Source organism: Ambystoma mexicanum, chromosome 4q (genome assembly GCF_040938575.1).
Source record: "Ambystoma mexicanum isolate Mex_15411 chromosome 4q, UKY_AmexF1_1, whole genome shotgun sequence".
Taxonomy (NCBI): domain Eukaryota; kingdom Metazoa; phylum Chordata; class Amphibia; order Caudata; family Ambystomatidae; genus Ambystoma; species Ambystoma mexicanum.
The window spans coordinates 769562795-769634883 of record NC_090928.1 but is presented as its reverse complement, the minus strand read 5'-3'; positions in this window follow the sequence as shown (position 1 = coordinate 769634883).

The following is a 72089-nucleotide window of genomic DNA, read 5'->3' as shown; positions in this document are numbered from 1 at the left end:
TATGAAATGTATAACATATTACAGTGATATCGGAACCATATTTTTCTTAGTGTACTGAGGAACAATGCTATGTGAGGCCACGCTCTGTTTTGTCAAGGGGTAAAAGGTCGTGTGCCATCACTTCCTAAATAAGTCTACTGTATACATTTAACATTAAAATGCATCAAACAGTAATACTTAAAATACATCATGCTTCTTATTTAGCTGCTTTCATCAACAGTCAAAAACGCACAATGTGTGTGCAGATACTGTGGGATGGAGGGAGTGAGGGGGGGAGGGAGGTCCGGTTTGGGGGCGGTTTAGACCAGCTTTTATGCTGTTGGCCGTATCGGTTTTGGAGCCTGACAATCTGGTCACCCTGTGAACACTGCAGCGTAATCTAAAGTTGAAAGCTTTCTGTGAGTGACTGGAGCCCCTATGCCCCCAGACAGAGCATGTGTAGGCCACAGGCATTCGGCGCGCTTGCAAATTGGAGATCTGACAACATGTCTCCTGTGGAAAAAACAAACTGAAGTCCCGGGACACATGATCGCTAACAAAATACTTTAAAGCGTTTAAAAGAATGTCCCAGGTTTTTAACCAAAGATTACAGCAAAACAGCCCAAATTACTTCTGGCAAGAGCAGGGGAACGCGAAGAGAAGCAGAACGCGGGGAAGGGACGGCTTTTTGCAGTTCAATGCCAAGTGCTTTCTGCAGCATGACAGTGCAGCGGAAACTTCAGAACAGTTTCTTGCTCATGGTGTGAAAAATGTATTCATTGGTGTGTTGGTGACAATTACAAATGTAAAAAAAACGTGCACATAAAGGTTTAAAGCCAAATGCTGAGTTGTAACGGCTTGAACGGCAAATTATATGCTTGTGTTTACAAGCAAACGTTTAAAGGCCAGTGCGCTTTCAACGTGATGGTTTTTTTCTATGCATTTTATATTTGTATTGTATATATGTAATGTTTTCTAAAGCGCTGGCCCTAACCGGGGAGTTTCTCAGAACGCTTTACGAAGTTCAAAAGCAGGAGTTGAAAAAGAAGTTACAAAGTTTTCCAAAACAGGTCATGTTTAACTTTATTTTAAGACAGGAACATCGACACATGCCAAGTACAGCCATCGTATGTGCGGCGTCAGTATTATACTAGGTACAGTACACATGACCCGGTGCAACCAAAATATTTACTACTGTCAGCATCCAGCCGGTGAAATAGCTCAGTTGGTTGAGCGTTCACTGATGCAATCTGCGTATGATTTGCAGGTCGCAGGTTCGAATCCTGGCAAGGCCAACTCAGCCTTTCATCCCTTCGAAGTCGATAAATGAGCACCAACTTTGGTAGGGTGATGTCATTGTACTACAAAAGACACATATACTTGAATGTTCCTAAAACTCCAGAGGTTGAAGTGAGCAGGAGCAGAGTACCACTAATTTTATTTTTATTGTTAACAGTTCCACTATTTTTTACAATCACTTTCACCATCTTCCTGAAGTTAAAACATACCTCTTCATTTTACAACTCTATGGCAGCTACAACCCCATAAAATATGTAATGCCACGTGTTCACCCTGGCATACGCCGTCCCCTACCGGAGTCAAAGTTACACTACTTTCTTTGGCACACTTCTACTCCTGTAAATACTCCGATAGTGCAATTTACAGCGAGGAAGATAACACGAAACCATTATACCACAGACGGTCATCTTCTGGTGTATTATACTCCCTTACTGGACAAAAAAACGTGCTGCTGATTAGTGGCACAGAACAATCCGTGAAGACGGTTGCAGGTGGAAAGATGGATGCCTTGCGAGATTTCAAATCGAATATCGAGTGATACACGATGCGATGTGGCTGCAAGACGAGGCGTTTGTTACGGAGGACTGCAGCTACAGCAGTCAAAAAAGACGGTTACACTTTGTTTCCCCAACGAAAGAGAAAATGAGGTACCTGTACTATTAAGAGTCTTCAGAGAAGTGACTTATGAGAAGAAAGAAGTGTGCATGCACTCTGTTGTGATCGAAAGTAGAAAGCTCAATGGTCCACACAAAGACCAGCTGCCAAGACTCTGCTGTGGTTCATGGAACATAGTCACAGATTAAATGGTTCCAGTTGCTCTCCGCTATATTACGGGTAAGTAGACATGCAGTACACCCACCGGCCATCCTCACATCACCAGCCCCCAACTGACACACATGGAACACTCAGATACAACACTCACCCAACACTCTCCTGAGCTGCCAGTCATCACACTCGCCAACATTCTACCAGCATGTATCCATGGCCAGCAGGACAGGACAAGACAAGAATTGCAACATCCCCCTTCGTACACAAAGTCATACACCACAAGAAGCAACATGCACACCCAGTCACTCCACAACACGCTCTCAGTTGCACAGTCAGTCATTGCTCAGAACCAAACAGCTTCCATCCGGCACTGCCACTTCCAGATACAGGGCCTGGCACAGAACATCCACGAAGGGAAACACTCAGGAAACCAACTAAACACCAAAAGGTGGAGAAGACATGACAGGGGAGGGAATCACAGATTGCCCAACCAACGGACCAGGATCTAGCTCTACTCATGTATGTAACACCTGGGCAGACCAAGCAAGCCTCCAACATACACACACAAACACACAAGGAGGGTGGTGATACCCATATCCAAGAACAGCAACACAAGAAGGGGTGTGTAAACCGTCAAATTCCGCCCTCACACGCAAAGGCTCCAACCACGCAATCGTCTCCACTCATCACCTAAGTCAGCAAATCCCATCCAGAATGTAAACCACAGAGAAACACTCATCACACACTCGATTCCTCACAGCACTGCACTAAAGCCTCACTGCACCACAAACATCCCAAGTGAAAAACAACATACAACCCACTGCACCACAGCATATATACCACTAAACCTTCACCGCGCACACAACAAGAAACAACAAAACGTGACAAATTCAACATCCAGGGTGCTCCTGGAAACTCCATATAAGTAATTGTAATTTGAAACATTCTAACGTATATGATATTTAACAGCAGATCTGCAAGCACAAAAAACTAAAGTACAATTGGTCGACATAAGTACATATCCAAGATGCATCAAAATCAAGATCTTTTATTTATGCCCATTCGAAAAGGGCAGTCCAGAACATTTCCTCTACAATCAAAATCCTTTTTTTTATAATGCCCAATGTGCTTCCTCGATAAAGGGCAGTCCAAAAAATGTCCTCAGGTCCACAGTTACTGCTCATTTTTCCTTTACAACGAGGCAGCCAGACAACAGGATACATCCTACATCCTCAACTCATCACATTTCCAAAATATGTGTGACTGAGGCACCGGATATCCTAACACACAGGGGATCCCTGGAAGTCACTCCCTGCGGAAAACTGTATGTGTTATATTTACTAAACGAAATTCTTTTCTTCTGCACCCCCTAAGGCAGACCTAGCCCACCACATAACAATGAGGGAACTAGATGAAAGTTGAACATAAATGGTAGGCCAAACTTAAGTGAAAAGTTGACAAGACAACGGCCCAGGCCAGGCTTCATGGCAGAGCTGGGGTTGCAAGATGAAATTATGACATGTAGCCTAATAAAACATTTTAAAATGGTCGGTATGAGCATCTCCCTAATGCATCATACTACACAGGACCTAAACCAGGTTGACATTATGGGGGTAATTCATAGAATTCAGCGCACAAGTGGCGCACGAAGCTGGCGCACAGTGTGCGCGTGCGAATCCCTGCGCCAGCCGCGTGCGCTAAAATCCATTTCCGCGCACAGCGTATTCATGGATTCCAGCCACCAAAACCAGCCGTGGCGCACAGTGGCGCAGCGACCCTGCAGCAGCACCAGTTACGCCCCCAAGAATGCCTCTCGCGCAGGGAAAAGCCATCAATATACCCAATCCAGCGCAAAGGGCTGCGCTAACCCTGTACCAGCACGGCAAGCGGGCTAAGTGTATCACTGGGGTGCGCGGGAAGTACCTCACGCGATTGGCCCCGTGCGAGCAGGGTATGCGTATTTCTGGGGTGCGCGGGAAGTTCCACACGCGATTTCCGCAGGGTATGTGTATTTTGGGGTGCGGGGGAAGTTTCACACGCGACATCAGCAGGGCACGTGTATTTCAGGGGTGCGCGGGAAGTTCCACATGCGATCTCATCAGGGTACGTGTATTTCGTGGTGCGGGGGAAGTTACACACGCGACATCAGCAGGGTACGTGTATTCCAGGGGTGCGCGGGAAGTTCCACACGCGATTCCATCAGGGTACGTGTATTCCAGGGGTGCGCGGGAAGTTCCACACGCGATTGGGCCTGTGCGAGCAGGGTACGCGCATTTCAGGGGTGCGCGGGAAGTTCCACACGCGATTCCATCAGGGTACGTGTATTACAGGGGTGCGCGGGGAGCAGCAAACGTGAATTGCACGTGTGGGTCCTCCCTGGTGTTCCCTCTACACCCTCCACTGCCCCTGCAGGTGGCTCACACCACAGGGGACTACCCTGCACATGTCCTGCAGGCACACCATCCACCATGGCCATGACCCCCAGCCAACCCACATGTCAACTTGCACTACTGCCCACCCACGCATGTCCCCCTGCACCCCCAGCCACCAGGAGCACCCTCCACCAGGCCCCGACCCATGTCTCCCACCACCCCCAACCCCCAGGCACCAGGGGCAGCCTCCACCAGGCCCCCACCCATGTCTCCCACCACCCCCACCCCGCCAGCAGTGCAGGGGCAGCCTCCACCAGGCCCCCACCCATGTCTCCCAGCACCCCCACCCCCCAGCCACCAGGGGCAGCCTCCACCAGGCCCCGACCTATGTCTCCCACCACCCCCACCCCCCAGCAGTGCAGGGGCAGCCTCCACCAGGCTCCCACCCATGTCTCCCACCACCCCCACCCCCCAGCAGTGCAGGGGCAGCCTCCACCAGGCCCCCACCCATGTCTCCCAGCACCCCCACCCCCCAGCCACCAGGGGCAGCCTCCACCAGGCCCCGACCCATGTCTCCCACCACCCCCCAGCAGTGCAGGGGCAGCCTCCACCAGGCCCCCACCCATGTCTCACACCACCCCCACCCCCCAGCCACCAGGGTCAGCCTCCACCAGGCCCCCACCCATGTCTCCCAGCACCCCCACCCCCCAGCCACCAGGGGCAGCCTCCACCAGGCCCCGACCCATGTCTCCCACCACCCCCACCCCCCAGCAGTGCAGGGGCAGCCTCCACCAGGCCCCCACCCATGTCTCACACCACCCCCAGCCACCAGGGGCACCCACCACCAGGCCCCCACCCATGTCTCCCAGCACCCCCATCCCCCAGCCACCAGGGACAGCCTCCACCAGGCCCCCACCCATGTCTCACACCACCCCCACCCTCCAGCAGTGCAGGGGCAGCCTCCACCAGGCCCCCACCCATGTCTCCCACCACCCCTACCCCCAGTCACCAGGGGCAGCCTCCACCAGGCAGCCACCCATGTCTCCCACCACCCCCACCCCCCCAGCAGTGCAGGGGCAGACTCCACCAGGCCCCCACCCATGTCTCCCAGCACCCCCACCCCCCAGCCACCAGGGGCAGCCTCCACCAGGCCCCCACCCATGTCTCCCACCACCCCCATCCCCCAGCAGTGCAGGGGCAGCCTCCACCAGGCCCCCACCCATGTCTCCCAGCACCCCCACCCCCCAGCAGTGCAGGGGCAGCCTCCACCAGGCCCCCACCCATGTCTCCCAGCAACCCCACCCCCCAGCCACCAGGGGCAGCCTCCACCAGGCCCCGACCCATGTCTCCCACCACCCCCACCCCCCAGCAGTGCAGGGGCAGCCTCCACCAGGCCCCCACCCATGTCTCACACCACCCCCACCCCCCAGCCACCAGTGGCAGCCTCCACCAGGCCCCCACCCACGTCTCCCAGCACCCCCACCCCCCAGCTACCAGGGGCAGCCTCCACCAGGCCCCGACCCATGTCTCACACCACCCCCACCCCCCAGCAGTGCAGGGGCAGCCTCCACCAGGCCCCCACCCATGTCTCACACCACCCCCACCCCCCAGCCACCAGGGGCACCCACCACCAGGCCCCCACCCATGTCTCCCAGCACCCCCACGCCCCTGCCACCAGGGGCAGGCTCCACCAGGCCCCCACCCATGTCTCCCAGCACCCCCACCCCCCAGCCACCAGGAGCAGCCTCCACCAGGCCCCGACCCATGTCTCCCACCACCCCCACCCCCCAGCAGTGCAGGGGCAGCCTCCACCAGGCCCCCACCCATGTCTCACACCACCCCCACCCCCCAGCCACAAGGGGCACCCACCACCAGGCCCCCACCCATGTCTCCCAGCACCCCCACCCCCCAGCCACCAGGGGCAGCCTCCACCAGGCCCCCACCCATGTCTCCCACCACCACCAGCCCCCAGCACTGTGGGCCACCTGCCAGCAGGCCCCCACCCATGTCCAACTCATGTTCCCCACCACCCCCACCCCCCAGCACTGTGGGGCACCTGCCAGCAGGCCCCCACCCATGTGCAACTCATGTTCCCCGGCCAACATGTCATCACAATCTAGATCCCTGGTCCCTATGGTCAGCCTCCAAATGCAAAACACCCACCCGAGTATCGCATCCACCCACTCAGAATTTGCAATTACATCACAGAACACCAATTGCAAGTTCCGAAACAAACACATTTCCCTCACATACACCCAATGGGTGTCAGTGAATCTCAAAACACATATCATGAAATGCATGAAACCAATGAGATACCACACATTGAAGTTCACCAAAAAAAATATGTATTAAAGGAAACATAAATAGAATCAAAAATGAAGAAACAGAAATGTGAATGTACAAAAATTAAAAGAAGCATGTTCAGGAAAAAAAGCAAACCCAAAAATAAAATTCCAAAGTAATGTCGTCCAAAGTCAATGTCCACAAAACAAAATCCAATGGGAAATAAAAAAGAAAGCCATTGCTCCATGGTTAAAATGTGAAAAAATAAATACAATCCAACACTGAACTATGTACATGGGAAGAAGCCAGGGTCCATTATCCCAACAAAAGAAAGGAAACCTATCTAACTACACTAACTAATAAAATAAACTATATACAAAAATGTGGCCAATGTCCGAAAGGTCCAAATAAAAACAAAACAAAAATGAAACCTAACACTACCTACATAACTATGTACAAGGGCAGCGGGCTAGTTTCACGGCTCACTTGTGGATGTCCCGGGCCAGGGCATCATCGAACTCCTCCTCAATGTCCCGGAGGCGGTCCTCCTCCATGGCCCGAGGGTCCGCAGGGCCGTCGACGTGTCCACCTCCAAACCCCTACGGATTGCCTCGAGGCACTCGGCCTGCCTCAGGGCCCTCCGCATGGAGTTCTCCGCCCTGACCATTGTGAGCCGTGCCTCTTCCGCCCGCTGCCGCTCCGCATCTATGGCGTGGCCCAACCGCTGCCACACGGAAGACACTCTCTGTCCTGGGTCCTCCTGCCCTCCGGCCGATGCCTGCCCCTCCGATGGTGAAGGCCCCGAGCCTTCATGGTTCCCACCACGTTGCTGCTGCTGCTGTGCCTCTGTCCGTGCACTGCCTTCTGCTGCCTGCACATCCTCCGCCGGCTGGGGTGCAGTCGTAGATGTGGCCACCCCTGCTGGATGTCCGACTCCCGACTGTGGCAGGGATGCCTCCTCCACCAGCCTGGCCGCACCGTCAGAGGCAGCTCCACAGGGCACCCAGGTGACTGATGGGTGGGAAGATGGCACGGAGGACGACTGGCGCGTAGGGGGTCCAGTTGAGGAGGGGGTCGTAGCAAGCCCCATCAGACGGAGGAATCCGGCCTGGGTGACCTGTCCCAGCAGGCTGACGTGGTCAACGAGCCATTCGAGATGACGTGCAGTCTCCTCATGAAAAGACTGCAGGTCACCTCGCATGGCCCGTTGACGCAATGCCACACCAGCCAGGACAGGCTCAACCTGGACCCGGATAGCCACGTCCGCAGGCAGAGGAAGGCCAGTTGACGTGAGCTCATCCCCTGCCTGAAAACGGGTCTGGACGTAGGCATCCCTGCTGGTGCAAGATGATGCAGGGACAGGATCAGGGACAGGATTGCACACAGGCACCTCCGCGGCGGCCTGTGCTGCCTCCTGTCCCTGGTCCTGCACTGCACCACTAGCACCAGTGGGATCCCCACCTCCAGACCCCGTCTCTGGTGCTTGCACGGCCTCCTCCTCCACCAAACCCCCCACCAACCTGGATGCCAACTTCCCCTGTTGGGCCCTGTGGGGTCCAAGATGCCCCTTCTGCTGCCGAGGAGTCCAACTCCAACCTCCGCCTCTTGGACCTCCCCCCAGCAGCTGCGGCCTGGGACGCGGCACCGGACTCCTCACTCCCCGACGAGATGACAACATGGGAGGGGAGCCGGGCCTTGCGTCTCCGGCTGGCGGTGAGATCCCCGCCGCTGTGCTCCACAGCACCTTCTCTGCCCTCTTCATCAGTTGACGCTGCAGACAGGGAGAAACAGAACACAGGCATCAGGGCACTGTACAATGGACACATACACACATGACAGTTGTACATGAGTGGCATTGGCAAACCTCAGACATGTCATCACAATCCCCAACACACATGTCATTTCAACTCGCACACATGAGCCATACCACAGCCATATCGCAACTGCCAGCACCATCCATACACATACAACAGCATGAGCAGCCAAAGGTGAGCCAGACATCACATGCAACACAGGAAGTGCACCACACATGTACACACACCACCACACTTGCATGCATGTGTACACCTCTGCCAAGTGTCGCAGTGTTCAGACGGGCATCCATGTCACATCTGCCAATCAGGCTTCCACATACCGCTGTCACATGCATCCATGTTGCATCACTGTTGCACCCTTGTCAAATACACACACATGCACATGTACACAGTGCTGATACATGCAGCCGAAAACAACATACATGCGTGACATCACGGACATGTCTACTTACATACACATTCATCCAAACATGTGCCCACACAACTGCATTTGCCATGCAAGCCTACACACACAAGCACCATCCATGTCTCACACATACCAGCCCTCGCATGTGTTAGCCCCACGGCCCTGTACACCCCTACCCATACTCGACCCCATACAAACAGATGTGCAACCTGCACACTACTGAATAATCACCACACGCACTGCTCACAATCAGGATGCATGTACACTTACCGCTCGACTCCAGATGGGTCTGCCTCTCAAGGACCTGGATGTGGAGCGCTGGGGATATGCGTTCCAGGACCCTCATCTGTTCTTCCGACAAGTGGCCCCGGCGCCCCTTGGCATCCGCTGCCTTCAAGAGGCGCCGGGCCTTGTTCAGGGTCCTGGACCTGAAGTCCTCCCAGCGCTTCTTGACATGTTGTAAGTCGCGGACTGCCACCCCCTCCGCCTTGATGGCAGTCACGATGTCAGTCCAGATCCAAGTCCGTCCTTCCTTGTCGGCGCGGGAACTTCCGAAGAGGGCATCATACTGCCCCAGGACTTGCTCCACCAGGACACCAACTTCGGTGGCACTGAAGCTGGTGCCCCTCTGCCTCTCTGGCCGGGGGTTGTCAGTGGTCTCAGATGGTGTTTGCCCCGACATGACAACCCCAGAGGCAGGAGTGGGTGGGCAACTGGATCCTGGGGCTGGGCTGTGGAGCGATGGAATCCCAGTCGGGTGTCTTCGGTTCCAGCAGGGGTGGTCACAGCAACAGCACCCCTGGCTGATGTGCAGGCAGCAAATGGCAGGGCACGTGGGCAGCAGGCAGTCAGGCAGCAGCAGATGGCAGGTGGGAGCGTGCTCGGGGCTCTGAGGGGCAGTAGTTCGGCCTTCTGGGCAGGAGCGTGGTCTTCCGTGTGCTTACGCGTGGCCAGCTTGATACGGAGTGATTTGGCACGTGAAAAATCTGCACGTCAGCGTGTAATTCGAGGAAAGTCCCTTAGCGCGTAAGCGCGTCTGCACGCATACGCATTTTCATTGGAGAGAAGGCCCCTCAAGCGCAAGCGCCCCTGTGACGTGACGCGTACAGACGTGCATGGGCATTTCAGCGCGCGTGAAAAACTGCACGTCCGCGTGTAATACGAGGAAAGGGCCCATGCGCGTAAGCGCGCATGGAAAACTGCACGTCCGCGTGTAATACGAGGAAAGGGCCCATGCGCGTAAGTGACGTGACGCGCGCGTGCATTTCCCTCAGCACGGGTTAAAGGTGAGCGGGCCCAGCAGTTCGCTGTACGTGCCTTTCGTGGAGACCGACGTGTGTTGCTGCTTCCTGTTGTTTCGCGCGCCATCACAACTTCACAGCTATCAAGAACGTATCTCTTCTTTTGGCGGGGGTATTGGCTACGCGTGTTTTTCTGCATCGCGCTAGTCAGATGGTGAGTCGCACACGCTCTTTTTCCCACTGCGGGGGCCCCTGTGTATCGCACCCATTTTCAATGTCATAGTAGCCTGCGTGTCCCACGCGTACGCGTTATTCGTGTTATGGGTGCCACCGCGTACTGCGGGAGGTTGAATCCACGAACGTAGGCTGCAGGGTTGCGTGCACGGTTTTACTGCAGTTTTGGGGTGCCTGAGCGTTGCGTGACCCGTCACCACATCACCGGGGTCACATACAGCCTTGCAGGTGCAGGGGGGCTGTTAACATCTTGCTTCCCACCCCCTTCACCCCAATTGCCCAGGTCAATTGTGGTGTACACCTCCCATTGGCAGCACTACTACATCTGTGCCATGGTTGGGAGGCCACCAAAGGTGAGGGGCGCCTCAGCTGGGCGTACTCCTCATGGCGGGCGTGGTCGGGGACGTGGCCGTGGTGACCTGGGATTAGGGGGACTCCAGGGTATCCAGGGCAGCCACAGAGGGGGAAGAGGCAGGGGTGCGCCACTTGAGCACAATGTTGTGCCATGTGTCGGTGCAGCCATGCCACCACCCCCTGTGGTTCCGGGGGATGCAGCTCCTGCATCTGGCACTGGCACCCGTATGACCCGGCAGTCCGTTCCATCGACTGCCACGGGCCCAAGGGTAGTGGTAGCTGCAGGTGCAGCTGTGGACACCGCCACCCAGGCTCAGGGTCTGCCAGCGCAGACTGCGTTGGCACTTGAAGAGCCCTTGGTAGATCTCCAACAGGCCAGGGGGGAAACCATAGGGGCACGCCGGGCTGCTCAGACCAAGACACGTGTCCCTGGGGCAGTCATGTCATCTGCTGCCCCGAACAGCCGGGTGTTGGCAAGTGCAGGGGCAGATGCACCCAACAGCACCCCGGTTGTGAGTCTGCCAACCAGGACTGTTGCGGTCAATGACCCTGCCACAGCTGATGTTGCTGCGCAGGGTCCATTAGTGGGCACCCAGCTGCCACTGACACAAGTCAGGCCTTTGGTCATCCCTCCACCTGCCACTCCCTCGGCTCAATCCACCGAACCCACTGGCCATACTGGTCAGGGCGGCATTAGCCAGCCAGGGTCTGCGCCACAGTCCAAGAGGAGGAAGGTTGCACCTGCAGCACAGGCTGGGACCCCACACACAGCCACGACCTCCTGCACGTCGAGGAAGAAGCCTTTCTGTAAGCAGGAACTGGACTTCCTCGTGGACTACGTGGGGGGCCACAGCCGTGACATGCTAGTGGGTGCCAATAGTCAGACTACGGCTGCCCAACGTGACACCCACTGGAAGCATGTTGCGGAACATGTCAGTTCATTCGGCCATGAGGTGCGCACGGCGCAGGAGTGCAAAAAGTGCTGGAATGACATCAAGCGCAGCACTAAGGCTAAGCGTGCCTCAAATTACAACTTGACTCTGGTGACTGGCGGTGGGCCTGCACCAGAGGAGGAAGAACTCACTCCGCATGAGGCTCTCGTTGCCGAGTTCATACCACCTGAATTGGTCGAAGGAGTGGGGGAGATGCTGGACTTTGATGCCCAGTCCAGTGAGTGTTGATGCATGTTTGTTGAGGACGTGTGTGTTTCACTTGTGGGATGTGTTGTGCATGATTGCTGCTACATGTGATGTGTACATGGTTCTGATGTGTAAGTAATGCAATGCTACAGTCATGCATGTCTCCTCTGCCTGCATGCGGGACTCCATGTGGGCATGCTCCCTTGCCCCTCCTCCGCCACTCTGCACCCCAGTTCCACCTTTGCACTGGTCTGCTTCAATCTTGCCAATGTGTAGTTTCTTGTTCATGTGTCCTGTGTAGATGCTAACTTCCAGCGTAGAAACTGCCAGACATATGCCGTGTGGTACAGCCTTAGTACTCGATGCAGGGTATCCCACTTGTACTGTGCATGGGTCAGATGTCCCGCAGGGACATGAGCGCCCATTCATGCTCCATTTGCATTGCACGCATGCCCCTATGTGTCCTTGACTGGATGATCACTGTAATATGAGTCCTTGGTTACATACATTGCCTGCCATCTCATCGGCCTCCCCATGTCAACTGTGGCTCAGTCCTGCGTTGCACACATGTTTAGGCTCTGACAATCTGTGTGGCTCACAGGCCTCAGCCTGTTCAATGGCCAATGACTCTGTCCAACTCTTGTTGTGTCTTCTTCACACGTGGGCGGCCTCCGGATTTTTCATCATGTGTCCTGCCCACTGTCCCAGCATCATTTGCAGTGTTGTAATTTGAATCACATTAAGCTGTTGATGCCAGTCAACACTGCCTGTCAATACACAGGTATATGGTCAGCCTTTTGATACCATGCTAGGCATCCCTGCTTTGGTACTGGGGTGGAGGGGTGCTTGGCTTCTAGACATGGTACACATTGAATGCACAATGCACGTGATGTCTGAATTTGACATTGCACTGCCTTCACATTTCCTGGCACACACCATGGAGTGCTTGTACATGTAGGTAGTGAGTGGCGTACACATTTTCTGCACTGCATAGACCCACTTCCATGGAAACTGCCACCTTTCAACCGGTCTGATCACAGAAGCTATTCAAAGTAGACCCAGCATGCATGCCAGGTCATATGTTGTGTGTCACATGTCTGCCGGATGCCTTTGCTGTCGGGGTGTGTGTGTGTCGTGTGCTTCTGACATGTGTAGTGACCTTTTTCTCTCTATTTTTCAGGTGATGACGCAATGGAGGCGGAGGATGGTGTTGTCATCCCAGACACCCCAGACTGCCTATGAGTCCAGCCTTGATGACGACTCTGACGTCCATGTTGAGTTGGATGAGCATCAAGTCCATGTGTCAGGGGTGAGTGATTCTGATGTGGACACTCCTCTGTCTGCGACACCTGCACTGAGGGATCAGACAGTCTTGGTTCCTCCGCCCGTGGTGGATCGGGACGCAGGGTCACCCTCCACACCAGTCACTGATGTGCCTGGGACATCACGTCGACGGGGGCATGTTGTCGTGCAGCCGCAGGCGGTGCCAACACAGCGAGGACCCCCGATCCTTGGGTCCAGCAGGGGTCAAGCCCGGCAACGCGGTGGCCGCGCGCAACCGCTGTATACTGAGTGGGAGCAAGACATGACTGCCAATTCCGAACGGCAGAGGGCAGCAATGGAGAACATCGCTGAGAGCATGGAGCGTGTGGCCCGATCTGTGCTCCCCCCTGGTAGGCAGGTGCTTCTCCAGCAGCAGGCGGCACGGTCCACGGCCCGCTCGCTCAGGCTGGGCATGGCGGCCTCAGACAGGGCACGCCAGGCTGAAATGTCGTCTCTGCGTCAAGCAATTGCTGCTCACGCAGAGGCGCACATGGATGCCCTGAGGGAGGAGTATGCTTCCCTCAGATCCACTCTGTGTGTCCTTATGATGTCCCAGAGGCAGCAGGCAGAGGAGAGGTTTGCACAGCTTGAGCGTACCATCTCGGCTGAGCTACAGGCTTGCCGGGAGGTGCAGCGGTTGTCCAGCCAGGCCTTGCAGGAGGAACTCCGTGTTACACGTGCTACCTTGCAAGAGGAAGCACGTGTATCACGTGAGGTTCTGCATGCAGACCTATGTCACATCGCCACACAGAACCAGGCATACCCGTCGGGCAGACTTGCTGCCGACGAGGGGCAAGCTGCGGCTAGGCGTGGCCAGGCTACTGTGCCACGTCCTCCTTTACAGGATGAGCCAGACTCAGACGATCATCTATCTCCCACATAGGTCGTGCTGTGCAGGCGTTGAGCCCATGGAGGATTTTTTTTTTGGCTCAGCATCATCGCATGTGGATGTTGAGCAGCACCCTGTACCTCCCCCCTCCTGGGTGCCTCCCCTCCCCCCCGGGTCGTATGTGGCCATTTTTGATTTTTCTTTTAGTTTAGTTAGTTAAGTTTCTGTTTGATAGTTAGTTTAAATAGGTAATGTAGGTTTTCCATAGTTAGTGTAATTAGGAAATAGTTGAGTTAGTTTAAAATTGCTAGACTATTGTGCTTTCATGTGACGGTGCGGTGCTTTGTGGCTTTTGAAGGCATCCACTGTCTGTTCCAGCTGGGCCCTTCATGGTTGTCTTGTGTATGTGTTTGCTGCTTGGGGTCCTTGACTCACATATGCCACTCCTGCCTCCCTTATCCATGGGCTCGCAAGGATGGTTCGGTGTTACAGAATATTACACAAGGGCTTTGGACTGTCATATCTGTGGCATGTCTGGTGCTGTGTGACTTGTGTTGACACCCCTAGTGGGGATGATTTAGGTGTCATTGTCCACTGTTCAGCTTTTGCTAGATGGGGTGTGTCATGATCAATGTGTACATTGATTGCTATGCATTGTGTAGTATGTTTCATATCTTTCCTGTACACGTGCTTGTTGCAATTCATGCTGTAGATAGTGTTACACACTTTGGATGTGAAAGACGGACTGATGGTGTGATTTATGCTGTGACTCTCTGACATGGTCAAGTAATGAGATGCCTGAAGAGACACACACAGATGACTATGAAGCATTAATCATGTGTTTAATGCCCTTTCTGCAGGGGGATGAGCCTCCAGAGCACGTTAGCCAGCAGACATGGCCCATTGGACGACGGAATTCTGGACCCGTTTGTTGGTGCCCACATGCACATGTGTGCACAAGCAGAGGCACAGTGATTGCAGACCCACATCCTAGAACTGCTGACATGTCCCAAGGAATTCCAGGCAAGGTGAGCATCACAGGGGGGCCACGACACAGCAAAGCTTGCACCAGGCGAGTTGCACATGCAGGCTTAGTCACAGCACTGAGGGTGAGCTTAGACGAATATTGGTGTTGAAGCACACAATGCAGCTCAGATGTGTTTGTGGACTGATGGCTGTTGATAGTAGGGTTGTCTGGGACACATGCAGGGGCAGTGGCACATACCCTCCGGTACACCAAGGTCCATTGAGGCACTTGTATCAACCATGTAGCCTTCCGAGACATGGAAAGGGGCAGCTCACAGGGACATACAGCAAGGGACATACTAGGGTGCAGTGCATGTCTTTTCCACATACTTCATGAGAAAAGCACTGCCAACTTTGTTTCGGTCATGGTGGTACGCAACTTGCTCTGTAGTCATGGCTTGCTATATGGGTCTGTCTGCTTACCCAGGGAACATTGCATGTTGTGTGAATTGTGACACATTGGTGTTCCATTTGCCACGCACCCACCAGCGGCTGACTTACTGCATTGACTGTGTATGACCCGTCACAGGGGTGATGGTATATATGGGTACAAAGCATCGAGCACAGATTGTCTGTTTGTAGAGTAGTTTGTTGCTATGGGGCATGTTTGGTGTTGTGTTTTGGTATAATTGGCATGTACAGGGTGTTGACTGTGGCTCTCTTTGCAGCATTGCAGTGCTCCTGTAACCGGACCTGAGAGTGCGCAGGCTGGAGGCCAGCACTCAAAACCAGAGCTAAGTGTCTTGTTGTTTTTCTCTCGAACTGCTCTGCATAGGCTTGCTGGGGAGTGTACTGATGCATGGATGTATGTGTGGTTCAATTTGGTATGTTTTCTCTCCCTAATCACCCGTGATCCTATGCAATTTTGAAACCTGTACCCTCTACCCGGTGTTCCTGCTTCCCGTACCTATCCAAGCAACGTTCCCTGACCCTCTTTCCCCACTGGGGTTGCGGATGCCTGTGTAAGCCCCGAACTTGCAGGCGCCAAAACCCTAGAGGGGGTGGTTGGTTCGTACCAATCCTGAGCCTGGACTACAGAAGGCCATGAAAATGATGTCCAAGTTTGTTTGGATTGTGTATGTGTTCATGCAGGTTGTACATTTCCGTGCATTCCCTAGTTTCATGTGTCATTCCTCCTCCCCTCTCCTGCCACTCATTCCAGTCATCCAGTGTGTCAACACCTGTCCCGACTGCATATCCCTGAACCTCATTCCCCACCAGGGTCTCAGGGGCCTGTGTGAGTTTGACCTTGCAGGCACCCGGGACATGGTGGGGGTGGTTGTTTCATGACACTCCCGCGCCTGTACAGGGGACCTGTGACAGTACACATCCATTCATGGTGCATCATCCTATGTCATGTACCACACATGTCTCGCATCCTGTCGTGACATTGTTTTGCTGTGCTACCTTTGTTGTTGCATCATTGTGGTAGTACTTGGCCTTTGTGAGGTACTGCTACGTCAAGTCATCTACTGGAGGGTGTTCGGGTTCGTTTTCATGCCTTGGATTTTGTGATTTTGGAAATGAGGGTGGATTCTGGGGGTTCAGGCATCTTTTTACACACAAGGTGGGAGATGGTGACGAAGGGTAAAGGTGATCCTGTGGCCAGGTGGAATTGAGGTTTGGAGGCTCCATTACCCAGGTGCAGTTGTTCAGTGGGTCATGGTCATTTGTGAGGGAGGGGGTTGTTGTTGTTGATAGTTGCCTTGCCCTGCAGTGTGATTGGAACTCTGACATAGTAATGGTGGTATCCTATGTACATGTTGTGTTCTGCTGATCAATGCCTGTTCATGTGTTGTGTTTTCCTTTCAGGTGCGAAGGGATAGTTGTGGTTTGACATGCTGGGGTGTACACATGGTGGATGTTCACATGTGATGTGTAGGGAACACTGATGGTCACTTGAGTGCACATGCATATGTGGAGTGCATGTCCTTGCAGAACCACACACTTGCACTCTGATGCACTACATGTACTCCCACCCTTGCATATCCACGTGTACACTGTTTGCCTTCTGGTGCCCACTGTGTCCCGGCAGCACATGTTCTGTGACCGATTATGGATCCAGTACATGCCTAATTTGATGTTTGATGTGGTCTGTCACTTAGATGTGATGCTCAGGGTGTGCATCACACACAATGGCTGTTCACTGTGCTGTGCGCTGAGCAGTGTGATGCAGGAGTAGGACACTGCACACATGAGATGCAGTGTTGATTTTGCAATGCATAATGTGCATGTAGACAGGCATTCATTGTTATGTTACGTCTACGACTGTTGTAATGCATTTGGAAATGACTTATTTTGGGTGGGAGATTTTGTTGGTCTGTCATTTCATCAGATTCCGGGTCAGGCATCATTGTCCGATGCCACTGTACATTTAGGACATGGCAATGTGTACCTTATCATTACTGCGTTGGTGTATGAGTATTGCTTGCCATGTCATGTTGATGTTTGGGAGGGTTTGAGTGACATAACAGTGTTGGGCATGGCCTGTTTTGCAGGTGTGTGTGATGCACACCTTGCATGTCCGGGTCATCCGCTTCTCAGAGCAACTAGCTGGGGGTAGATTTCTCTCCGGAGCAGGGCCCTCCCCCTGGAACAGACTTCCTGCCTGACTTGAACTTGAGGGGAACCATCTCCAGTTCTGGTAGCACCTCAAGACCTTCCTCTTTGCTTCTGCTTACTCTCTGCCTCTCCCTTGCAGAATTCTTCACTGGAACTGCACAGGAGCTGCAACTGGGCCACTCTCACCGACCTCGGTCCCTGGCACAGCTACTCTCCACTTGCACTGCCTCCCTGGCAACCCCTGCACTGCAGTACTGTCTCTCTATCCCTACAGCCCTCCCTTCCCAGCACTTGTCTGCACTTACCTTTGCAGTTGCCACCAGGCGACCTATGTATTATTTTTTTGGGCTACTTCCCCTGTACTGGACTCCCCCCCACCCTTCCCCTTGCACTTTTCCCTTCCCCCTGCCCCTGCACTTGCACGATCTCAATGACACCTGGCCTAGTAGTACCGTTCTCTGTGTTCCCTTGTTCCCCCCTCCCTGCCTCATTGCGCCTTGGAATACTTGTGTATGGCCCATATCATGTCATATGTCATATGTGTGCCTTTTGGTCACACAGGATAGCTTGTGTTTAAGTAGCTAGGGATGCAGACGATGTGGCACTTCCATGGCAACTATCTCAGGGTGGTAGGGTTGTGACAGTTGACTGTCTCTTTGTCATCATCGATTGTCACCTGGTATGTGCCAGGCCTGTGTGCACTCCGCAGGGGTGGGAGTTTAGGTGAAAAATGTGGCCACAAGCTGGGTCCGGGCTTCCTCGCCACGTGCCCTGTCCCCTCCCATGGGCAGCGCCTGTGCCTGTGGTTGGGGATGTGGGGGCACCACCATGTCCACCGGGACGCCCTGCCGTGTTGCAACATTGTGCAGGACACATGCTGCCACAATGATCCTGCACACTACTGGTGGTGCATAGAGTAGTTGCCCACCAGAGCGGTCAAGGGAGCGGAAACGTGACTTGAGCACTCCGAATGTGCGCTCCACTATGCCCCTGGTTGCAATATGCGCGGCGTTGTATCTTACCTGGGGTGGTGTGGTGGGGTTCCGAATTGGCGTCATCATGTGGTTGCTCAGAGGGTAGGCACTGTCCCCTGGGGAGGTGATAATAGTTGAGATTATTAGGGTTTGGATATTTGTCTGTGTGTGACTTGCATGCATGTGCAAGGGCATTTGTACTGACCTAGGAGCCATGTGTCGCCATGCTGCCCAGCTTCCAGGGCCCGGCTCAGGGTGGACATTCTGTATATGAAACTGTCATGGGTGGAGCCAGGGTAGTTTGCATAGACAGAGGTTATGATTCCCTTTGCATCACATACCACCTGTACATTGATGGAATGCCAGTGCTTGCGGTTTCGATGGATGTGCTCAATGGCCCTAGGTGGACGTAGGGCCACATGGGTGCAATCTATGGCACCGAGCACTTTGGGGAAGTGTGCCACCCTGAAAAAATCCAGGACAACGGCCTGCCTTTCTGCGGGTGTTCTGGGCATGTATATGTGCCTGCGGACTGAGGGGCGCGCTGTCATGATTGCCAGTACCTGGTGTAGGCAGTGTGACTGCATGGCCTGTGAGACCCCCCCACTATGGCAGTGGTCCGCTGAAATGACCCAGTGGCCAAAAAATGCAGGACATTGAGCAGCTTCTCCAAGGGGCTCAATGCTTGGGAGCAAAGGGTGGGGGATGTGAGGTCATCTTCCCACTCCCTGACCAGGTCTAGGATGATATGGGGTGGAAACCTATACCTGCCGTAGACCTGGTCATCAGGCATCCCAAAAACGCTTGTCCGTGGTGCGAAAATGCGTGCCCTGGCTATTCTCCTCCTCCTGCGGTGTCCCACGATCAGTGCAGCGACAAATGGGGCATTCATCGTAGCTGTATATACGCGTTTGTTGTTTGCGCGCACTTTTATGCTGTGCGCGGGGACGCCTCCGCCTGCCTTCGTGTGGGCGGACGCGTTGACGCCTGTGCACGTCTTTTGCCGTGCGCGGGTTTCCCGTATTCGGATACGTGGTAAGACTGTAGGGCTGAGTGTCATCGCGTGTGATCGGAGGGGAGTGAGCGTACACGCGATTGGCCTGGGTACGTGTGTTTCGGGGTGCACGGGAAGTTCCACACGCGATTAGCCTGGGTACGTGTGTTCCGGGGTGCCGGGAACTTTCACACGCGATTGGTGGAAATCCATGTGTGTTCTGTCATCACGTGCAATGAGGGAAACACCCGCACGCGTCACGTCACAGACGCGCTCACGCGCTAAGGGCCTTTGGTCCAATGAAATCGCATATGCGTGCTGCCATGCATACGCGCTAAGGGCCTTTCCTCGTATTACACGCGGACGTGCAGTTTTCCACGCGCGCTTACGCGCATGGGCCCTTTCCTCGTATCACACGCGGACGTGCATTTTTTCGCGCGCTGATATGCCCATGCACGTCTGTACGCGTCACGTCACAGGGGCGCTTGCGCTTGAGGGGCCTTCTGTCCAATGAAAATGCGTATGCGTGCAGACGCGCTTACGCGCTAAGGGCCTTTCCTCGAATCACACGCTGACGTGCAGATTTTTCACGTGCCAAATCACTCCGTATCAAGGTGGCCACGCGTAAGCACACGGAAGACCACGCTCCTGCCCAGAAGGCCGAACTACTGCCCCCCAGAGCCCCGAGCACGCTCCCACCTGCCACCTGCTGCTGCCTGACTGCCTGCTGCCCACGTGCCCTGCCATTTGCTGCCTGCACATCAGCCAGGGGTGCTGTTGCTGTGACCACCCCTGCTGGAACCGAAGACTCCCGACTGGGATTCCATCGCTCCACAGCCCAGCCCCAGGACCCAGTTGCCCACCCACTCCTGCCTCTGGGGTTGTCATGTCGGGGCAAACACCATCTGAGACCACTGACAACCCCCGGCCAGAGAAGCAGAGGGGCACCAGCTTCAGTGCCACCGAAGTTGGTGTCCTGGTGGAGCAAGTCCTGGGGCAGTATGATGCCCTCTTCGGAAGTTCCCGCACCGACAAGGAAGGACGGACTCGGATCTGGACTGACATCGTGACTGCCATCAACGCAGAGGGGGTGGCAGTCCGCGACTTACAACATGTCAAGAAGCGCTGGGAGGACTTCAGGTCCAGGACCCTGAACAAGGCCCGGCGCCTCTTGAAGGCAGCGGATGCCAAGGGGCGCCGGGGCCACTTGTCGGAAGAACAGATGAGGGTCCTGGAACGCATATCCCCAGCGCTCCACGTCCAGGTCCTTGAGAGGCAGACCCGTCTGGAGTCGAGCGGTGAGTGTACATGCATCCTGATTGTGAGCAGTGCGTGTGGTGATTATTCAGTAGTGTGCAGGTTGCACATCTGTTTGTATGGGGTCGAGTATGGGTGGGGGTGTACAGGGCCGTGGGGCTAACACATGCGAGGGCTGGAATGTGTGAGACATGGATGGTGCTTGTGTGTGTAGGCTTGCATGGCAAATGCAGTTGTGTGGGCACACATGTTTGGATGAATGTGTATGTAAGTAGACATGTCCGTGATGTCACGCATGTATGTTGTTTTCGGCTGCATGTATCAGCACTGTGTACATGTGCATGTGTGTGTATTTGACAAGGGTGCAACAGTGATGCAACATGGATGCATGTGACAGCAGTATGTGGAAGCCTGATTGGCAGATGTGACATGGATGCCCGTCTGAACACTGCGACACTTGGCAGAGGTGTACACATGCATGCAAGTGTGGTGGTGTGTGTACATGTGTGGTGCACTTCCTGTGTTGCATGTGATGTCTGGCTCACCTTTGGCTGCTCATGCTGTTGTATGTGTATGGATGGTGCTGGCAGTTGCGATATGGCTGTGGTATGGCTCATGTGTGCAAGTTAAAATGACATGTGTGTTGGGGATTGTGATGACATGTCTGAGGTTTGCCAATGCCACTCATGTACAACTGTCATGTGTGTATGTGTCCATTGTACAGTGCCCTGATGCCTGTGTTTTGTTTCTCCCTGTCTGCAGCGTCAACTGATGAAGAGGGCGGAGAAGGTGCTGTGGAGCACAGCGGGGGGGATCCCACCGCCAGCCGGAGATGCAAGGCCCGGCTCCCCTCCCATGTTGTGCTCTCGTCGGGGAGTGAGGAGTCCGGTGCCGCGTCCCAGGCCTCAGCTGCCGGGGGGAGGTCCAAGAGGCGGAGGTTGGAGTTGGACTCCTCGGCAGCAGAAGGGGCAGCTGGGACCCCACAGGGCCCAACAGGGGAAGATGGCACGGAGTCATCCAGGTTGGTGGGGGGTTTGGTGGAGAAGGAGGCCGTGCAAGCACCAGAGACGGGGTCTGGAGGTGGGGATCCCACTGGTGCTAGTGGTGCAGTGCAGGACCAGGGACAGGAGGCAGCACAGGCCACCGCGGAGGTGCCTGTGTGCAATCCTGTCCCTGATCCTGTCCCTGCATCATCTTGCACCAGCAGGAATGCCTACGTCCAGACCCGTTTTCAGGCAGGGGATGAGCTCACGTCAACTGGCCTTCCTCTGCCTGCGGACGTGGCTATCCGGGTCCGGGTTGAGCCTGTCCTGGCTGGTGTGGCGTTGCGTCAACGGGCCATGCGAGGTGACCTGCATTCTGTTCATGAGGAGACTGCACGTCATCTCGAATGGCTCGTTGACCACGTCAGCCTGCTGGGACAGGTCACCCAGGCCGGATTCCTCCTTCTGATGGGGCTTGCTACGACCCCCTCCTCAACTGGACCCCCTACGCGCCAGTCGTCCTCCGTGCCATCTTCCCACCCATCAGTCACCTGGGTGCCCTGTGGAGCTGCCTCTGACGGTGTGGCCAGGCTGGTGGAGGAGGCATCCCTGCCACAGTCGGGAGTCGGACGTCCAGCAGGGGTGGCCACATCTACGACAGCACCCCAGCCGGCGGAGGATGTGCAGGCAGCAGGAGGCAGTGCACGGGCAGAGGCACAGCAGCAGCAGCAACGTGGTGGGAGCCATGAAGGCTCGGGGCCTTCAACATCGGGGGGGCAGGCATCGGCCGGAGGGCAGGAGGACCCAGGACAGAGAGTGTCTTCCGTGTGGCAGCGGTTGGGCCACGCCATAGATGCAGAGCGGCAGCGGGCGGAAGAGGCACGGCTCACAATGGTCAGGGCGGAGAACTCCATGCGGAGGGCCCTGAGGCGGGCAGAGTGCCTGGAGGCAATCCGCAGGGGTTTGGAGGTGGACTCGTCGACGGCCCTGCGGACCCTCGGGGCCATGGAGGAGGACCGCCTCCGGGACATTGAGGAGGAGTTCGATGATGCCCTGGCCTGGGACATCCACAAGTGAGCCGTGAAACTAGCCCGCTGCCCTTGTACATAGTTATGTAGGTAGTGTTAGGTTTCATTTTTGTTTTGTTTTTATTTGGACCTTTCGGACATTGGCCACATTTTTGTATATAGTTTATTTTATTAGTTAGTGTAGTTAGATAGGTTTCCTTTCTTTTGTTGGGATAATGGACCCTGGCTTGTATTTTTTTTTAACATTTTAACCATGGAGCAATGACTTTCTTTTTTATTTCCCATTGGATTTTGTTTTGTGGACATTGACTTTGGACAACATTACTTTGGAATTTTATTTTTGGTTTTGCTTTTTTTCACGGACATGCTTCTTTTAATTTTTGTACATTCACATTTCTGTTTCTTCATTTTTAATTCTATTTATGTTTCCTTTAATACATATTTTTTTTGGTGAACTTCAATGTGTAGTATCTCATTGGTTTCATGCATTTCATGATATGTGTTTTGAGATTCACTGACACCCATTGGGTGTATGTGAGGGAAATGTGTTTGTTTCGGAACTTGCAATTGGTGTTCTGTGATGCAATTGCAAATTGTGGGTGGATGCGATACTCGGGTGGGTGTTTTGCATTTGGAGGCTGACCATAGGGACCAGGGATCTAGATTGTGATGACATGTTGGCCGGGGAACATGAGTTGCACATGGGTGGGGGCCTGCTGGCAGGTGCCCCACAGTGCTGGGGGGTGGGGGTGGTGGGGAACATGAGTTGGATATGGGTGGGGGCCTGCTGGCAGGTGCCCCACAGTGCTGGGGGGTGGGGGTGGTGGGGAACATGAGTTGGACATGGGTGGGGGCCTGGTGGAGGCTGCCCCTGCACTGCTGGGGGGGTGGGGGTGGTGGGAGACATGGGTGGGGGCCTGGTGGAGGCTGCCCCTGGTGGCTGGGGGGTGGGGGTGCTGTGAGACATGGGTGGGGGCCTGGTGGTGGGTGCCCCTGCACTGCTGGGGGATGGGGGTGCTGGGAGACATGGGTGGGGGCCTGGTGGTGGGTGCCCCTGCACTGCTGGGGGGTGGGGGTGCTGGGAGACATGGGTGGGGGGCTGGTGGAGGCTGCCCCTGGTGGCTGGGGGGTGGGGGTGCTGGGAGACATGGGTGGGGGCCTGGTGGTGGGTCCCCCTGCACTGCTGGGGGGTGGGGGGTGGGAGACATGGGTGGGGGCCTGGTGGTGGGTGCCCCTGGTGGCTGGGGGGTGGGGGTGGTGGGAGACATGGGTGGGGGCCTGGTGGAGGCTGCCCCTGGTGGCTGGGGGGTGGCGGTGCTGGGAGACATGGGTGGGGGCCTGGTGGTGGGTGCCCCTGCACTGCTGGGGGGTGGGGGTGCTGGGAGACATGGGTGGGGGCCTGGTGGAGGCTGCCCCTGGTGGCAGGGGGTGGGGGTGCTGGGAGACATGGGTGGGGGCCTGGTGGTGGGTCCCCCTGCACTGCTGGGGGGTTGGGGGGTGTGGGAGACATGGGTGGGGGCCTGGTGGTGGGTGCCCCTGCACTGCTGGGGGGTGGGGGTGGTGGGAGACATGGGTGGGGGCCTGGTGGAGGGTGCCCCTGGTGGCTGGGGGTGCAGGGGGACATGCGTTGGTGGGCAGTAGTGCAAGTTGACATGTGGGTTGGCTGGGGGGCATGGCCATGGTGGATGGGGTGCCTGCAGGACATGTGCTGGGTAGGCCCCTGTGGTGTGAGCCACCTGCAGGGGCCGTGGAGGGTGTAGAGGGAACACCTGGGAGGACCCACACGTGCAATTCACGTGTGCTGCTCCCCGCGCACCCCTGTAATACACGTACCCTGATGAGTTTGCGTGTGTAACTTCCCGCGCACCCCTGTAATACACGTACCCTGATGGAATTGCGTGTGGAACTTCCCGCGCACCCCTGGAATACACGTACCCTGCTGATGTTGCGTGGGATACTTCCCCCGCACCCTGAAATTCACGTACCCTGATGAGATCGCGTGTGTGACTTCCCGCAAACCCCCGAAATACACGTACCCCGCTCAATCGCGTGTGTAACTTCTGCGCACCCCCGAAATACACGTACCCTGCTCAATCGCGTGTGTAACTTCCCGCGCACCCCCGAAATACACGTACCCCACTCAATCGCGTGTGTAACTTCCCGCGCACCCCCGGAATACTTGTACCCCGCTCAATCGCGTGTGTAACTTCCCGCGCACACCCGAAATACACGTACCACGCTCAATCGCGTGTGTAACTTCCCGCGCACCCCCGAAATACACGTACCCCGCTCAATCGCATGTGTAACTACCCGCGCGCCCCCGAAATACACGTACCCCGCTCAATCGCGTGTGTAACTTCCCGCGCGCCCCCGAAATACACGTACCCCGCTCAATCGCGTGTGTAACTTCCCGCGCACCCCCGAAATACACGTACCCCGCTCAATCGCGTGTGTAACTTCCCGCGCGCCCCCGCAATACACGTACCCCGCTCAATCGCGTGTGTAACTTCCCACGCGCCCCCGAAATACGCTCAATCGCGTGTAACTTCCCGCGCACCCCCGATGTACACGTACCCCGCTCAATCGCGTGTGTGACTTCCCGCGCACCCCCGAAATACACGTACCCCGCTCGATCGCGTGTGTTGCTTCCCGCGCACCCCCGCAATACACGTGCCCCGCTCGCACAGGCCCAATTGCTGTATGTTGCCACTTTTGTGATGCGCTGGGACTCTACCGCCTGCCTTCGTGTGGCGGACGTGTTTCAGCTTGTGCGTGTCTTTGGCTGTGCGTGGCTTTGCCCTATTCGATTCCATGAATACGCGTGGTTCGAGTGCGTGTGGGCATTCCTTCTGCTTCCCTGCAGTACATCCCCAGTTACGCCCTTATTTTCACGTGTTGTTCCCCATTCAGCACGTTACGCCCCGTGTCCCGCCCACTTTCTGGTGTATGCGCCGAGGTTGTGCGCTTTCAGTGTGCGCGTCGCGCACGCCTTTCGGGATGTTGCAGTGACTTGTGCGCCATGCACGGGTTTTGCGCACATCCCGAGGTGAACACGCGCAGGGACTTCCATGAATCGCACGCGTGCGCGTGCGCCTGTTTTTTTCCGCTTGCGCCTGCTTGCGCATGCTTGCGCGAAGATTTTCGGCGCACGTTTGTTCCATGAATCGGCCCCTAAGCTTCAATCAGCTGAAAATGAAACATCTTTAAAATTCAGTATTATCCCCATAGCATTGTAGAACGTGAAACCTCTTTAAAATTCCCTAATCTCCACATGGCATTACAAAGCGTGATTGGCACATGGTGCAAATATCAGACCAAATAAACCAAAGAGCATAAATACGCCGTCACAAACATGTGTGTGCCAGTGTGATCAGGATAGACACACACAATTCAAGTGAGTAAGAAAGCAGCAGCATTAACACTATAATGTTAATGAAGGACAAACTCATCCTGATTGTGCTGGGAAATCCATTGCAGTGTACTCTTGTAACACCTTACCGAACATCCCTTGATCCGTTATTTCGCTTGTTTACTCTCGTTTCTATCTATCTCCTGATGCTGCACCACTTCCTGATACTTGAATTTACAGCGCATGCCTAGAAAAATCCGGAAGTAAAAATAGAAAAAGCCCTTTTCGGTGTAATGTAGGCACGTTCATGGTGCCTTTCCTCCAACCGACTCCGATCCTTGTCAATTCAATGGAGGCGCTCACGTTGCCAGGCAACGTGGCACTGTTGGACTCCCGGCGACGTCATCACTTGAAGGCAGGCGTCGGAGAGCAAAGAGCTTCTTGCCCTTTCCGACACACTATCAGCCGACCCCCAAGGCTGCTGGCCCGGCTCTGCAGGAAGCACCTCCACGTTGCTTCCTCTGCCTTGCCGCAGCAATGCACTGGCCAGCCCAATCGACCAGCTGTCCTCCAGCAGTCTCAAAATGTCCCCTTTTCCTCAATTGGGGCGTGCCACCAGCTGCTCGCCACGGCCCCACTTGGTCACTCCGGGGGCATTCCCGCCTGTCTCACACATCCTGGACCACAGCGCAGCACCAGCAGACGGGTAAAGCAAGCTTCTGCTATTAATGCGATCAAGGAGACTGTTAGCCACTCATGAGTGATATCCTGCCCAGGGTGCCTGATCACATAATGGCCACAAAAGCCTGGGGTGTCAACAGCTCCTCCGGGGTGGGGCCTACAATGTCATATGAGTTCAATAAACCGGGTGAGGATGGAATGCATTGGACATATGGGGGGGAACGGTGGGTGACTGACTGTAGCCCCTGATGAAGTTCTGGTGACTATTCACTACATCCCGCAGAATGAAACATGTACGCTGTGTGTTGAATTGATCAAAAAACAAACCTCATCAATAGTGTGAGGATATTTTAATAATAAATGTTGGTTTGTACTATAGCGCACAATTGCACTTGATAGATTTTATAGATATAAGCACTTTAGGTCTGATTGTGTTGTGTGATTGAGATTGGTAGTGGGCACTTTTAGGACGTATTATCTAATGTTTTAAGTTGTTTGAGCATTAATGCTGAGTGCAGAAACTAAATATGTTTCTAGGAGAATGCTGAGGGATGTTCCATCGGACAAGCAACTATATAATAATGTGCTAGCTGAGCATAAATAAAATGTTGCTACTTATTGGATTAGAATGACTTCAAGTGGTTTATTGTATGTGAACATCCATTTACTTCACACTTTTATACACAACATACAATATCATCAAATTAATACATACACTTAAGATTAATTCTACAAAGAATCAAATGTGGAAAAAACAAATTGTTGGAATACAACATCAATGCATAGAAAGATCAAGTTACCAAGAGCAAAACGTGCAGTATGCACAAGACAATCCTGATTTACTGAAAAGACCATGCAACGGCCAACATGGATTTCAAAGCAATGCCGAGAAACAATGTTGTCAGTTTGTGACTTCCATCAAAGTGGAGCAGGTCGAATCAATCATGTACTGTTATCACACAGGGTTCAAGAGCAGTGGCGTAACACAAAATGTGGGGGCCCCCCTGCAAGCCATACTGAGGGGGCCCGCCCCAACTCGGCAACAAATCACTGTTCGCACCTCACTCTGGGCAGGCATAGATTATCATGCTTGCGCAATACGTGCAAACATGCTGCTGAAAGGATATGCTGCACACTGCACTAGGAGAAAGATATAAATATGTGTTTTAATGCGATATACAGCACATTTTCGAGAAAAATTGGCTAAAAAGCCATAGTGTTTGCAATTGTTTTGTAGGGTAACACCAATCCAATAGATGCAAGTCACCAACAGTGTACAGGAACATTAATGCGTTGCTATTAAAAATGCCATGCCACAATGAAAACATGTCCAACTGGCTGCACAATGTAGACCAGTGTAGACATGTAATAACATTACAGTAAAGGATGCCAGGACACATTTAGACATACCTAGACTGGCTGCCCCAAAATGCCAATCAAAGCAATTACACTCTTCAAGAAGAGAAAACACATTCAAGCCTATGGCCTCTAACAACACGGCCAAACTCTTTAAAATCTGCAAGGAACTGGTCAATCTTGTTGCAGTCTTTACCTCTCCTGTTCCCTCCCAGGCCCTCTGTATGGCTCTGTCATCTCACTTCTCCGCTTAAACTCAGGACATCCTGTCTCCATCTCCTCTCCCTCTCCCTCTTCCTCTCTCGGACCTCCTTAGGCCATCTCTACCTCTGTTCCTCCTTTCTCTTCTTTCTCTCTGACAACACCTGACAAGGTTTCTAGACAAGTCTGATCTTTGAAAGTGTCATCCAAACAGGTGCTCCCCTGCTCCTCCAGAACCATCAAGGACCATATTGACACCCTCGCTCCAGCCATGGCCGATTTCTGTAATCACTCTTTCGCGACTGAAACGTTCCCCTCTCCCTTTAAGCACTCCCTTATGCACCCACTCCTCAAGAAGCCGTCTGCTGATCCTGCCTGCCCGGCAAACTATCGCCCAATCTCCATCACTGCTTTCCTGGGCAAACTGTTGGAAAAGCTGGCCATCTCCCAGCTTACTGTCCACACGGAATCTGTTGGTTGTCTCCATGACCATCAGTCTGGCTTCAGAGCTGCCAGAGTCATGGAAACTGCTCTCCTGAACACCTGTGAAGATCTGATCTCTAACCTTAATTCCAGCATTCCTTCGGTCCTCATCCTCCTTGATATTTCCTCTGCTTTCGACACGGTCAACCACGCCTTCCTGATCAATCCTGATCAATCGACTCCATGAGAACCTGGGCATCACTGATCAGTACCTTGAGTGGCTGACCTCCTTCCACTTGGACAGCCCCTCCCAGGTCCAATTTGGTCCCTTCCTCTCCGCTCCATACTCTCCATCCTCTCACCCTGGTTTTTCAACCTCTACTTGGCCCCTTTGATCTCTACCTTCTCCTCTAACTTTCTGTGCTATGCGGATGACTCTCCGCTTTCCTTCAGGCTCCCCTCAGACTCCTCTCCTCTCTCGCTCATTCCTGCCTGTCTATCCGTGATTCAGGATTGTTGTGCCTCCAACGATCTCTGCCTTAATGTCAGTAAGATGGAGATCCTTCTCATTTGGACTCCTGCACCTGCTTTCCCTCTCTCACTCTGGCCGTCCGCCTTGGGTCCTCTTTCTTCGCCTTCCTGTGAGGCACTCAACCTTGGTGTCATCTTTGACTCCACTCTCTCTTTCTCTCCGCACATCTCGGATGTCGCAAAGAAGTCCCACTACCAGCTGCTCCTCCTCAAAGGGACTTTTCCCTTTCTCACTTCCCCCCAGAAGCTGTCGCCGGAGCCCTGGTTCTCTCTAGGCTGGACTACAGCAACAGCCACTTTCTCAATCTGCCTTCCTCTACTATCGACCCTCTGCAACTAATCCAGAACAGGACTGCAAGACTTATCCTTGGCCTCAAGCCCAGGGATCGTATCTCTCCAGCCCTGAAATCTCTCCACTGGATCCCACTTGCTGCAAGGATCAAGTTCAAGAACGTTTGCATTGCCCACAAGGATTTCTGGGCCTGGGGCCCGCACTACATCCAACGCTCCTTTCCAAAATATCTTCCTTCTCAAGCCCTTCGCTCAGCTACCTACAACTCTGTAAGGTTTAGACGCTTCTCCAGGTAGAGGGTGGGGGCTAGATCTCTTTCCTCTGCAGGTGCCTCCCTCTGGAATAGCCTCCCTTGCCCTCTCAAACTTGAGCCGGACCACCTGAAGGTCCGGAAGCAGGCCAAAACTTTCCTCTTATCTGCTTTCTCTCTCTCCCTCCCCTACTGGCCTACCTGACTACCTGTCTGCTGTACCGACTGGTTGCTTGGCAACCCTCAGAGTCTCACTGAGTCCAGACTCTTTCTTGATCAGTCACCCTTGCACTGCCTCTTGGGCCTACCATGCACTTAGGGGCTGTAACTGTAACCCTACAGTCCCTTGTTCTCCTTGCACTACCCAGAGCCCTGCTGCCCTGGCTGCACTTACTCAGAGCATTGCTACCCTGTTTGCGATTGATCGTTCTCGCACTTGCACAATCTGAATGACACAAGGTCTAGTAAGATTGTTTGTCTTGTTCTCCCTCTTTTTTCCCTCATTTGTCTTGTTGCGCCTAGAAACACTTGTGTACAGGTGCGTTATAAATTACTTATATCATATAATTTGATCACAGATGCCCAGAAAAATATACAATGCTGCAGTAAGAAATGGCTAGACTGGCAGCACACAAATGGCAGTCTAGCCATGTAATTCACTTAGCAGGACTGCTTTATCAGAAATGCCCAGTTAAAAAAAAAAGTCATACCAAACTGAGGAATGACTAGACTGGCTGCATCAACATGCCTCTCTAGCCACTAATACCACATATCATGCCTGCTTTGCCTGGACATGGACAGCAGCCATTATGATTTGTTGCACCATCCTGCCCCCCCCACACATCCCCTCTCCCTCCCAACCCTACCCCAGCCTCCAAAATCAGCTCCTGGGCCCAGAATTACCTTCACGTCCCTCTTCCTTGTCGCAGAGCTTACTTATGAGGTCATTTGCCTCATAGGTAAGTACTGGGATGAGGAAGAGTGGGACTAGGAGTAATGAAGATTACAGGTAGCTAAGTCAGGTATTACCTCCATGTACCTCTACCTCATCCAAGTACTTGTGTATGAGACAGAGTGCCTATACACAAGTACTGTCTCATACACACTGGAACGAGGAGGAATAGGGCTAGGAGTAATGAGTAATCAAGGCATTAAACACAAGTATTGGTGCAACACCATTGAGTTGACTGGGATTCAGCACTCCCACCACCCCCTGAAATTGTGGGCTATGTTGACTCGACCTGACTGACCATCAGAGCAGTTGCCAGACAGAACAGGACACAGATGTTAAATGGCACATGGGTTTCGCTGTTAACAAGAGCCCAGCAATTACTAGCATAAAGCATTTCACTGTTAGTACCTGCATTCAAATGCTACATTTTTTAGGCAATTGAAATTATGATGTGGGTTTAATACTTGCATGCCAGGGAAGTGATTGGAAGTGTAGAGGGGGAACAGGAGACCACTCATTCTCACAGCAGTCCATAAGTGGATGCTTTCAACCTTAAAGGAGAGAGTTAACTGCTTGTAACATTGAAGCTGCACAAGAATAGTCTCATTAAAATGCATAAAGAAATTAGATGCCCCAAAGAAATAAGTTTGCCCCTCCCCCACCGCAAATGGAGTTAGCGCCTCTCCCAGCATTTGAAGGGTTAGCCCCGAAATGTAGGTTTTGTTACGCCCCTGAACGCAAACACACACATCATTCACCATATACACACACGCGCACCCAGCCATCCATACATTTAAGTGTGCACCCTTTCACCATACACTCACACATGCACATGTCATGGGGTTGAGGGGAGCCCTAATACTTCAAAAAGAAATTGGAACTCATTACAACTATGCCGGTCTGGAAACAGTAGTGCCGGTAAGTTTACCAGCACCGTTGTTTCCGGACCGGCATAACACAGCTCTGTGGGCGGTTGTCATCCCGGCCGGCAGGTCGGACCTGCCGGTCAGAACGGCACCCACCCGCAGAGTTGTCGGGGGGGAAATTCTGCCGGGGTCGGCCGGGCCCTCCGCAGACCTCCGGGCAGGGAGGCCCCAACTCCTCCCGTATATCCCAGATGAGACAGAGTATGAGACACACGCAAGAAGCAAGGTGACTCTGCTGTTTATTAGACAAAAACGGCAGGGATGGGTCAAGGAGCGTACGCGTCCGTCCTGACACACACACAATCGTAGGGCTCGCAGGCCCTTTTTACCTTATTATGACGCGCTACTTGCGTCACCTTGGAAAGTTAGCAAAAAACCTATCGCCACTCTTAATTGGTTGCTCGAGTGGTAGGGTTAGTATAGCACACGTATAGAGAACAATATTAGTGGACAAGGGTTAGTCAGGTGATATATCTGGGTTGTCCCTACAATTAGATACATGAGAATTGTTACATGAAGACCCCTGATGATTGGTTAAAGTTAATGGCGTCAGTGATAGGAGCCCCATGTTCTGATTGGTGCGCCCGCGAGCTTCCCAGCCTGGGACCATCGCTGTTCCCAGCTCTCGGTGTACCTGTCATTTGCAACAATGTTTCACTATGGGTACGTGCAGACAATGTGAGGACTTATTCATAGCTGGAAGGCCGACTACTCCCACTGTCGCAGATGTCCATTGAGCCTTTTAATTGTATCTGCCTATGTCTTGTAGCGAGGGATCCAGACGCTTTCTTCCTCCTGGGCTTGGCATCCTGTCAGGTTCGGCTTGGTCACGTGAGGTGAGACCGTGTTTGAGGCAGAATTCTGCACAATTAATATTGTTTTTCCACTGTGTGCCTGGTTTAATTTGCAGGTGTGACTTTAACGTTGGTGAGCGGCGTGCGAGGTTGTAACATCGTGCCCTTGATGGTTTGCTCTCGGAATGTGGGTTGGCAACATTGCGACCTTGGCTGGTTGCTTCGCCGGGCTCATTCTGCAGGATCAGCAACTTGACTCTTGTTCTTTTAACGTCCATGGAAGCTCTTGCTTGCGGCCTACTTAGGCCTGGTGTATAAGTGGAGCCGTTTGGTGCACAGGCGCTTTAGGTTACAGTACCATATTGTCTTATGACCAGTATCGTGTCTTCATTATATTTCTCATTGTGGCAACTGGTTTTAGGAGAAGCGTAAGCAAGCTCTTTTAGATGAGTTCATGATGCGTCTTGCGTTTCTGCATTTTGAAAGCCTATGTGGAAAATAATAAAGATGCACGTCCGTGAGTATGTCTGTCGCCTACGTCATAGCACTGAGTATATTCTTCGTGTAGATTGGTGCGGGAGTGTCCAGTGTGTATATTTGTACAGGTGTGCTGACCGTTGGCTAGGTCGTCATGGCATCTCTAACGACGTGTAGGTTTTAGTCTAGTTGATCCGTGCCGCAGGTGTCGGCATGGCCAGTGCGGGCTGCTGGGCAGGCAGATGGACACATCCGTATGTTCCTGTACCAGGGTATTTGGTCGTCTGGTAGATGGGCAAACTCTTCTCGTGGCGGGTGTCTGGGTCGTGACCCTTTAGGCCAAGCGCGAGAGGTGAAGGATGGGAGCCTGGTCTTCCATTCTCCCACTTCAGTCCCCCCTCTGGTCGACTTGTCGACCACAAACATATCCTTTTCGTTGTCTCCTCTTACTCTCCATATCTTAGTTATTCCTCCTAAATGTCCATAGTGGTTCACATGATCTTCAAATGACCAATACATATATTCACAGGTTCCTCCAGGAGTACAGTATACCCATTTCCCTATGTAGCTCCTGGGGTTTCTTGGGTTCTCGATCTTCACCGATGGTGGGTCCAGATGGTTGGTGATGATCTGGTTGCGCAACTTCTCCCTCTCTTGTATTATTATGCCTGTGTGTTGGCCGTCATCTGCTGGCATCAAGGGGTGCATACCGACCATTTCAAGCAACTCGTCAGTGGTGCGTGCCTTCCGGGCCTTCCAAAATCTTATTATGATCAGTGTAGCTCCAGCCAAAATAGTACAACCAACTATAATCTTCAGTCCATCTGACAGCCAAGATGGCATCCATGACCATAATAGTGAAAACCAGCTCTTATCCTTGTTTGCACCGTTACTTTCATCCATCATTTTGGAGTGCATCTGGGCCAATTGTGAAACTGCTTCTGTCAGTGTACCATTGTCAGCATCGTTGGCAGGAATGAACGTGCAGCATGATTGTCCTATCTTTGCACAAACTCCTCCTTCCATGGCTGTGAGGAGGTCCAATACATATCTGTTCTGGAGTGCTGCCATCCTTATAGCTCGCAGCTCCTCTTTTATTGCGTTGAATCCATTTACTGTAGAATTGATGGTCATCATTAGTTCCCATCTAGTTATCTGGAGCCATTTTGCGTTTGCGTAGGCCTGCAGTCCCGGATGTATGATTGAGGAGAAGAACATTGCTGCTCTGCTGAATAGTCTGTGTTCTGGCGGTATTGAAGTGAGTGCCGTTTCCGACCTTCCCCACAGGTAATTTCCTGTCAGAGGTTCTCCTTGTCTTTTCCTTCTGTTTAGGACAGTATCATTGCTGTTGGTCCTGTTCCCTTGCTCCTCCTGAGGTGGTGCAGATCTCTTCCTTCTTTTGTCCCCTTCATCCATTTTGGGAAAGTTCGCCACATTCACATGCTTCCGGGGTACCACTAGTGATGGTACATTGACGTTCACCATCGTGCACACACCATTCCACAGGGGAGGCAGTGTATGGTATGCCTTTTCTCCACAGGCCCAATAATGGTCCATTATTACTGCTGTTCCTGCTCCCCCCTCAGGTAACTCCATCACGCTTGCACAGTTGGTGTTGTATCCTACGTCCACCTCTCCTTTATGTTGGTAGCATACCTTGGGCGCAGTCAGCGTCAGTATTGTTATTGGGTCTTCATCCGTCTCCACCCACGTGAGCATGGGTACGTACTTGATCCACGTCGTCCAACATCTGTGGTTGTGTGCCTCGATAGTTGAGATAGTTTCTTTTGTTACCATGTTGCTGCCAATCACTCCTATCTCCCAATTGTTGTCCAGGTACACCTTCCCTGTTATCGTCACCAGTGGCCTTTCCCAACATCCTGGTTTACCAGGAACTTCAGTGGCGTACCAATCACATGGTAGATACTGCAGTGTTACTTTCTTTGTTTCCCCTTTTGCAGGACCACTTGTTATGTATTTGAATGCTTCAGCATGTAGACTGCTCTTGTGGTAACTCAAATAAGTCTTGAGGAAGTTGTTTTCATATGGGTATGAGTCTCGTGTTTTCCACACCATATGCACCACTGTCCCTTGGAATCTTCCCTTCGTTTGGAACAGCGCCAAGTATATTATGCATCGTGCTGTCTTTTCATCTATTTCTGTGGCAACAAATGTTCGAGAAGCGCTCATGGCGTATGGTATTAATGAGCAAACGTAGCAGCTGTCCTCTGTTGTCTGCTTACCGATGCGGGTCATGTGTTGGTACCATATGTTGTTTGAGACGTGTGTTGAATCTTGTATATAATTATCAATACCTTTATTATCTGAGTATGTGCTGCGTTTAACTCTATTTTGCTTGTGTGCAATTTTACTAGTATCACCTGACGTAACACCTGTTGCAGCAGGGGATGGGGGTGTATTAGGTTTGGGTGCAGCAATAAGATGAATAGCATAGCTGTACTGCCAAACAGAGGCAGCCAAGAACCCGGTGATCATCAAAATCCCTATTAGTTTTATTACATATGCTAATTTCACCGGCATTTTGCTCTTACCTTGCTGCAGTCCTGGCAGCGTATTCTTGCGACGTTAAAGTTGCCCGCCTGAAAATTCTCAAAATGCTGGTTATTAAATGTTAGTTGTTGTTTTTCTTTAAGCTCTCCCTATCAAATAGTCATTCAGTGCCCAGGCGAAGAGCTGTTCCCACGCTACTCTAAGTGATCTATCTCTTGGGACAGGCAAGTATGGGTGGAGGTGGGGCATTGAATATTCTATGGCCAAGAGGAATGCTGTGTAGTAGACACGTACCCTTCTCCTTTTCAGGTACGTTGGCCTTTTTATTTCATATACAAATTGGTGTGACAATTCTTCCGGGTAGTTATCGTCTGGGGGTACCATCTACTCCTGGGCAGTGAATTTGTTAGTTATCTATTTTCTTAGTAATACAATAATACGCAATTCCTGCATGTGCGAGAGAAGAGAAAAGAGAGCATTCACGTGTTTACATGTGTACGCGTGCAAGGCAATGTCCTTCAGTTCGGTTATTACTGTATTGGGGGTAGGGGTCAATGGCAGGGGGTTTGGGCTCAGCTGGCGGAAGTATTTTTACTCTTTAAGCGTGTGACCATGGGGTGGGCAGTATGGGGATCACCCCTTTCTTCTTCAGTTATTGTCTCCGGGGAATCTGGGGAGTGACAGGGTATGGGAACAATTGGGTCGTTGGCTGTGGTAGAACTCTCTTCCTCCGTTGGTGATGTTGTTGTTGTTCTCCCAATGGACCTGTCGGTGGCGCTGGGGCGGGTCTGCAGTTTGTAGATCTTTACATCATGTAGGTGGTTCCAGGCACGCTTGTCCTGTAGCTTTACTGCCCTTGTTGATACTTCCTCTACCAGATGGGGGCCAGTAAATCGTGCATTATTCCACTTCCTGTTGAAATTGCGAAGTAGCACGTGGTCACCTTTAGCAATTTTACACAGGTTTTCCTTTTCCGATTCTTTATCCGCGTCTTCTTGTTGATTGCTGTTAGACCCGCCCCGTGTGCGCTCGAGCTGTTGAGACACAAACACTACACTAGTAATCAAAGAAGACACATATTGGTACATTTCATCACCAAGAACACTCGCTGTGCTTTCGTGGTCGGTAAATGCTCTTGATGTTGGCGCTAGGGGAAGGCGCATTTGACGTCCGGTAACCACCTCGTGTGGGGTGAGGTGGTGGTCGGACCCTGGTCTATTCCTTAGCTCAAATAGGGCTAATGGAAGGCAATATAACCAGCTTTTCTTTGTTGTTTGCTGTATCTTTGCAATTGCCTCTTTTAATAGGCCATTCAGGCATTCACATACACCGTTGGCCTGTGGGTGGTAGGCACATGCAAATTTATGTTTTATGTTCAGCAAGGATGTGATATGCTGGAACATTTCGTTTGCGAAATGTGGGCCATTGTCTGACCTTAACACCTCGCACACTCCCCACCTGGGGAAGACCTCCCTCACTAGGAATTTAGCTGCTCTAAATGCATCTGGGTGTGAACAGGGCCCTGCTTCAATCCACCTAGAGAATGGGCATACTACTACAATCATATACCTATTACCTTGACATATGTTGATCATATCAACATAGTCAATATGGAGATGCCGAAAAGGTCCCTCTGGCCGGGGTATAGTACCTCTTATTACTTTAAGGGTATGGCCGGCCGTAAACTGTTGACATGTGAGACAATTGCTGATAAAATTTGACACATGAGAATTTAACTCGGGGCAGAACCAATCTTCTCTAATTCGTGCTGCAATTACTTCCTTGCCTGTGTGGGCTGGATGATGTAATTGGCTCAGGGCGGTGTTCAAAAGTGCCAATGGTATTACAACCTTTCCAGTGCCACCCTGGCGCCATAGTGCGTCGGTTGGTGACATTGTGCATCCTCGTTTTACCCATATTTCTTTTTCGGCCATTGGTGCAGCCGCTTGTAGCTCCATAATCTGCGTGGCTGGGAGATGGGTGTACCCTTCTCTTATCAACATCTCCTTAGCCATTCCCCTCCCTTTCCCTCTCTGTGACTCTGGGGGGTTCCATATCTCACCAAAGTATGCAGCATACTTCGCATGTGCGTCTGCTGCTGCATTCCCCTTTGAGACGTGGTCTTCACCATTGGTGTGTGCGGTGCATTTTACTAGGGCTAATTCTTGGGGGTCATTTATTACTTCAATTAGTTCAGCCAATAAGAGGGCATGTTGCACTGGAGTGCCATCAGCTCTCCTAAACCCTCTTCTTCTCCATTTCGACAGCCCTGAGTGGACAGTGGATGTAACATATGCACTGTCGGAGTATATGGTTACTCGTTTGTCAAAGCTTTCCTTCAACGCCAAGATTAGTGCAACCAGTTCCGCTGCTTGAGCGGAGTAATGCTGTGGTAATTGTACACATTTCATAGCCACACACACCGGTACCTCCATCATTTTTACCACTGCTGCCCCAGTTCTCCTTATCCCATCTCTTTGATCAATAGTTGATGACCCATCAATAAACAAAAGCTCACCTCCCTCTAGTGCGTTTTCTTCAACCTTTCTAGTACATGAGTACATTTCAGTTATTTGCGTACAGTCATGGGCATAATCTCCCTCCTCAATTACTTCTGCTAGGAACCTTGCAGGGTTAACCGTGCTACATCTAACAATTGATAGTTCAGCTCTAGATAGAATGATCTCATAACCTGATGCCCTCTGCGTGGTTAGGGTGGACTTAGGTTTATTCAATATTGCAAATAGTGCATGTTCCACAAACAGTGTAGTTGGGCACCCCATGGTTATTGCTGATGCTTTTTCCACTGCAAAAGCAGCTGCAGCGAGACCTTGTTCGCAAGGGAAGTGACCTAACATCACAGGATCCAAGTGACCGCTGTAAAATGCTACTGGTTTGTAGCCCATGCTTGTTTTTTGAGCCAACACTGCTTTCATTACTGCTGAGTCGCAATGTGAAAATATAAAAAATTGTCGCTCATAGTCTGGGGATGCCAGTACTGGAGCAGTTGATATCGCATCTTTCAATTCATCAAAAGCCTCTTTCATTTCCATAGTCCACCCCAACTTTTTCTCCCCTTTATTAGCTTCCCTTAAAGCCTCAAGCAGGGGTCCTATGTACGAGCTGTAATCAAATACCCATGCTCTACAGTAGTTGCACAGCCCCAGGAATTGCTGCAGTTCCCTCACTGTTTGTGGCATTGGAGTGCTTGAAATGGCCTGTGCTCTTTGTGGTGCAATCTTTCTTCCATGTTGGGATATAAGTTGACCAATGTAAAGTACCTGTTCTTGACAGTATTGTATCTTTTCCATGTCTACCTTGTACCCTTTTTCAGCCAATATTGTCAACATCTTTAAGGAGTCCTCTCTGCATTTACTTTCGTTTGTACTGCAAATTATTATGTCATCCACATACTGCAACACTGTGCTTTCCACTTCAATGTTACCCAAATCCATCTGTATTACTCTATTGAAAATTGAGGGTGATTCGCAATACCCCTGTGGCAATCTGGTATGTTTCCACTTTGTATTTCGGTAAGTGAAGCTTGTCAGATTTTGTGAGTCTGGGTGCAATGGTATTGAGAAAAAAGCATTTTTAAGGTCGATCACTGTAAATCGTGATGCTTCTGTTGGAATGCCACACAATATTGTGGCCGGGTTTGCTGCTACGGGATATTCTGCTTCTACTATGTTGTTCAAGGGCCTGAGATCCTGTATGAAGCGCCAAGACCCCCCTTTAGCCTTGCGCACTGGGTACACAGCCGTGTTGCATGGTGATTCTGAGGGGACCAATATGCCATTGTTTATAAGGGCCGTTATGGTTTCATATATGCCCTCATCTGCCTCTTTTGACAGTGGGTACTGTTTCACTCTGGGGAGTATTGCACCTTTTTTCAATTTTATCCTTACTCCCCCTATGCTTTTTATGCACCCCACGTCATAAGGGCTAGTAGTCCACAATGATTTGGGTACCTTTGACATATCCTCCTTAAAGAAGGGGACTAGGGTGCATGCGGGTGCCTCAAGTGCCATCGTAATTTTCTGTGCTACTTGTTTGTGAGCCACTCTTAGCCATATTTCTACACTCATCATGAACACCATTTCACCTTCCTCCTTTTCTTCTGAGAACAGCTCCTCATCCGACACCTGGGTTAGCCTACATCCTTCTGCTAGTGCTATCACTGCCCTCCATGCTCTTCCTTCTTTGTCTTGGGCATGCACAGCAATATAATCAGCTGTTGCAATAATGCTCTCAATGTCCATTAGAACCACCTTTCCTTCTGGTTCATTAACAGGTGTTTCTGGTCTGAACAGATAGGCTGCTGGCCTCCTCCATATTTTCCCTTCTATCCCTGGCATCCATGCAAATGCCATATCTGTTCCATACTGGAATAGTTCGCCATCTACTGGCTCCGCCCTAATCACTGTCTGTCCGCAGTATGCTTGCATAATCTGTCGTGCTGTGAGCATGTTAATCCCTGGAGTAGAGCAAATTATGCCGTCCTCTGTAAAGGAGATCGTCATATTCAACCTGTTCATTATGTCTCTCCCCAGTATATTTACTGGTGAGGCACTATAATATAAAAGTGGAACTGACAGATCATAATAGATAAGGGAATGTTATCAGTAAAGGGAAACAACCCTCTAGCCCCAGAGAATCCTTGGGTGTTCATGGCTTCGCCTGACATCTTAAATTTACCTTCCCTTATGCAAGACCGGGTCGCCCCGGTGTCAACAAGGAATGATAATTTTTTGTCACCTATCGTTACCTCTATGCGTGGCTCCTCCGCACTATTAGGTGTTACTGACAGGATGGGACACACCAAGGCCGTCTGTGGGCTGTCCTATTGAGGGTACAATGATTGGCCATTTCCTGTGTAAGGGTTGTGTCCCAAGACCGTCACCCTACCCAATTGTGTTTGTTGTGTTTGGGGTTGTTGTGTCGTCGCTACCTGTTGTTGTGGCAGTGGATATGTCTGTGGCTGTTGTTGTGTTATTTGTTGTTGTTGTTCATTTCCCTGTTGCAACGTCTGCTGTTGTTGTAGGCCCTGCTGTTCTTGTGAGGGCCTTGGTTGTCCCTGTTCACTCCATGATGGTGTTCCTGGCCTAACTCTACACGTGCGTGACATGTGTCCTAATAATCCACAACTCCAACACACTGGTGGTTCCCTACTCTGCCATGGGAAGCTCCCTGTGTTGTCCTGGTATACTGGTTGCCCTGTGGGGTAGGGATTTCTAAGTCCTCCCACCTGCTGTTGGGTGTTATATCCGTATCCTCTCCCTCTCATAAATCCTCCTCTCCCCCTGTTATAATTATAATACCCAGCTACTTGCATTGGGTACCCTCCTCCCATGTTGGTTGTGTATGGTTGCAGTGGCGGCGCCTGTTGTGTTATAGTCTGTGAAGGTGGTATTTGGGCGGAATCTTGTGCAGCCACTACTTGTGTGGGGCTTTGGGCCATTGTTGTGGGCGTAGTTATTAGTGCCCCTTCCATTGTGTATTTAGTAAGTTTTTTCTGTACTAGTTTAGCCTCTTCCGTTTATCTGTCCTCTTCCTTTTGTTTCATTTTTCCTTGCCATGTCCTGCAGTGATGCACTATCGTCAGTTGTATTTCTGGCCATGGTTTTGCTTCCATTCCCACTACTTTCTTTAGTTGTTTCTGAACTCCTTCTGGGAACCCTTGTACTAGTATATGATAGAATATTGCTGGTGTTTTATCCCATTGCTCTCTAGTTTCCATGCGCCACTTCTCTTGGATCTCCTGGATATAATCAACAGGATCTTCATTCTCACGCATCTTACGGGAGGTAATTGCTCCTGTGTCTGATGTGTCTGGGTACTGTACCCTCAGTGCCTGCCATAGTGCATGTCTGCAGTTTGCGAATGGTGCCCCATCATGCGATGTGTTTGTTATTGTTACCCCATGGAATCCTGCTCTCTTCCAAATGTCATCCGCTCTATCCCCTAATATTGATATTAAAAGGCCCTTTACATCTCCTACTACCAGTTTCTGTCCTGCGGTGTGTTTTTCCATTTCATATATCCACTTACCCGCACCTCCACTTAATGATGGAAGCCTGCATTTTATATTTTCTTTATCTGTATGCTTCCAAGGGACATAATGTGGTCTAACTCCCCCTCTCTCCAAAAGTGGCATTAAGTTGTGTCTTGTTTCACCCTTTATGTTCCATAATATCGAGTCCTCACACCCTTCCTCCTCTTCCCTTTCTTCTACATCTTCAATTTCGTCCTTATTACCCCTGCTCGTAACTCTTTCTTCTCCATCTGTTCCCCTCCTTCCATCATTTCCTGTATTTAATGTGGGCATGTGTATTCGTCTGTCCTGCCTGCGACTAGGGAGGTCTCTAAGCCGACATGCATAGGGTGTCAGTTCGTCTGTGAAGGGCGCGAGTTTTATTTTGCGCAACGAGCGCGAGGTGGTTGAGCATGTAGGGTGCGATGGGGGAGGGCGTGATGGGGTTGGGGATGGTGTGGCTTCATGTGTCTGTCTTTCCGCTAGTCCTTGCTCTCCCTCCTCACTTCTCTCCAGCTCATCCTTTCTCCTACTGATCCATGGCGAGTCTATGTTGGTTCGGGTGAGGTATAGTTTGTCTAAGCTTTCCCTTTCACTTTTTCTTCCTTCCCTCTCCACTCCTTCTCCTTCCTCACTACAAAAGTCAGTCATAAACGGCACCCCCCACTCGGTCTTTTTCCCTTTTATTGTTACTGTTTGTAAGTCTATTAGGTCCAATTCTCCTTTTTCTCCTTTACCAACTGCTCCCCCTTGTGCTGATGTTGTTGCTACTTCTGTGCTTCTATATACATCCCCCCATCTTTCACTCTCCCTACTCCTATCTTCTCTTTCTCCTTCACTTCTCTCCTCCATCTCCCTACTATTTTCCTCCCTTTTCCTTTTTAATTCCTCCATCACTTCACTGCTCATCTGTTCCAATATTCTTTCATCCTCTTTCTTCCTTTCCCATTTCACCCTTTCTCTTTCTACTATACTCTCTATTACCTTCCCTTCTTCATATTTCTTAGTTGTTTCTGATAGTAACCTCCTCTTCCACATTGCCATTTCTTTTTCTTTTTCTTCTTCTTCCCTCTTCTTCTCTCGCAGCACTACTCTTGATACCCTTTCTGCTGCTGCTTTTACCCTTTCAGCTTCTCTCCTTTGCTCCTCATTCCGTTCCCTTATTTTTTCCAATTCGTTCTTACCTTCTTTCCTTTTCCTCGCTCTCTCTCTCTCCTCCCTCTCGAGCTGTTTGATCAATTCATTCTGCTCATCCCTTAGCTTCGCTAGTCGTTCCTCCAAAATCTCTTCCTTTTGCCGTAATAGCTCTTCCCCCCTCACTTCACTCTCCCTGGCACTATCCTCGTCTGTTTTCTTTACTACCTCCTTCTCTTCTCCAGTTAGTGAACCTCGTAATTTTAATAGTATCTGTGCAGCTACCCACTCATCATTTCCTATCTCCACAGTCTGCTCTTCTCCAGTCCTCCCCTCCCCCACTGGCATCTTCCTATGAGCCACATATGGTGGAGGGCTGTATGCCGGGTTCGAGTATCCCTCAGCTGCCCTTAACTGTCCTCTTTCTATTTCTCCTAATTCTCTTAAAGGGTACAGCCCCCCTCCCTCTGTTTTCACTTCCTGTGTTATGGGTATGTCGTTGCTCGGTTCCTTTTTTATGTCATCTAATTTATTATTCTTTTCTCCTCCTCCTCCTCCGTTCCCCGTGTTCTTTCTGCTTTCACTCCCCTTTTTCCCATCCTCTCCTTCCTCCTTAATCTCTTTTTCTTCCGGTTTTTCTCCCATAGTGAACATTCCATTTGGTCCTGGTCGGGACCCCTAGGGCATATGGATCGAAGCTACCATTAGGCGGCCACGGTGTTAGCATTTTGTTATCCGTCCCCTGGGTCCATTCTATGCTGTACTTAATTAGTTTCTCCCTATGGGGTGGCAGTGTTGTGCATATGTGTTGTAGTGGGGTAGTGAGGGTGTTCCCCCACCCTCCCAACCCTGTCCCGTATGACATAGTAGCGCTCCACTTGTTACCCTTCCCCTATCTGGTAGCAGTTTATCTCACTAGCAGTTTACAATATACAACCTTATATTGTTTACCTGGCCCCGTAAGTTTGGGGACTTACGACAATCCGCTAATGAAAATTATAAAAAATATGGTATTTTACATTTGTATATTTCCTTCTGTCTTTCTTTCTTTATACAACACCCTTACGGCCCCCTGCGGCCGAGGCGCACGTAGCCCCCTGCGACTGCGTACCCCTTATGACGCTCTTATACAGTCGTCCTATTTTCACGTGCTCCTCCCCCTTTTACACTTGCCGTGGCCGGCGTTCTCCGTGCGCAGCCACGCCCCCCTTTCTCCTTTCCCCGATCAACTCATTTACCTTTTATCTCCGTTTCCACTCCCTTACCATATTTCTCTTCCCCACCACTCTTAAAACGAAGATGCCTTGTGCTCGCGATATCCTATGAAAGCCCTACTGGTGACGTCACCGATCTCTTCGAGCTACTGGTAAGTTCTTCATATGTTCTTTAAGTTCAAAATACACTTGCAATCTACCCCCGTTAACCCTACAGCTGTCTTCCTGTCACTCCTGGAACAAAGTAATCAAATCAATAATATAATCGGACTGCGCACGCTGCGTCGCCTCGCGTGTGATACGCCCCTCAACAGGAGGGCTTAACCAGCCAATTATCTTCCGTATTGGGCAACTAACTAGCTACCGCCTACAGGGAAACGTCATCTACCTATCGAGTTTCTTGCTCGAACAATAGGGATCCTCATCTACTCATTGATCAATAAATGCCAAATCGTAGGAAACCACACACACCCACACTTACACGTAGTCGCGACCTAGGCCAATCAGTGTCTACGAGCGGCCGCACGTGATGTTTTCGTGCTCCGCCCCCCTCTTTCGCGTGACGTAGCCGACTGCTCTCGCACTCGTTTCACTACCATTCATTCCATTGCCAACACTATATTGTCAAACCTTCGCCGCGCACCTGTGCAACACCTCCCTCCTCCCTTATTTAATTCCTCCCCCCTCCCTCACAATTTTGCATCGCTTGTTGTGCGTGTCATGCTCACCAAGTTCTCTTGATGCGGGGCCGCTCGACTGCGTGCACCCCTCCAAGCGGCTCGTCACCTCCCCTCGTCTGGACCACGTCTGGACACTCGCCAACCGCGGGCGGGATACTTCTCAACCGGCTCCCGAGGGCCTATATCCGGATTGCGCTGTCCGGTCTTCTCGCAGCTCCGCGATGGTCCTGTAGTCCTCAGAAGGGGGCAACGGCAGAGGGGGCCGCGCCGCCGGGCCTCCTCGCAGCGGGAGTGCCTGGAAAAAGTAAAAATAAAAAGGCGGATCTTAAACAGATCTCAGCAGTGCCTCCAACTTGTCGGGGGGGAAATTCTGCCGGGGTCGGCCGGGCCGTCCGCAGACCTCCGGGCAGGGAGGCCCCAACTCCTCCCGTATATCCCAGATGAGACAGAGTATGAGACACACGCAAGAAGCAAGGTGACTCTGCTGTTTATTAGACAAAAACGGCAGGGATGGGTCAAGGAGCGTACGTGTCCGTCCTGACACACACACAAACGTAGGGCTCGCAGGCCCTTTTTTACCTTATTATGACGCGCTACTTGCGTCACCTTGGAAAGTTAGCAAAAAACCTATCGCCACTCTTAATTGGTTGCTTGAGTGGTAGGGTTAGTATAGCACACGTATAGAGAACAATATTAGTGGACAAGGGTTAGTCAGGTGATATATCTGGGTTGTCCCTACAATTAGATACATGAGAATTGTTACATGAAGACCCCTGATGATTGGTTAAAGTTAATGGCGTCAGTGATAGGAGCCCCATGTTCTGATTGGTGCGCCCGCGAGCTTCCCAGCCTGGGACCATCGCTGTTCCCAGCTCTCGGTGTACCTGTCATTTGCAACAATGTTTCACTATGGGTACGTGCAGACAATGTGAGGACTTATTCATAGCTGGAAGGCCGACTACTCCCACTGTCGCAGATGTCCATTGAGCCTTTTAATTGTATCTGCCTATGTCTTGTAACGAGGGATCCTGACGCTTTCTTCCTCCTGGGCTTGGCATCCTGTCAGGTTCGGCTTGGTCACGTGAGGTGAGACCGTGTTTGAGGCAGAATTCTGCACAATTAATATTGTTTTTCCACTGTGTGCCTGGTTTAATTTGCAGGTGTGACTTTAACGTTGGTGTGCGGCGTGCGAGGTTGTAACATCGTGCCCTTGATGGTTTGCTCTCGGAATGTGGGTTGGCAACATTGCGACCTTGGCTGGTTGCTTCGCCGGGCTCATTCTGCAGGATCAGCAACTTGACTCTTGTTCTTTTAACGTCCATGGAAGCTCTTGCTTGCGGCCTACTTAGGCCTGGTGTATAAGTGGAGCCGTTTGGTGCACAGGCGCTTTTAGGTTACAGTACCATATTGTCTTATGACCAGTATCGTGTCTTCATTATATTTCTCATTGTGGCAACTGGTTTTAGGAGAAGCGTAAGAAAGCTCTTTTAGATGAGTTCATGATGCGTCTTGCGTTTCTGCATTTTGAAAGCCTATGTGGAAAATAATAAAGATGCACGTCCGTGAGTATGTCTGTCGCCTACGTCATAGCACTGAGTATATTCTTCGTGTAGATTGGTGCGGGAGTGTCCAGTGTGTATATTTGTACAGGTGTGCTGACCGTTGGCTAGGTCGTCATGGCATCTCTAACGACGTGTAGGTTTTAGTCTAGTTGATCCGTGCCGCAGGTGTCGGCATGGCCAGTGCGGGCTGCTGGGCAGCCAGATGGACACATCCGTATGTTCCTGTACCAGGGTATTTGGTCGTCTGGTAGATGGGCAAACTCTTCTCGTGGCGGGTGTCTGGGTCGTGACCCTTTAGGCCAAGCGCGAGAGGTGAAGGACGGGAGCCTGGTCTTCCATTCTCCCACTTCAGAGTTTTCACAGAAGCAACGTTATTAACAGTGCCGGTGCTTCTGTGGTCCCCATTCCCATGGAGTCCGTTGGAAATGGGGACTTACCATTTGCCGGCGCCTTACTTCCAGGACCACCGGGGTTGTAATCCCCCGGTGTTACCGGGAAGTCGGGCACCAGTAAATTATTACGGGTCCGGCGGCAACCTGCCAGTAGCATTGGCACGGTTACCGCCAAACCCGTAATGAGTCCCATTGTTTCTTTTTGAAGTCACCCTGACTTCATAAAGAATTTTTTTCCGTTAAGGAGCGAACCATAACGGAAATAATTTCTTTGTGAAGGCAGAGTGACTTCAAAAATTAAATATTTCTTTTTGAAGTCATAGGGCTCCCCCAACCCCATGACATGGAGGCCTTCAGCCTAGGGTCTTCAATACCATGGGGAGGGCTCTGCCCTCAGACTTCAAAAAGAATGTTTCTTTTTGTAGTCTCTCTGCCTTCATAAAGAAATGATTTCTGTTACAGAAATCATTTCTTTATGAATACAGAGTAAATTCAAAAAGGAAAAAAAATTGTTTGGAAAGAATATATTTTTTCTTTTTTTTCCTCCAGTGGGGCCCCCTCCTAGGACATGTGCTAGCGGGGCCCCCGCACCGCAAGGGCTGCGGGGCCCCTGTTACGCCAGTGTTCAAGAGTAGCTCATATGTGTAGTTATTCTCATGCAGTGGTGCTAAACATCAGTGGTAGTTCATATGACTTCTACACCTTGATGGAAGCCACAAACTGACAACATTGTTGAAGGGCATTGTTTTGAAACCCATATTGGGAGCTGTATGGTCTTTACAGACTCCTTCATCGGAGGAGATTCACTGAGCCACTATGCATTAAAGGCAATTACTGTTCCACCAGAGAGGTAGCCTGATCTTAGACCTCGTGTCTGCAGTCATTGAGGGTGTTCACTGTTTGGTACTGCTTTCATCATTGGGAGCTCTACTACATACTGCACTGCACATTCCCCAGCCAGATCTAAATAAAACCGAGAGGTTGAAGGATATTCCTTAAATGTAGAATGTTGTACTAGTTGTGTCTCTAACAACTAGTTGGATAGTTGTTTCAATTGAAAAGATCATCCGCATATCGATATTATTAGTACCTATGTAGGCTTGCTTGAGGCAGGGAAATTACTACGATAGATTTCTGAGATAACCACAGAATTATGTGTGATTTATTATCTTTCTGAAACTCTTTCAATGAAGTCATTAAAATAATTGTTTTTGCCAGTGAGTATCAAGCTGTGCACTGCGAATAGAGACAAGGGTAACGCACGTTTCATTGGTTAAGCTCCTCACAACCGATATCCCACCTGAGAAAAGCAACCGTAATGAGAAATAAATGTGAACAAGCTGCAAGTAACACAGAACAATGCCCTCCAGGCTGCACCTGACATTAGCAAACACAACCATAATTCCATACCTAGGAAGTCGGCCCACTGGCTCCCGGTCAAGGATAGAATCAAGCTCAAGGTTCTGTCCATCGCCCACCGCGGCCTTTCGAAAGATGCACCTTCCTACCTCACCCAGAAAATTAAGAAAACACACCCCAGCAAAGCCCTTAAGAACAGCCCACAACCACCACGTCATCAACCCCAGATTTAATCGCAAACGGTCTGATGAATCCAGCTTCCCTGTACGTGCAGCCATCCTCTGGAATGACCTCCCCCTGCTCGTGCCAAATTAATCTTTCTACAAGGTCTTCAGGAAAAAGCTCACAACCCACCTCTTCAACTAACACCCCCCTTCTTTGCCGTGTCCCCTCCTTTCCCATACTGTTTTTTGGTCCTCTGCAACTAGTGCCTAGATGCCCATGGGCTGTGCACGCTTGTATAAATGTTTAAATACATAAATACAACTGTGGTGCCCCTTCCTCAAGCAATTGGAATGGTCCACCAATTAGGATGTTAATAGATGTCCTTACTTCATCAATACCCAAACTGAGCTTTGAATTTATTTAGATGTTAAAATTGTAACCGACATATTAATTGTTAACTCTGGTCAACTATTAGGAATAATTATGTTCATAGTTTGTGAGAAGACTGTAAAATACAAAACCTACACTTATAACTAAACAACTAAAACAACTACCAACTCTGGCACACAATTTAGATCATCATTGATCAATTTCATCTCTTTTATACTGGATAATTTAATAGGAATATATCAGAGGGCAAAGAGAACTTCACAAAACAGCATAGAAATGAACACAAGTTATCAAGTTTCACCAGTTTTCTGAGCAACAGTAAATAGATATTGAGGCCTGTAAAAGGTTCATGAGAAGCTCTTGAAGAGGGAGGCCTAAATTTAGCCCTTGTTGCGCCTATCCCACTCTGATTGTGGCAGCAGAGAAATGAAAGCTGTACATCATTCCTGGTGTGGGGTCCATTTACAACCCCTAACAGAAATTCCCTTCACCACAAAACCACATTTCAACACTTCACACAAAAGAATGCATTGGAATAATGCCACAGAAGTGGCTGCACTGTTCTTCCCTTGGTGCAGGTGTGGCGAGCACTGAACCCTGCCACTCAAAGAATGGCTCTGAATTGTTTTATTTTCAAAGTAAATCATCATAAAATGACCTACGCTAGGAACGGCATCACATCTGCTGTTCTGCATTTTGAAATACTAAAGCTGTGCATGACATTTGAGACGCCTTTGCAACTTGTTCTTTCTTCATGTTAAACCCCACAAAATTGTGCCTTTCCTGGAAACCCACCCCTGCATGTTTTATTTCTTCAAACTGCCAAGAAGTGAGGCAACATATCTCAGGAACGGCATTGCTACTGAAAAATCACTAGAGGGTCAAAGAATTCTGTGTTTTCATTCAACACTGCTTTTGTTTTCGTCTGCGGTGAACCATTGCGCTCAAATTACATTAAATGAAAGTAATGACATGGCGTTTTGTTTTTCCATGTCAAGATCAAAGAAATTCTTGGCAGTATCTCTCTGTGTCCTGAAACCGACCGTATATGTAAAAGCCCTCCAGAAGATTAAAGTGAAGCTGTGGGCTGCAGAAACTGCATTTGGGAACTTGACATGAAAGGAAATAAACACACGTGTAAATCTGCTCTTTTGCAAATCAGGAAAATGCTGTATGAAAGTTAAATGTCAAATGACACCCTGTGCTCTCACAGAAATGTGTTTGAATATGTGGGTGGGGTTTTGCTATAAAATGTATTTATTCCCAAAATACTTGGTTTCTGCTGGGGAAAAAAATTCTGAAACCAGCAGAACTGGTTTTTGGCCCAGGCACTGACTTCAAGGATGCCCGGCCTCCCATGGGAAAAAATTGCATCCAAAAGTGAACCAGCCCACAAGGGCGCATTAGAGGCCCAAGAGTCTGAACCTTCGCGGCCTCGTCAGACTGGCCGGCATCACTGCAGAAAGGAACAAAGGACCCGAACTAGTATTTCACAGAGAGGTGCAAGTTCCTCCATCACCCATTCCCAGGACAAACTGCAGAGCTTCGGAGGGCGTCATAAAAGTATTTTATGCAGAATGACCCAGGAGGAGACAATTTGGCTGTGGGGGTTGGCAGGACCGCCCACACATGTGACTAATCCAGCCCATTGACTTTAAAGAATTATTATACATTAAGAAATGTTTCCCAGCACCCTGAATAAGCAGTAATGTTATATTATGCCAGTATTTTATGTCAGTTGTGGACAAACATAAAGAGACCAAGCACATGTTTCTAGCACTTGGTGAACTGGAATGGCAGGAAAAACGCATTTCGGTGTGAATTATAAATGGCAAAGTCATGAACCTTGGTGAAAAGATGTGACATATTAGTGGGCATATGTGTAGCCATTTGCAGAATTTTAAATGTTATGCTGTTACTAAAAATGGCGGAATTGTGCCAAAGGGCGACGCGACATCACACAGAGTTGGCGATCGGACTGTCAAATTCCCTGTGACTTATGGAATCCGCATATCTGATTCTTATAATGTGGCTAGTATAAATGTGAAGTTTGACTCCATAACTCATTTCTGATCAAAAGTAGCTTTGTGAGACAATGAAAGGTCATAAATACACACACATAAATGAAGTCTCTTCCCCTGAACCAATCAGCCCAGGGAAAGGAGGGGACACTGGGGGATTGCCCTATCCCAGTAGAGGCGCAAGTTCAGAGTAATCACCCCCCCAGGTTGTAAATCCGATGATGGCGTTCTGGCCATATAAGGGGGAGACAGGGAACACAAGAGAATCCACAATCCACTGACAAGCCATCCAGATTCAGACTCAAAACCAGATCCAGAGGCAGCTGATACCATCCATTCATCCAAGCAGAGCCACCGATCCAGATCCAGGCATACACAAGAATTCAGGGAGAAAGGAGGAAAGGCAGCTGATCCCATCTAGGAGAGCCCAGTGACCAGACCTTGCCTAGCTGTCCCGCATCACATCCAGGAGAGCCCAGCTGTTTCAGTGATCAGATCTCTTTGCCCTGCTGTCCCAGTGACCAGATTCCTTGGCCCACTGTCCAGAGACCTTGCTGGCTGTGCAGATTCCCAAACCCAAGCTTACATTGTAAGTATCACATCACCCAGTCCCCAAACTGCATATCCCTCTATGTTGACTTGACCCTTGCATCCTCTTCAAATCCCATTCAAATCCCAGTCAAATACCAAATTGCCAGTATCATCTGTTCAACTTTTCCATAGAAGAATCTGTGTTACTCTATGTCTGTTAGTGTATTCCTTTTCTAATTCTTTCAGTTATCTGTGTAAGTCCCTAGTATGATTTGAAGTAAATCAATTCATTCACCCATTGAAAATTCATGTTCATTATTGTTGCCCTTCAAAAGCAACAATTTCATCTAGTGTTTGACTAATTATAACCATTAAAATATAGTCTCAACAGAAATAGTCTAGTGCAACAAAAACCGAATTTGAATGTGCATTGTGCTTTTCTATAAATTCCGATTTGCATCTTCGCCATAGAAAAACCCAAACCATTATCCAATTAAGAGTAATCCCTTTCCCTCAGAATCCTATCTGTTATGTGTCTGTGTTTCTGATCCTAAAAACTGATTTCCAATTTTGGCAGGTCAGCCCTTCTCTGTGGCTGCCTGTCATCACAAGTTCTGCGTAGAAAAGAATGTGCATTCTGCTGCGTGTGTTTTCCTTTGTATTGTTTTCTTCCCAAAATCGCCTTGTTTCCCTGCTCATTAGTCTGTAAGCTTCCTTGTCTCTTAAAGTGAAGCCACACACATTTCTGTCCTAGCTATCCAACTGTAATTGTAAACCGATGTACAAATAAGTCAAATCTGATGATGCTATTTTGCTCCTAAATAAGGTTTTCATTTCCGTTTCTGGCCTCCCATTGGGGTGGTGAGCTGGATTCAAATGTCCCTCTTCATACTGACTCCTTGCCACTACTTTCCATCCACAAAGAATGAAGTTAGCAGGTGTTTGGGGGAAGTGTTGCAGGGGGAGTGCTGAACTTGAATGCCATCTGTTGTTCTGAAAAAAGGATTTTGCTTCCGTTTTCTATTAAAGGTTTATGTAGGTTATGTTAGGAGTTTGAAGTAACTGTATTGTGGGGTTTTTCCATTTGTACTGCCACACAGTGGTGGCTGCTGCCCTATTTGATTTTGCTCTGATTTTTCATTGAACCACATTTATAAATATCTCATTGTTGCACACCGGCCTGGTTCATAGTCCATTGCGACACGGGGTGTTTGTTAAGGTGGGTGTGAGAAGGGTTGGTGGCCTTCTCAAGAAAGAACCCAGGGCTCAAATAAAAATAAAAAGCGTTTTTATAGTACACCACATTCATTTTCAGTGGAAGAAGTCCCTGGTTGGAGTGTGCTGTGTTATAAAACCGTTACACTGGGTCCCCTCTCAACATCATTGATGTATCGTAGGTGTGAAAAACGCTATTCACGCTATTGTGTGAAAGACAGCCATTCAGACCTTATCTTGATGACATCGTTGACGATACGAGCCTACAATTGATGGAGCAACTCGACTGACTGTAACTTCGAAAAAAGCTGATGACATCACGACTGAAATCATGACACAGATACGTTAGACATGAAGCACATAGGCACAGACACTTAGATTAACTGCTAGTACACACGAAGAACATGCTTATGACGCACTTTGATAGAGGACTGACACACTTTTGCTATGCAGAAACCGCAAGTCGCACAAGAAGCATATGAACTACTTGCTGATGCTCAAAGGCAACTAACATGGGCGGCCATGTAAATCAAGATGGAGGCCCCTATTACATTGGAATGAGTGGAAGGAGCTGAAAAAACTTAATACAGAGAGGAGCTGGCAGGCTGATTCCGCAGGGACGTCCAGACCAGGCTTCGAGTCAGGGGAGTTGCTAGGTCTGGAAAAGACCCGGGGCTACGCTGATGTCGGAACTGTAGGGACTGGGGGCTAGCTAGTCTTTTGGCTGTAGATCCTGAGATTCTATCCGGGGCTACAACCAAAAGATCAGGGGCTATAGCCCCCTTAGCCCCCCCCTAGCAACGCCCCTGCTTTGAGTGCAGACACTGTGCTGCACAGCCTTGTCAAGGACACAGAGAGAGGTAAGGTTTCAATTATTAGAGATAGGGTACCTGCAAGAGTACAATCTGAATATCCTCATAAATGCAGGCAGGAGAAATCAAGTTTGTGGTCCCTACACACGTGATCTGGACCTGGAAGACAATCTATTCATTCGAGCCAGCCTAAGGTGGATACAAAAGTAATACCAGGTTTAAAAACCGAATGTTCTGTCTCAAAGCCTACGAGATAGGAGAACATTGTTGAGAACATGTAGCATCCTTGGGGCCGTTCTCATCACCTTGAATAGTTGCCCTTGGCCTGGTAACTTTCCAAAGCTCCATGGCGGAGAAGACCCTCTTTGTCCAATTCCTATCCACCTTTCATGCAAGCTTAGCTTACTTTGTTGCATCATCCAATCGCAGCACACTAACCTGAAATGTCTTAGTTGCAACATTTAGGTGGTGGTCACAGAAGAAGCCACCAGATGTGTCCTGTCCAACCGATGAACTCCCTACAAAAATTATATGTATAGCCTATCTTACTAACCAATCCCGATTTTAGTTTTTTTGGGTGGATTTCTATTTTTGTGACATCACGCAGCATCAAAACTGGACGGCAGAGTCGAGATTGGAGAGAGTTCCGGCAGAATGTTGTGTTGTTTGTGTCTCAATTGATGTTTTTTATTTTTTTATGAAAACAGTAAGGCCTTTGTCGCATGGCTGGACTCTCCTGTTTTTGGTGCATGGGATTTCCTCCACCCAGTTCCTCTTGCGGATTATTAGGGAGACTAATAATTCCTCTGCCTTAATTCACTCTCGCACAGCCTTTGCAATAATATATGCTGCCTTAGATTGGGTGCCATTTTGTCCCCTGCATCCCTTGCAATGTAGCCTTAACTGTTTGTGGGACCAATATGGTGTCCCCCGTAACCCTGTTGCAGGTGGTGCCAAATGTGCTGCCAAAAATGATCACTCTGGGGGCTACAGGTGAACACCCCCAATGGCCGTGTCTATAAGAATGAGTGGCGACTGCGGGCAGGATCAAAGAGGGGTCAGCGACTCGTCACTGAATGCAACCATTCTCCCCTCCATATACTGCGACTGTAAGGCGGGTGGCGGGCTGAGCAGTGGGAATTCTCTGCCTACAGTTGCCAAAATAAAGGCGCGCTTAGCAAACACCTTCATGACAGTGATCTCAAATAGACTGCTGCCTCCATTTCATCCCCAGGACCAAAATAATTAACACAAAGGGTCTACTGTGGTCTGGTAAGCTCTTTGGGACGGCTTGTAAGGTCCTGGAGAGGTCTGGTAATCTCTTTGGGACGGCTTGTAATGTCCTGGAGAGGTCTGGTAATCTCTTTGGGACGGCTTGTAAGGTCCTGGAGAGTTCTGGTAATCTCTTTGGGACGGCTTGTAAGGTCCTGGAGAGGTCTGGTAAGCTCTGTGGGACGGCTTGTAAGATTCTTGAGTGTTCGGGTAAACTCTTTGCAATGGCTTTCCCTTAAGAGGTCTGGTAACGTTCTTGGGACTGCTAGTAAGGTCGCTAAGAGGTCTGTAAGGTCTTTAAGACCTCTTGTAAGGTTTTAGGGATAACTTGGTGCTTGCGAGATCTGGTAGGGTGGGGAAACCAAATAATACTCAATATTAGAAGAGCATGTGTGTGAAAAAAAACAACTATCACACACATCAACTGGATGGTAACGCCCAGGGGTTGACTGGCCTATAGGGAACTCTTCCCGGTAGGCCTCTGCACCCTGGGCCTCTTTTGTGTTTTAGTTCCAAATATTCTAATAGGAAAATGGCTGGACTTGCTGAAAATGTGCAACATGTGGGCACTTTGAAAATTATTATCAGGGCCTCTTTGGGTTCCCAGTCCACCCCTGTTTTTTCCTATGAATATATAAAATAACGCAAGAACGAATAAACTTTTAGACGGGCCTATTGTGCACAAAAAACACTTACATGCCAAAACATCACTATCAATGCATAAGTGTTACAAAATAATGTCAGATATGTTAATGTTAAAGTTAATTATTAAGCTCGGGAATATGGCATGGTCATATGTTTATTTCCACCAGTCAGCAGAATGCAGTACAGAGCTGTATAGAAAGATATAAGAAAAACGCACTGAGTCCATGCGATACCAAAGCCGGTCGCATTTACTATTTCATTGTAACCCTATTTATTTCACGCGTTTTAAACGCGGCTATTTCCGATAGGCGCATATCAGCAGCCTGTTTACTCGGTGTAAATTGGGAGAAAGGGGTCTGCTTTTCCTTCGCACCGACACGCTGCTGCGTTTCTTTGAAAAGTAATTGGAAGGTAAATGCAGCAAAGCTGTATTTTTCGGCAAAATGACAGGTTGCAGGCACATTACCTGTGCCTACATCGAGCTCTAATCAGCCCCCGACCAGCCGGTCACCCGGCCGCCTCTACCCATCAATGTCAGCGGCGTTACAGCGGGAGAGTTTGATTTAGTCACCTGATTTCACCCATTGCGGCGCTGCGTGCTACGTTACACAATATTCTCGTGTTCCCGCTCAAAGGCAGGAGGTAGGTTCCACGCCAGGCCTCCCCCACCACACTCCCGCCTTCGCCAGCCAGGGAAATGGGCCGGACGCGCCCATGCATGAGGCCGGCAGACGCGGGGAGGCGGCTCCCTGCGCCGCAGATTGAAAGGCGATCTGCCGTATGCCAGGAATTGGACATTTAACCCGAGAGTGCATTCACCATTAAATAAATGGTTTAATTATATGAAAAGTACAGTCTACCGTATCAAATGCTGATGAGCAGCGGCATAATCCAATACACTCCTGAGCAGGCTGTCTCTTCCCTATTACCTTTCCGGATAATATAGAACGTTCAACAGCAGTTTCACTTCTTTTTATGCGACAAATATATTTATATGTATATATATATTTCAAACCAACTGAGTCTGCAACGCAGCCCCTTAACTGTAGGACTGGCCTGCATTGCTTACACGTCTCTATTCCTCGCCCCAATGCTTACTTTTCAGGCAACTGCCTCCTTGATAGGAATCTTCTCTCCAGTCAAAGTCCACCCCACTCTTTCTCCTGGAGGTATAATACCTCCCTATTCCCACAATCTGTAGTTAGCATTTTCCTGTCCCTTGGACAGGGACCTGCATCTTATTTCTGCAAGGATTTTAAGGGCACAGTGTGAGTACCTTGGGTATGAGTGCACATGGTGTTAGGAATTCGACCAACCACACAGTGGGTGTAAGCTCCCCTGGGCTTTTTTGATATTTTATATGAAATTGAATGATGGGAGATCAACCTCTGGAAAATGTGTGGAGCTAATCCGCAACCTTTTTCTATGCTCACCGCACAACATACACATAGACCCGTTTACTCTGGGGGGACACAGCCATCATGCGTAGTCCTCCCTGTCCTTTTTAGTTTGGATCTGATGGGTGGTGTACATGATACATCTTAGAATGGTGAGGGCCAAAACCTTCCAGCTGCCATGGCCGCCTAATTAACTATCAAAGGCTCCATGGATCCGCCCTGTTCGTTTATATACCCTCTGCAGATGGTGGCAGCAATTAACATACTAATAGAGAATACTTCAAGTCCACATGGGGCCTGTGTTATGGCTAGACATACATGGTCTCTTTGGCATCGCTGGGGTAGTGGGAGGAGGTTACATCTACGTTCTCTAATCATGGTGCCCGGTGTGCCACTCAGCGGTGCAGCATTCACAAGGGAAGTGACCAACGTAACTATTCCCCTTCACCTGGAGCTGTACTTCTGACGCCGCATTCTGGGCAACAGTGCATTGCTTCTGTCTCAGCAGCCACGCTCCGTGAGTTTCGCTCTAATCTAGGTTCTCAAACCATCGGATCTGTAATTTGAAACTCTGTCTGTCATCATCATCATCATCTTACTTTACTTTCATTCACTTCCACGCAGAGATTCCCGACCACTTTGCTTTTGTTTCCGGAATCAGCATAGACATCTTCAGAGATAGAAATTGTGCACATAACGTAGGTACCTTTAATCTGACTCTCATTCATGCATTTAGTCTCATCAACATCTCTATAACACTTTCTTTTACAATTCAGAGTATGTGTGTCTATTAATTTCCTCAAACTAAATTATCCAGCATTCCTCACGGAATACCAGCTCTGTTTGCATTAGTTTGTTGTCACAAAGTCTCAGCTCTCGGTAGGAATACATTCTGTTTTCTTCTACACTCTTCTCTTAGTTCCACCCTTTCACCGTATTTCTATCACTACCACCCTTCAAGGTCTGCTTCCATTACTGAAGCCTTTAACTCCACCCACATTGCTTCAGTCCTATTCGGCTATGGAATACTGCTAAAGAGTACTTAAACACTCATCTCATTCTATTATCATTGAGACTATCCCGGGATATTTACTGACAACTCACCTCTCATTCCAGTACAGCTTCGCGGGAAGCAACAATCGGGAAGCCAACAGCTGACAGCAATAAGCGATGTCATAACCCAGCGCTCACAAGCTTCAAAGGGTTTTCTCCCCCACGACAGTTTCCCTTGCAATTTCACTCTGCTCCTGTTTATTTAGGCACTGAGAGAGACGCCAGGTGAACTTCTCTTAGCAACAAGCAGTGTCTGAAGATCAGGTTGATGATTGCTCTTTACTTGACTGCTGTTTTCTGTGGATGTCATTATTGCAAACAGACCTACCATAACAGCCTGGCTGCAGAGGTTTAACAAAGCAGACAGGAAACCCCAACAACCTTTGATATGCATCTGTGTCAACCTGTAGCCAGCTCCTGCATGTTAGTATCAAGGCAAGTGATCTGTGATGTCTGGAACATGTGTTTAGATTAGGCAACCCCCTCAGGTGGACCCCATTGAGAAGGTACAGGAACGTGGTTTTCAGGAGACAGAAAGTCTGTTCTCTGGCAGCTTCAAGGGAGACCTGCCCCTTTAATTAGGAACCACAGTGAGCTCCATTAACTAGAGAGACCCTTTGATCCATGACAGGAAGAACGATGGGATTCAGTATTACATGTTTTCACCCCTTTGCCTTTTCTGTTGCAAAGCACTCTGGCTATGACCTCATGCATACAGGAGATTGTTGGTGGGGACCCAGGATTGCCTCATTAAGGTAGCCATGGCCTACACCAATCACTGTGGCCCATTTGGCTTTAAAAGAGGGCTGAGCCCCTCTTTTGAGGGGATCATCTGAAGACTTTGCAAGGAGTAACAAGAAGAACTCAGCATTGGCCCCTGGCTGAAGATACAGTCTGCCTTACAACTTCCACCAGTGAATGACACACATGGATTTCAAAAGAGGGAAGCAAGATCCCTTCAATAAACATCTCCCAGGGAACAGAGGGAGATACTGAATCCAGCGCACCATCCAGCAACTCCAGAACCGGTACTCAGCCAGCCCACCGCGTTCACTGCTAGGCTCTGCAAGAAAGCCTCCTAAATCGGAAGTACCAGAGAATCTCTGAACCAAACCAAGGACAAAGGAGTTTCCTTTAACAATCTCCTCAGCTTGGGTGAAGAAGCCAGGAGGAGTGCATCGACCAGCATCAACCAGCGTCTGCCTTAAAGGACATTGTCAAGCCAGTCGAGCCCCTCAAGCTGCAACGGACTGCACCGCTGATTGTTTTCACGCCGCAGTCGCTAAAGTTGTCCGAGACCCATTGACCAGTGCTTCAGACCCACCAACCAGCACTGAGAAAACTATTCCTGAACCAGAGCCACCGTGTAGGCCAGCCTGCAGCCATCCGTCCAGCCTCCTCGCCGAACTGCCTGCTGCCTGATGCCCGCAGCTGTATCCAGCCTTGAACTCTGTCGCAGGAGCTGCAAAGACGACTCAACCCTGTTGAGCACCAAGAACTTCTACAAGTACAAGGTACATTGTGGTTCTGTCCCCCTGGTCCTTCTCTAAAGGCCCTAGTGACATTTTACGACCCATAGCTCGCTTTGTGCTGAAACCAAATGTCCTTGAACTATTGTGATTAATTATTTTACAGACTAACCCCCTCTTGGTATCCAGAGTGCATCTCTTTTCCTTCTTGAAACTGTCTCTCATCTGTATTCCTTTACAGGGTGGGTTGTATTTTGTAGTGTGCCAGAACTGTATGCTGTGATAATAATAAAATAGATATTTTTGTAGAACTTTGACTGGACAGTCCCTTTTATCATTGGGTAATAATACTATTTTCTCTGTGTTGCAACTAACCAACGATCTACGACCTTGAGGTAATAAGCCTGCCATTCTGTCCACGTTACCAAAATTGGAAAAGGAGATTTGTAATTTGCTTGTTGTTCCAATCTGTTCGGATTCATTCTGGTATACTAGAGGCGTGGGGCTGATTGATGGTTTAGAAACCGATATTCATCCCTGGACCACTGGTGCCCCGGGAAGTTGATTCTTCACACATGGGTGGCTTAGTTGAGGAATGTTACCTGTTAAGGATTTCAATCAGGCACACACCCGGGTCTTGCCAAGCATGTAAAACACAAATGAAATACTTATTATGTCTATACCACTCATATCACACCCGTCTCAAAATACCCCCCAGGTCACAGTGGACCAGGAATCAGGATGGTTGATAAAGGTAAATATTTATTTGTTTATTTAAAATTCAAATCAAACACACATTTTAATATATATGGGGCAGCAATCACCAATGTGGTGACAAAACTATTCAGAAATTAAGTAAAGCAATTGAATTCACTTATAGTAATGCAGAATAGAAAACACAGGAAAAAGAACAGTTTTGGCTTGTGAAAAGGTAGCGCTTAGGTTAAGGTTTCTTTCTGCAAAGTTCTCAATTCACAAATGAGCAATTCTACAGCGATGTAAGTAATCAGCAGGTGTTCAGGAACAAGAACAGAGTAGACAGTGTTTGAACATAATCTTCCCTCCCCAAACAAGAGAGAAAAGCGTTTTTGGGAAAATTACACTTTTTAAAATGACAGTTGAAAATGGCTTTGTGAAACAAGGAAAAGTGTGGAAAAATCCTTAAATTGATAGAAATTCCTATGAGAGCAAAACTAAACAGGTTCTAACCAACATGAGCTACGATATGATCAACAGAACACACTTTAAACCAGAATGGAATTTAAGAAACACTTTGAATGGGAATTCACATGTGCAAAACTTTTGCAAAATGCGAATTTGTGCCCAATTTTCACTATGCGATTTTAAATAAAAAACGGGTCAAATACACTGTTCAGCAATTTTGGTTGTGGGTGTAGCTACAGGTCTTGGGTTTCACAGAGAGTTGAAATTAAGTCTCTAGCTATAAAATTGAAGAAGTTATGTAAGTTTTAATGAGAGGCATTTTTTGAAAAGAATAGAACAGAGAAAAACAGAAATTTGGTTTTAAAAATGACAGATTGGTTTGATTTAAACTATACTAATGACTAAGAAAAAGAAGTATGCCGCCTGGGAATCTCCACAGTTAAGCACGGCCGCTTGTAACTCTTCACGTGGCGGATACTACATTTTCATTATGTGAATTACTTCGGGATTGTAAACGGGGTTGCAAGAATGGTTCTGACAAGGTTAAAGGTTCTTAAGTTAAAGATGGCATAGGTTGAGCTTGGGATAGGGCACCTCTGGTGGGATGGTCAGCTGGGTGGTTCTGGTCAATTGTACTGCACCTCAGATTGGATTGGCTCTTCTGGTCACTGGATACGGTAGATTAGCGGGATGGCGAGTTTCAGCGGGCAAGCCTTAATGGTAGCAAGCCAAACTGGATCATAATTATTTCCCTGAAGTTTGGGATGGTTGGATTTGGGACTAGCTGGAAAGAGTTCAGCAATTACTGAGGCCTGGGTTTGCAGATAAGTCTGGAATCAGATGCAAGATGAAGAATTCTGGAACAGGGCGTCACGTGGCAATCAGGATGGAGTCAGGAATCAGTGTGTGTCTGTGTGTGGTGAAGTTCCTATATTTATCATGCCAAATGACATCACAAAGCTTATGGTAGGGGCAGAATTACAGTCCACACCCACTCAGCTGTGATAGGTCAGAGGCACTTGCCTTGTTCTGGTTGGAAGCCAGAAAGAGCTATCAGATTTTATGAGGTGATTTAAGAACTCCCACAGTGATTTTGACCAAAACTTAACTTTTCTACAAATACACATTTTTATAATTATGCTCTCTACTAAAATCAGACACATGAATTACATATTTGATGGGTTATCTTTCCATTCAATTCCCATCCCAGCGAGAGCTGTATTTGTCATTCTGTGGAATTTTGTCAATTGTAATCATAATGGTTGGGCCTAACAATTCCTAATTCAGTACATATCTGGGCAATCATCACTAGAGCATGGGTATACAATATTACACTTGCAGCATTAATAGTTTTGGTGCAATCAGTGTTTTGGTGTATCTTTGGTTCCTTATGCAGTACAGGGTTCACTCACAACTCTCCAAAGAAAGAGCATGAAATTAGATTTACAACTACCAATTTTTAGATTTATCCTCCTTCTTGTGGCAAAGTTAAAAGTCTTTAAAGCTTAATTACACATAGGCATTTAAACATCAAAAGTTCTTGGCAGTTTTTTTTTACTTTCATTCCCTGGCAACAGCTGTCAAATTCCTTTGATCAGGGTGGGGTGTCCTCTTCCTTCAGAGGGAAGCTCCCGGCTCCTCTCCTGTAGGGATCAGTAGGCAGCCTGCCATTGTCCTTGGCTGGGCCCCAGACAAATGTCTAATCAGTTCATTGTTGTCAATATGCGAGAACCTCCAGCATCAATTAAGCCTTCCTGTAGCAGCAAGGTGTTAACATGAAGTGTCATCTTTCCCAGGCTGGGCACTGTCAAGTCAGAATTAATTTAATTCCAAACTGTGTTTTGACTTTAAAGAATTACCTACAGCTTTCATTACAACATATAACCTGAACACAGTTTATAGGTAGATTTTGATATTTAAAGAATTAAGCCCTTCACAAAAACATGCTTTTAAACAGGCACATGTTTGCACTTCTTCCCTGAAAAAAGCACATCTAAACCGAGTCTTTTAAATCCACTTTTCTTATACAGCACATACACTTTTAATTCAGCATTATTTCTGTCCTTGAAAGCTGGGCTTTGTTTTGCAATCTGGATATATGTATCCAGCCTTTGTTTGGAGTTTTCTCTGTACAGCTGAAATTGTTATATGTTGCCACTTTTAGCTGCATTTTTCCTGTGTAACTGAAAACAAACTGTTGCTAGACTGTTTTTTCATGAAATACATTTCTTAGCTGCTGTCAGTCAGTGAGGCCCGGTTTCTCTGAGCTACCTGGAGGATCTGTGATTTCAGTACACTTTTAATTTCAATGGTTCACTGGAAAATGAATGGATATAGTGCCAAAACAGCACTGTGAAGGTTGCAAAAGCTGCATTTTAAAAGGCATTTTCGGTTTTTAGCCCAATTCTGTGGCCTTGCTTCATGTTAACTGTAACAGCCCCCAATGGCTTTCTCCTGCAGTGAGAATCCTGTTGTCACCCCCACTTTGACTGTGTGGTAGGGGTGTGCAGCCTTTGGTGAGTGTGACCCATGCGTAGTTTTGCAGATTGTTGTGCGCACAGGGGTTAGCGCATCCATTTTTGGCTGTTTCTTTCCACCTGGGTAAAGTGAGGCAGTGAGGCCTATCGGCATGGATAAAAATATCACACATACCCAATGCACAGCCCTTAAAGAATTCTGGGAGTCATTGTTCCCGATAATGGAGGAGGTAAGGTGTGGTACGGAGACCAAGGCAGCTGTTGGTGCCTTTCTGGTCTTCAGTGTGCTTTTTAGGCTGCATGCTGCACTGTGTACGTAGAACAAAGCGGGCAAGGCCGAGTACCACTTGTTCTACCAGAGGGGAAGCAGTCCCACTCTGGCTGCAGCTCTGAGCCAGGAGGATGGCTCAGGGGCAACGCGTTTGTCTTGGAAGCAAGACAACAAGAGTAACAGGTGAAAATCTCGGTCCTGTGCTCAGAGACTGGTCTCCGCTTTTTAGCACATGAAAAATATTAATTAATAATTGATGCTCTGGGTGGGGTGGTGCTTGGACGCCTCACCTAGGAGGCAGTTTGTGCACAGTGTCTGGCAGAATGGGGTACTTTGAGGAAGCTCCTGTGACAGAAAACAGAGAGAAATGTGGAGCACTGCAAAACTTATGGATTGTCATCTACAAAGGCGTGTACTCCCCAGCCTTTTTTATTTTTATTCATATAACATGATGTGTGTAATTCTGTTTCTCAAAAGAAAGTCTGCTAAACAGACCCCCTTCCAAAACTGCTACATGCCAAATCTATAGTTGTGACAGAGTCAGGGATTTGACCCTGCCAGGGGAATAGGAACCCTTCTCATGGGGCAGGAAGCCTACCAGGTTTTCACACGAGCCACTGGCGAGGTGAGAGAATTGGGAGGTCCACATTCCCTGCCCACCTATATGTGCCTTGTTGCATGTGGAAGGTACCACCCAGTGCCTGCCGTACCCTATTGTGGCCAGAATTCTACTTATCTTGTTTCAAGACTACACGTCCCAGGAGGGCACGTAACAGATGAAAGTCGGCATGAGTGAAAACTCTGGCTTCATGAACAGATTGAAAGTGCCAGCAACAGTTCAGTGAGCAGTTATAATAACTAGGAAAGACTTACTGCTTATCTGCCACTGCAGTGTAGGCATAAAAACCTGCATTGGGAATATGGACCATAGGGCAATGCAGAAAGGGGGCAGATCTAAACAGAGGATTTAAGGTTTCTCACTGATATCGCAAAATCCTGGGAGAAAATGAAAGACCAGATTGGTCCTAAAAAGAAGGGAACAGACAAACCGAAGGGAAGGGCGAGATGGACAAAGGAAGTCAGGGGTATAAAACTGGAATGGAGGCAGAGAGACCAAGCAGACGAAGGATGGTGGAAGCCCATGAGAGATGAGGGATGGACGGCCTTTAGTGTGGCACGTCAGCTGCCTACAGTCTTCTGAATGTTCATAAGAACATCTGTGACATATAGTGTACACATATAGTGTAAAAATGTGCATTGGCTGTAACCAGTTTCCTGATACCTGCAGCCCCAGCTCTGCAATGACCCAAAGACCCAAAGCAGGTTAAAATGTCACATGTGCATCCCTGACAGCTGCTTCAACACAAAATCCTTGCAGGCAGAAATCATTTTTTTTATTATTCTCCACCTTTGATCTAAATCATAATAATTGTATGCCTTAGTTAGTCTGCCTTAGTTAGTCTGTTACAACTTAAATATAAGCCATGCTGGTTGTGGAATGGTGACTGGTAAGAACACACAATTATACAGCCATAACCATTTGATATCACACTAGTGTCACCTTTGACAGCTATGACAGCGATGATTTGTATTAACGTCTTATCTGACTGTCTTCACTACAGCCATATGGAAAAATAGCCAGGATGCTGCCTCTATGATTCACCTGCAGTAAGAGTAATGTATTTCCCCACAAAGTCTCCTGGAAACCAGTGCTTCAAGGTCAGCACTGACAAAACACAGCCTCTCTCACACCTGGGCGGTTACTAATTGAGTCTCTTTGAATTCAGGAGGCATGGGATTGGGCAGTCTTAGAGTAAACAGAAGGAAGAGGTATGCCAGGATAAGATTCACATCATCTTGATTTCTGTTAGGGCTATCTTTCTTTTCCTGTCCCCACTATTTCCTTCAGGAAATATATTCTTAGTGTGAAGTCATAAGTCAAATGGCACTTGTTGCACGAACCTTGTTTGGACCCCTAATTCAGCGGGCTTGTTTTGGCGTTTAAGCCACTAGTCATCCATGTGCTCCTGATGAGCAGTAGTCATTTCACCATAGGGGCAACCACCATAAAGGCAGCCAATGCTATAGCCATCATAGCTAGATATGACAAGGCGATGTGGCACCAAATAGTGCCTTTTCTAGAACACCTTCCGGAAGTTGAGTGTCATGAACTGATTGACATTCTTAAACAAAGGGGAAGAAGCATTCAACCATGCCATAAATATCACAGTTGACGTAGCAGAGATGGGTTTCAAACACATCTCTAATGGTGCTGTCTTGCACAGGCAAGGTTGGCTACAATGTACAGATTTTGGCTGGATATGCAAGCAAATGTGCTGGATACGCCCTTTGAAGGGGATGCATTATTTTCAATGGAAATTGACAATGCCCTCAAGGAATTCAAACTGAATACAGTCACCTAGTGCTCCAGATAAGATTTAGAAGTGGGAGTATTTTACTCGCTATTTTTTAAAGTTGGGAGTAAAATGATTTTTAGGGAGTATTTTATAAGTGAGTAAAAATATATTTTAACTGAAAAATCGAAATTATTTTGTAATAATTATTCCATTGCACCTAGTTATTCATACACATTAAAAGAGTCTTCTGATCAGACAATAATAATAACAGTTTCTTCCTCTGGTACTACATGCACTACTGGTCCAAACATATCCATGGAGCTGTGTAGGTGAAAACAGTGGCTCAAGGTCCAGTGTGTCTGTTTCCTAATTTTTGTTGGGAGTGTTTTTACTCTCCATTTTTATTTTCTCTGAGTATTTGCCTATTTTTAGGGAGTAAAAGTGGCTGATACACCACTTATCTGTAGGGTGTGGGATGTTCTAACCCACTAGTCCAGACCCTGCAACATTACTGTGCGCTGTGTGCATCAGAAACATCAGAAATAGCTGCCGGAAAGCATTGTGCTCGCTAAAAATCAGCCAGAAGTGCACAGGAGAACCTGAAAAATAGGCCGCCGATCCACTTTTGCCTATGTCAGTGGTAACACAGGAGACCACTGCCAAAACCCACCATTGGGCTACCCACACAGTAGCCCGAAACTACTTGAAAAAGCAATGCTGAGTGCCAAAAAGAAACACAGAGTTGTTTGGAAATCTGTTTTTCTTGGTTGTCAAATTTGCTAAAATCATGGTTCACAAACCACACAAAAGATCCAACCTCGTTGTTGGGTGTTAAACATCATTCTACCTCAAGAATCCACATAAATACAATGTCAGCAGAAGTACATTTTATCATAAGAAAAATCCACATTTAAAGATGCTTGCTGGAAAGAAATATGTCAAAACTAGGCCCACTACCGTTACTCACCTCTGCCAGAAGCTTGTGATCTCTAAACCTGTCATTTGAGAGATTGTACCTTAGAATCAAAGTATGCCAAAGAAGAGACGTCCTATCAAAAGCACGATGGGTTGTTACAATTCAAACTATATTTTAAAAAGGCTGGAATTAAGAGATTGGTGGATATATTTGTTAAAAATGTAATTTGTATTTTAGGACAAAACTGTTAAACTTGGTTTTCAAAGTGAGTAAAGCCAACTACAATGGGATTCAAAGACTTTCCACATCCTTTTACCCAACAAAGGAATCTTTCGCCCTGCTCTCTGCTAAGAAACTGGCAGGCTGGTGTGAAAGGAACTGGGAGGGGGACTTTGGCCTGTTGTTCTGCTAGCAGACAAAGGACTCCCTTGAACTGAATGGAAATGCTAATTCGGGTGTGAACTGAAACCAGCCCTGGCAGGAAGAAGCCCATGTGACTCTCTCGCTGAGCCAAGACCTTGGAGGTGGACCCAGACTGAGATGTGGATTTTGAACTGGAGAAATACATGTTTGAGGAAAAGACTTATAAAAAATTGTACCGAACTGGCAAAAATATGGAATTTAGAGATTATTAAAATGAAAATATTGCTCACAAGTAGAAACTACTCTGGAATGTATGCAATGTTCAGAGACTGAACTATCAAAATGTGGACTTTGTAGCAGTTGTGATTATGTGAAAATATGAAATTTTACAGGAATATGTCCAGAGGGTACGTGCATGTATGGGGAAAATTTTGTATAGATTTAACATTTAGAAACCAACCAAAAGCGCGAAAAATTGTCATTTGCGAACCAAAACTCTGATGAAGATGGGACTTGAACAGAGACGTGCCTTAATTAATCTGTGATGTGTACGTGTAAAATTAGCAAGTTGGGAATATTGTGAATATGTTTTTTAGGAAAAATAGATTTTCTGGAACAGAAACAAAGGGGAGGATTTTTTCTGGACTGTAAACACAGTGTCACTCTGACACATCATGACACTCTGTTCCTTCTCAAATCAGGGGAGAGGGAATTCTCTGACCTCTCAGATTCTTAGAGGGTTGGGCATAGTATAATCAGCCTCCCCACCCCTTTGGAAAATTGATAAATAGGGACTGCTGAGGACAGGCAAGACAGACACATTCACCCATCACTGATCGACTGCCGAAGCACTCTGAAGGAAGATCCAGACTCCAGAACCCATATCCAGACTCCAGAACCCTGAAGCAGAGGCCCAACCCAAAAAGCTGAACCCTTCTCAGTGGGCCTTTAAAATCTTGCAAACTAATTTTAACCTCAAACTTCCACAGTGCCTAACCCATTCAACAGCCTGGATGTGCTGTTTTGGCTGCTTCTGGCTAAGAACCCTTGCTAGAACCCCGAGATCCAGATCAGTAGAGCAGAGCTGTACCCAGAACCAACCCGTCAGATCCAAGAACCGCACTCCGATTCCTTATAGTTTTTCTGTAATCGCATTTCTCGCGCGCTGAAAATTTAGCCGCGATTCTGCCTTTGGCTCAATTTCACTCCATGTAAAACAGCTATTTCTTGCTTTCAACTTCTGAATTTCGTTTTCCATCTACTAATCATTCAACAATCATTGCTTGTGTTGGGAAATAATGGGCCGGATGGGGTTTGGTCCCCAGTTTCTGAGCTGGGTACAACTCCTATATGAATCCCCCGAGGCACAAATGAGATTGAATGGGTGTCCATCGCACACCTTTAAGCTCGGGAAGGGAACTAGACAGGGATGTCCATTATCCGCCATGATATTTGCCCTGGCTGTGGAACCGCTAGCTGAGGCATTGAGAACGTCACCGGCTTGGTGTGGTATCCAGTGGGAAGATGGGCGGGAGGATAGGGTCTCCCTATACGCGGACGACTTGCTTCTCTACTTAAAAGACCCACACCAGGCCTGCTCCACGATCGTAGCCATACTAGACAGCTACAGTACTTTCAGCGGGCTAAGAGTAAACTGGCCCAAATCAATACTATTCCCAATAGGCACCACTACTTTTACTCCACCAGCTAACTGTCCCTTCCGCCTAGAAACCGAACAGTTTAAATACCTTGGCATACAAATTACTAACGACCTGAGCAGGTACGTGGCTAATAATCTTCACCCGATAACGACCAGGTTCATAGAAGATGCTAGGGACTGGGTCTCCCTCCCACTGACCCTACTGGGAAGAGCGGCATTGTTTAAAATGATGGCTCTCCCACGCTTCCTATACATCCTACAAAATGCCCCGCTACACGTCCCGGCGGAAGAATTTCAAAAGATAGATAATACACTGAGGAAGCTCCTGTGGAACAACGGACATCCACGTATTGCGCTGGGCACTCTACAACGCTCCATCTGGGAGGGAGGGTTAGGGCTCCCCCGCCTACAGTCCTACTACTGGGCTAGTCAAATGGCAGTGGTCAACGACTTGCTGCACGGGGACACTATGTTGCCGCACAACAGACTGGGGGGGCCAGTGAACGCGCTAGACCACAAACTGAACTCCTTTACAAAGCGTCTCGTAACTCAGCTCCACAAACAATGCTCTCACACATTGCCCGAGTATGGACAGACACGCACAAGTTCCTGGGATGGGAGGGGAAGATCACTCCACTACAGCCCCTGTGGAACAACAGAAACTTACCCGAGGTAAACAAACTGCCGAGATGGCGTACATGGTTACAGTGTGATATCAGCACGGTGGGTGATATCGTAGAAGGGGGCAAATTGGTGTCCTTTGAAACACTAGAGTCCAGGTTCCACCTCCCTGACACTGAACGGTTCCAATATACACAGATGCAACATGCCCTACAAGCCCATCTCCCGGCACTTAAAGACATGGCCGAAAGCACTCCCCTCGAAAGAAACATAGTGGAGGCAAGCATAGAGGCCAAAGTAACGTCTACCATGTATACTGCCATCACTTCCTTTGCCACCACTGAACTAAACAGCCTAAGGGGTAAGTGGGAAAGGGACCTAGGACTCATACAGCCAGAAGACTGGGTGGGGGCCCTCATGTACCCCCGGGAGGTGGCCATTTCGGCCAGACTTAGACTTGTACAACTGAAAATTCTGCATAGAATTTACTACCCCAGGGTGGCATTTTATCGTTGGGGGAAGACATCTGACCCACACTGTCTCCGATGAAAGAGGGAAGAGGGAACCTTTTTTCACATACTATGGGACTGCACCCATATAAGACAGTACTGGCAAAAATGCTGCGATGAACTCTCACGGGTACTTGGGAGAACGATACACAGAGACCCAAAGCTACTCCTGCTCGGGATAGAGGAAGAGGGAGAGGCATCTAAATATGAGAAGCTGCTTTTATCGCCGGCCTCAGCAATTATTAAAAGGAACATTGCACAATTATGGGGTTTCGGAAACCACGCCACAGTACGAACAATGGGTGACGGACGTCAACATATGCATCGCGATGGAAAGGAGAGTATATGCGGCCAGGGGATGCCCGAAGAAAGTAGGTAAGATATGGAACAAGTGGGAGGAGGCCCAGTGACTGCAACAACCTGAATAATGGATGGTAGGGCACAATGTGCATTGTGCAAGAGTACTCTGATCTGGCACGTAGCGTGAGAAACAACGGACACCACAAGACCCTTTTCTCCTCTTTCTTCCTTTCTTCTTTTTCTTCCTTACTTTCACGTTTTCTTTTTGCCTGGCCAAGGACTGTTCCACTGGTCATACAGGTTGAATGTTTATATGAAGAATGTATGTTTTATGATATTAAACCGAAAATACAATAAAATGTGTTATAAAAAAAAAAACAATCATTGCTTGTGGATACCTGAACCAATCCAAAGCCACTCTCACTAGTCCTGAATCCTATTTAGTGAGTTAAAGTCATTTTTAGCATTTTCCCATTCATTTCAAATCACATTTAAAAGCATTTGACCTGTTTTAAAATCATTCCTGTTCTCTCTAAGCTTTCTGTGGGGAATCGGGATTGAAACTGCAATGGCTGATTGTTATTCCTGAAAGCTGTGTGCCCTCATTCCATCTCTTCTATTGCATATTGGGGGGAGTAAGTAGTATCAGGGGGAAAGAGTGATTACATTGTCTTTGGTTGAATTCATATCATTGCATTTCATTGAACCCACACAAAGTTGTATTCTCTGCTACATTATTCTTCTCACCCATATTCCTATTGATTAAAGAGATTGTTGATTATTGTAGAAATATTCATAAGTGTGATATTCAGATATTGTTCATATTCATAAAAGTGTGATATATATATTGTTCAATTCTTCAAATAAATCTTTTAACTTTGCAAAACAAACCTATTTCATGGTTCGGTGAGACCGGGGGGGGGGGGGGGGGGGGGAATTCATAGAGAGGGGCGTTATATAAGGGTACATCATCCAGAAATAAAAGAACTTTTGACATAAAAATATATAAATAAGGGTTTCAATTGGGCATCCCATACTAGGCATTGACTTAGGTGGAGTGCTGGGTTGAAACCACTTACAAGGGTTGCGAACACTGTTAAATCCTTGAATTCCTTGCAGCAGAGAAAAATATATCGGCCCTTTCCAGGCGAAACCCAAATATTCACCTCTATCACAAAAATAAGTTGGCTACCGCCAGCCCTAATATATGTAAAATTTACACAGGGACTACCAGCTCTATTGGATGGTGAAAGATTCCCACACAGCAACAGATTTAAGGGATTGACCCAGCCCAAAGGCCGAACCTTTAATTAGGATATTTAACTCCTGGTCTTCCCCTCTCTTTGCACATAGTGCTGCAGTGGGGGGATGGATAGCACAATTCTACACCCAGTGGGCGCATATAACAGACAAGTGGCTTTTAACAATCATAAGGGCAGTGACAAATTGTGGGAATCTATCCCTTCTCCCCAAGAGGGAGCACCCCTCTTTGAGGCCAGGGAGGTGAGCCCACTCTACAACACCCTCCGTAGGGGTAGAGGTAAGTGGGACCTTACCAGGGGAGACCCCCCCCTGTTGGGACAAGGACTCCCATTCCTGTGAGGAACTCCCCAAAGAACAGCACAGCATTACCTCTTTAGGTATACCCTGCAAAGACGTATATGAAGAAAGAACAAGCATGTGTTATTGTCTGCAAGAAACTAAATATCCCTTTAAATTGAAAACTCCATTTAACTGAGACGAGGATGATGAAGCAACGAGAAGAGAGTCCACAGCAGACACAGAGGTATGCCGGGGAAGGCTCATGGCTACGTAATCCCTGAGAGGAGAGGAGACTGTGAATTCGGAAAAACCAGCGAGTGGCAACACTGCTCACAGACCGAAACCCAGGATCCGGATACCCAGTTTCCTTTAAATTGGAGAGAGAGAGGAATGAAGAGTGGTGGCGTAACCACAAAGATAATGTGGTGAACTGGCTCTCAGAAACTATGCAGAAACCACTACCACTATGCCGCGCAATGTCCCGCTATCTGAAAAACCGGACGGTCATCCTAGAAGAAGATACGGAGTACGAAGCATTGACAGGATAAAGGAAGCCGGACAGGCAGAGAAGACCAATCCCGAACAGAGAGACACCCTGGCGACACTATCCCAGAGAGTATCAGGTAACGTGGAAAATGGGAGACAGGGGGGGCAGGCAGAGAATCATGATGGCACTACTCATATTCATGCTAGTCAGGATAATAAGAATATAACATTGAAAGCAAGAAAAGCAAATGAGAATCGTTATGGGACTACTCATAGTTTTCCCAGTCAAGACAATACGAGTATAACCCAAAAAGCGAAAGAAGTGGATGAGCATTGTTATAGAAATACTCATATTCATCTCAGTCAAACCCAAGACAGCATAATTAAGAAAGCAAGCACAATGCCTGAAAAGAAGGACAAACTGATATATATGTCCAAAAACAGATTCAATATAAGGAACCAAGATTGTG